Here is a 72,089-nt window from a genome sequence, read left to right on the forward strand (position 1 = left end):
TATTATAATATATTTATATAATATTATTGATAAGCTTTTTTAAACATTATTAGTATTTATATTATGTATATATTATGCAAATATTCTAATACTATATTATATATATATATATTCTCATATTACTATGTATATATGTTTTTAATATCATATTTTTATATATTGTTATGTATATACTTTAATATTGTTAGTTATATATCTTTTATACTATTGTACGTATATTTCTGATACTATATTGTATATTCCTAACACTATTATATATATACGTACTTATGTAGTATGTGAATAGTTTTTTATATACTATTATCATTTCTAATATAGGTATATATTGTATATATTTTATATATATATTATGTACATATTTTTAATGTTTTCATGTATATATTTCTTATACTATTCCATGTACGTATTTTGATCATCTTATGTACATATTTATTATTAACATATATTTTCTTTCTTATGTTTTTATTATTTCTAATGTATTGTATATGTTCATTTTATATATATTATATACATCTATTATGTATATGCTTTAATATTATTATTATGTATACACTTTCCATTTCTATTATTACATATATTTTAATATATATATCTAGCATTATTAGTGTTTTTTAATATTAAGTTTACGTCACCTTACTTATTATTCTTATATGTTTATATATATGTTCGTTCTTATTTCGCGTTTAATAATATTGTCATCATGTTTAATATCGCATACGTTGTTATTGTTTTAATATTATTATTGTAGTTATTATTTGTTTCGACGTATTTCTAACTCTGTCATGTTTTGTTACCTCCCATTTTTGTATCATCTCACTGTTCACCGCTTTAAAGATTTTTATTCATGTTTTTTTTTAATTTCAATAAATAAGGCAATGTACCGATTTAACATTAAGCCATCGATTTCATCGCTATGTTGGGTGAAATTCGTCGGCTCGTGTTAAAGATGGAACACCCTTCTAAAAAACCGAAAACTAAAAATTCTCATTTTTTAATTAGATCACGATTAAATGTTAAATTGAATTCGTACTTTTGAAAATCAAGACAACACGAGTTTAATAAAGATACCAATTTTGGGCGTCGCGAGGGTGCTAATACCTTCCCGTACGTATCCGATTCCCGAACCCTATTTTTCTCTGGATTTTTGCGTAGACCCAAATTTGGCCTTCATTTTTGTTCAAGAATAAATTTTCTTTTCAAAAAAGATGTTTTATTAGGTGTCCGATCTCACCTAGAAAAAAGATCGGTGGCGATTCCCTTTTTTAATAAAACCAAAAGTCGATTTTCAAATTTTCAATAAGTCACCTCAATTAGCGATAGAAAGCAAAAGTTTTTACGTCGCGACATTATCAATTCAAAATAATATTTATCATCCAAGATGTTTATATTATTTCGAAATGTAAAATTACTTAAAATCACGTAATGGATTGAATTAGCTTTTAAGAGATGATAGTTTCTTGAATATCATATATAAATTTAAGTTTAATTCAATTAATTATATATATATAAATGAACTAATTCATATAATTTACCTTTATAACATTGTACATTTAGTATATTTGGGTTTTTTCAACATTTATAATTCAATCCATCACAAAATCGAAATTTAATGTGCAATTACATTTATGGTATAGTATTTAGTATATTTGGATTATTTTTTTGGTGATAAACAAATAACGAAGTTACCTTAAATTAAGTTGTTCAAAAACACCATTATTTTTATCTTGTTATAGAATTTTTAAGACTTCATTAAGGGCGTCATTATAAACTTGTAAGCTTATCTTCTAAATAGTCAGCAACTAGATTAACCTCCTTAAAAACATATCTAATCAATCACAGTCCTTCAATTTTCATAATCAGTTGGACCATCCTGAACACTTGATTCTTAAATTCACCATCACACTACCTTATAAAGTTTTGACCATCTCCAAATTATCGGTCTAAATGAGTATAACATATTTGAATTTTAATCTTAAATTATAATATCTTTTAGTAAAGCAAAAGAATTCAAATATTAATTTCTCATAAACTAAAAACAATTCCATGTATTCTAGGGATTAAATTGTTGGTAGAATTCTATAAAAAAAAAAGTTGTCTAGAGAAGCTTCCATGACCAAACAACGTTAATGACAAATTGGCAACCTTAAATAAATATAAAATAAAAAAATAGGAATTTTTATTTTATTTCATTTTCTTCCATACTTAGTCCCTACCACATTCATTACCTTAACCAGTTACTTATTTATAATTCCCTCATCAGTCAACTTGGCTACTAGAATTTAATTATTTACCTTATCTACCAAACATTTTTATTAATTCCACAAACAGAATTACTTTTTTATTTTTCTTCTTGAATTAGGTTTAGGTATATGCTTTCTTTTTCTATCTTTTCAAAAAGCCATCATTTACGATGAAGACAATGATATAGTTTCAAGCTTTAATGGAACCAATACTATATTTTCTTTTATTTCTTCTTAAAATTGGAGAAAAAGTGATTAAGGGTTGGGTTAATTTTTTCAAACTAAGACAATACCAAGTTGGTTGAAGTTGGTGGGAACCCAAGAAAAGGAACCAACATCAAATGTTGTAACTAATTTATTTCTGTTTACACCTCATATAATTCTTTTTTAATTTAACAATATGTTTTCAATTACACGTGTCATTAATTATAATAATTATTTAAACATAAGATTTTTATTTAGATTATAAATTTATATCGTAGATATTTTCAAAATTTTAAAGTAAAATCGAGAGGATAATTCAATCCCTATATTATTAGAATGTGAGAGAGAAAATGCATTTGATGACTACATTAATTACAAAGTAAAAAAAAAAAGTGTGATTCTCCACTCAAACATAAAAGTCGAAATTTATGTACTTTTAGCTTTAGAAGTTTAAATTATTTAAATATTTGAAAGGTATATGAAAAAATTTTAGATTAGTTTATATATTATTATTTAAATATTTCATGTATCATTATATTAAATTACTTAAATATCATATAACTTAACTAAATTTTTTATTTTTATTATCATGTCTTAAATAGATACTTTAACTTTTAATCATAATTTTTAGTGGCAATGAAAAATACTAAAATTTAACAACCATGTTTTTCCATGGCATTTTTCTATCACTGATAAACAATAAAAGTAACATATTTTAATCTCATTCATTAATGAATTTTTGGATGATTATTTATGCAAATTGGTGAATTTAATGCTCCTAATCCTTTAAATTCATATTTCTATACTTAGGAGAGCATTTGAAAGCAAAAGGAACGAAAAATGAGCCAAAATCGAACAAATAGAGCTATTTCCAAGAGCCACACAGCCTGGGCCTTTCCACACAAGCTGGACACACGATCACGTGCCAGACTGTGTCGATTTCATAACTTGAATCCCCAATGCACGAAAAAACACAATTTTTAAGCTTTCTGAGCATTCTAAAGTCTATAAATACAAATTAGAAGAAGAGAAGAGGAAGCCATCAGAGAATATCGAAAAAAACAACTCGAAGAACACCATTGGAGTCAACTCCGAAGCAGATTTTCATCAAGATCAAAGACTTCCTTTTAATTTCTTTTGAAATTTTTATGAGTTTCTTAGTTTCTTATGGTTTCTCTGACTTTGAGATGTTTTTATTCAGAATGAAATAATTCCCTAGATACCTAAGAAGGATGAAACCTATGATGAATTCTATTATTTAAATTTTATTTTACGAGATAAATATTTAACTCTTATTCTCAATTATGTGTACTCATTTCTTGTTTTAATATTTTCAGAGATATTAATTCATGTTTAATGTACTTAATCAGAGGAGCAAAAGTTCTTGTTTAAGAGTAGATCTAGTATAATTGAGTCGAGTTGCATGCAATTCTAGAAATAGGATGACATAAATCTACCGGATTAGAGTTAAATCTAATAGGGAAATCTATAGATCGAGTTAATGAGACAAATAGGGATTTTAATTAGAAAAAAATTTCAATTAATCAACCTAGTGTCAATTGCTCTTACACTCAAAAGAGATATGAGCATAATTTAGGGATTTTTACGGATCAAAACATCAAGTGAATAAATCGTTTAAATCAGACTCATAATAATAGATGAAGTCTAGGCGGATTCTTTCCTGGGTATTGTCTCTCTCATTGGTTATCTTTGGATTATTTTCCTGATTCATCCTCTGTTGAGTTCTTAGTTAAATTAGTTTAATAATTTTAGCTTAAAACCCGTCACTCCAATTTGTCGGCTAAATAATAAGAAAATGGTAATTATCAATACTTTTAATCCTTGTGAATACTATATCTTTACTCACCATACCTATACTACTTATCAATAGGTGCACTTGTCTTTGTCGTATTTTTAGTTAGTCAAGAAAAACACACATCAACCACACTTTTCAAAATTTTCAAATATACTTTTGAAGAGCAATTTCAGCTGTAACATTAATGGATAATGGAGAATTGGCCCTTAATCTCTTTCAAATTAAACGAGAATAATTTAACCCCTATACTATTCAAATGTAAGCAATAAAGATGATTATGCATGGTATTAACCATGTAAAAGTTGACTCGGTAAAAATAACAAAGATAAATACAATTGTTAAAAACATCTATATGTGCATAATTGATAATTAAAAAAACCATTATATAATATTCTAAAAATATAAAGTTCAAACATATATGTTAAAAATAAGGGAAAATTACACTACAGGTCACTCTAAAATAGTATTATTCCTATTTTTGTCACTTTAAATTTTGTTTTGTCAATTTATTCACTTTAATTAAGATAATTGCTCGAATTGCTCACTATTGTTAAAAATCCCTTAATCCACTAACAAATTGTTGATGTGGCATTTCTTTTTACTTCTGGCTAAAGCTAGAAACCTCTCTATAATTAGTCCAAAATACCTTTTTTGGTTATTTGCAACATAAGACTAAAGTTTGTAAGTTTTCTCTTTTTCCTCTTCCTTGTTTGTTTATGGAGAAAAGTAATAGAATAAAATGAGGATAGTTTTGACTATTTTAAAACAACACAACCCTTCTCATGGATGCTAACTAGTAAAATTAGTATTACACGCACAGGAAACAAAAATTAAAATACTAAAACATCAAAATTTTCTTTAATTAATATTTTGACAATAAAAGTAAAGAAAAACTCTCTTGATTGATCTTCAACTCGATCAATTTCCTTTTAATTTTCAAAGTATAAAAAAAAGTTGAGAATGTGGTTGGAGATCATCTACGGAATTATCATTTATTAATTGTTTTGATGCTTCTCCTATGGCGGCAACGACATTTTAGATTTTAAAATCTCTGATTTTAATGCTATTTTCTCTATTGTCAATCAATACTTTTTTTTTTTACAATTTCAATATTTTAAAAAAAATTATAGTAAAATTATTGATTTTGGTACAACCTATTGCTAAGATGAAATTATTTGTGTAAATATACTAGATTGTTAATATTTGCTTGATTTCTTGGAAATTGATTTCACAAGAAGAGCGTGATTACCAATGGTTAAGAGAAACGACGATAAGGATATTAAGTTGAGGGTGAGAGTGGGATTGGGTTGTTTTAAAAGAGTCAAAACTATCATCATTTTTCTCTATTACTTTTCTCAATAAACAAACAAGAATAAGAAGGAAAAAAGAGAAAACTTACAAATTTTAGTCTTATGTTGCAAATAAACAAAAAAAAAGTGTTTTGGACTAATTACAAAGAGTTCTCTAACTGTAGTTAAAAGTAAAAAAAATGTCATGTCACCAATCCATTAGTGGATTAATGAAATTTTTAACGATAGTGATCAATTTGAGCAATTATTTTAATTAGAATGACTAAATTGATGAAAAAGAATTACAGTGATTTGTTGTGTAGTTTATCCTAAAAATAAAAATAATTCCAAAATTTTAAATATTGTTTGAAGAATTTTTTAAATTAAAAAAACATCTTTAACTTTTTTTTCAAAATTTTGGAACTGAATATTATAACCTTTTTGAATTTCAAAGTATTTTATAATTTTGGAACTGATTATGATCCCCAATTGGCCTTATTCGATCCCTTGCCAGAAGTACATAAACTAATTGCTTCCTTTATTTTGGAAGGGACCAAATTACTTCTAGCCTTATGGTCTAGGGATCTCTTGGATATTTATCCATTAAAACTAAAGGTGGATGATACAATACAACCAACTTGATATCTGAAGTTGATGGACCCCTTTGATGTTTATTCAATAATACTTTTGTGAACAAAATGTTTTAAGAAAAGTTAATTTACTATTTATAAAAAAATTTATATTAAATATTCCATAAATCATAATTAATTTAATGAATTTCCATGCATCTAGAAAATATATCTACTAATATAATATTCTTAAAAGTAGAATATAAATTAATGCTCAAGTTTTTTTAGAAGAAATTAATGCTTAAGTTAATAATTTTTTTTTAAAAAAATTAGTTAATTTGTATTTTAAAAATGAGTTAGTATTTGAGACATTCGTTTGTTCTTATACTTTTTAAAATTTAGTTTTTTTTTTTACTTTTTCAAATTAACAAAAAAAATAATAGTGATAACAATCGAATTTAAATTTTAAAATTCAAAAAGTAGAGAAAATAAATTCCTAAAAATAAAAGTATAGAGATCAAATTCTAAATTTAAAAAAAAAACACATAGATTCACAACATAATTTAATATGTTACTATACCAAATATTTTTCCTTTAAAAGTAATATTTTTGTAGAAATAATAAAATTAATATATTAAAATACTTACTAATTTGGAGACTGAATTAAGTAAAGCCCAGCTGGGCAAGGAAGTTGAAAATTGAAATTACCAAAATTAAAAGAAATAAAAAAAAATCAACCTTGGTAGCTATCTTAATATGATGTGGACATTGCTGTTGGAATTGGGGCTTTGATGTTTTTTTTTACCACAAATGGACTGAAATAATTATGATAATAGCTTGTTGTATTAATTTTAGCAAAGAATTTCCACCCTCATTATTCTATAAATTTAATTATATCTTCTTATAATAACTTAATTTAACAGTTTCTTAAAAAAACAATTATTTAATTTACATTCATATAAATATAACCTCTCGGAGAAAAAATTATTTATTATATATATTACAATAGTTAGACTTAAAATAAATAATAATTAATATAAAGTTTAAACTTGAAAATAAAAAGATGAGTAATAAAAATTTTTATAAAAAAAATAAGACCATTTCAAAATAAGTGCAGATTTTTCTTTCTCTCTACTAAAAATAAATCATCGAAGTGACTAAATTTTGTCAATTGAATTAATTTATTACCAACTTATATATTAAAACATGTGTAAAAAATAATATCCCTACTGTACACAACATTAAAGAGTTATTTGTGGTGTAAAAGTGATAATAAATTAAATCGGATCGAATTGCTTAGTTAAGTAGTGAATACTCATGATCCTCGATCTTCAAGAATGATTCTATGTATCCTTTATTATAAAATGAAATTTGAGAATATTTTTATACAATGATCAAATAAAAAAAAAATCTAAGCCAAAACTATGATTGTGGGTTTGGCTCTCTTTATCATCCACTTTAGCCAGTCATCTTTCTCGTTGGACCAACCTGTGCTTTATATTAGTTCTCTCAAGGTGTTAATATCATCCAGCAATGGTTTATAGGACTTGATAAAAATAACATATTTTAGTTTTATTCTTAATGCGTTTTTGGATAATTAATCGATGTAAAATGGTGAATTTTATGCTCTTAATCCTTTAAATTCATGTTTCTATACTTAAGAGAGTATTTGGGAGCACAAGGAGCGAAAATAAAAAAAATCCAAGCAAGGTGCAGAGCCCACACGGGCTGGACTCTCCCACATGGGCTGGGCACACAGCCGTGTGAGCCACACAAGCTACCACACCGGTGTGTGTTAGATCGTGTCAAAATCGTGATTTGCACTCCAAACAGCAAAGAAACACAATTTTTAGGTTTTTTGGGGGCATTCTAAGACATATATATGACAAAAATAAGAAAATAAGAGGAGCCGTGATAAAATACTCAAGAAAACAACTGAAAAAATACGATTGAAGCCGACTCTGAAGTATATTTCCATCAAGATTGAATATCTCATTTTGATTTCTTTGAAGTTTATTATGAGTTTCTTTGTTTCTTGTAGTTATACTGTCTTTGGGATGTTTTTATTTGCTATTATAAACTAATTTTCTAAATACCTAGGGAGATGAACTCTAGGATGGATTTCGTTATTCGATTTCTATTTTTACGCAATAAATACTTGGATCTTATTCTCAATTATATGTGCTTAATTCTTGGTTTAATATTTCTAGACTATTAATCCATATTCGATGTGCTTAAATCAAAGGAAGAATAGACCCTATTTAAGAGTAGATCTAGCGTAATTGAGTGGAGTTGCATGCAATCCTAGAAATAGGATTACATAAATTTACCGGATTAGAGTGAAATCTAATAGGTGAATCCATAGATCGGGTTAATGCGATAATAGAGGTTTTAATTAGAAATAAATTTCAATTAATTAACCTAGAGTCAATTGCTCTTAGTCTTGAAGAGAGATATTAGCATAATTTAAGGATTTTTATGGATCAAGATACTAAGTTAAGAAATTGCATAATATAGATTAATAATGACAGATGAAGTCTCGGTGGATTCTTTCCTAGGTATTGTCTTGCTTCTTGGTTGTTAATCACTTATTTTCCTGATTTGTTCTTTGACGTGTTCTTTAGTTAATTAATTTAGTTCATTTTAGTTTTAATCAATCACTCAAATTTGTAGGTTAAATAATAGAAAGACGGTAATTACTAGTACTTTTAGTCCTTGTGGGAACGATATCTTTACTCACCATAGCTATACTATTAATTGATAGGTGCATTTACCTTAGTTAAATTTTTAGTTGGTTTACGACTGCATCAAATTTTTGGACCAATGAATTGAATAGATCTTCCTTCCAATGATACGTTTTAATGACCTATCCTTGATTTTAAAAGTACAGCAGGAGGTACCTATTTTAACTACTATGACCAATGCAATCCTTAGGACTAACAATTTCCTAATTGTACCATTATCATGCTGTATTCTTTCTTGATGCATCTTAACCAACCTTCCATTCAAGTCTCTAATGTGAAGTACCCATTCAAATTCTTCATTTTTTCCTACAACAACCAATTATGATACAATAAGAGTGAGTAATAGTTGCCCCACCCCCTTATGCCTTCAATATTTTTCCTTTTTGAATTGGATGAAACCCATTCCATTTGAGCTTTCCTCGTTATTTTGATGTACTCCTCCACTTCCTTAATGACAGCGGATTCATGCCGATTCTTTCGAAAATAACTTTGTTTCTATGACCCCAAAATTTCCATAAATTGATGATTTACTCCATAATCTCATCTTTCAAGATTAACTCCATAATCTCATCTTTCAAGACTTGATCCCTCTCTCTAACTCTTCAAACAATTGTATGATCCAATCTATCATAGATAACGAACTATTATCTCTTGTACAAAAATGAAATCTCGATCCGAACCACACTACTCTAGCCAAATCACACTCCTAGAATAGGTTATTTATGTCCTCTTTTCCTTGGCATGAAGCACACTCTAGATTAGTAGCGTTAATTCTCCTTTTTAACTCAAATTTACAAAGAAGGTTATTATTGAGGAGTTTCCAAAGAAATATAATTACTTTAAAAATGAACTTTCAACGTCCATATAAAGTTCCAGATTCTCAATGAAATAATGGGACCATGTAATATTGAACCTAAGAATGTCTTTTATTCAGAATCTGTGAGTAAGCTGACCTTATCGAGAAATTCCCATCTGACGTGTGTTGCCATTTAGGTTTCACATGTTCCTCTAACAAAGATTTACTATTGATCTCCTAGTTCTCCTATCACGCCTCTGATAATATGATGAATCTACGACTCTGTAATTTTGTGTGAACTCCGTCTGTTTTCGATCTGCCAAGCGATATTATTTTCAATCACTTCCTTGCCCATTAAAATGCTCTTCCAAGTCATGTATCCTTGAAGGATGTTGTCTTTGGTGCAATGCTTTTTTATTAAGGTTTCTTTCTGAAACCAACTTTTCTCATTGACTAATCTCCATGCATGTTTGAGATGTTGAAGTATTTGATTATTGTATAATTTTTATGTTATAAAGTTATAATCTTGTTTGAAATATTATATATTTATATAAATATTGGCATGTGAATACATTATTTAGGTTAGGGTTAGTATTTATACAATGTTATCGAAATATGTTAATAATACAATGAGGATTCAAAATACTATCACATGTTATTATTTTTATTTTACCCTAAATGAGGTATGTATCACCTTCAAAATCCTATTTGTGTAAAGTATAAAAACTCTACTGAAAATGAATCCAATGATTTTTTTATGTTATATTATATAAATATTAATATCTTTGTGTATTCATGTTGTTTCACATATTTTTATGTTTTCTCTTTAATTTATTCTCTAATATTATCCAGCCTAACTTGAAGGATCGAACTCAAAAAATAGAAAAAAACTGAGGTTATCATTTCCCATTTTATATCATCTATAAATTCTATAGTCAAAGTGAGATTTTCTGAACTCGACATTTTTACTTTCCTCCTAAATGATACTGTATGAATTAAGTACAACCATTGAACTTGACACATTAAATTGAGCTAACCCTAAAAAAAATGTATTCTGAGAATAACTTTGAGAAAATATATTTTTAAAGAAGATTTTTTTTTTTTAGAATAATGAAGGGAAAAAAACTCAATAGTTTAACTTATTAAGCAATTAAACCCTAGACTTCTAGATAAAAAAAATTTACAAGCAAAGTTTGGATTTTAATAATTTCATGGATAAAATGATAGTAATAAATACATGTTAATTTGTATACAAGAATTATATTTTTATTTAGAATATCACATTTTTACACTTTTATTTAATATAATATTAAATAATTTAAAATATGGATAAGAAAGTAGTTAATAATTTCTAACAGAATAGCAAATTATGATAGATATGTATCTCATATTTAATTCTTATTTAAATCTTATCTCAAATATTTTAATATAAAAAAAACTAATTTCTTATAATGGATTTAAACAAATATTGGCAGTTAAATTGATATGAAAGCCATATTGACAATGAATCACTAAAAATAGAGATTAAATATTAATAATATAATTTTTGGCAAAGATTATGAATTTCCATATAAAATAAAATCTATAGAAAAGTTATGTGTTTAAACTATAATTTATTCTTTTAACTTTAAAATTATAATACTACATTAATATTGTTATATGATATATTTAAAAGTGTTTATGGACGAGGTTGGGGTTTAAAAATTTTCACCTCGAATTGATCTGACTCGACTCATTTTATAATTTTAAAATATTATTTTTTAAAATATAATATTTATATTTATATATTTTATTATTAAATTTAAATAAAAAGTAAATTTTATTAATATAAAACAATGAAATGGTTAATTGATAAAAGAAATTTTATGTCATTAATATGAATGTCCAAATTAATAATTTTAATAGGTGGGTGATTAAGTCGAAACCTGATTAATTGTGTATTTTATTAATAATATAATAAAAATAAAAATAATAAAACAATTTATTATAGTGAATTTAAAAAAATATTGATAATCAAATTAAAATAAAATATGTTTTAACAAACATAAATTTGGTGATAGTATTATGAATTTTCAAAGTTTAATAACTAAATAAAACTTCTCAAAAAATAAAGTTATGAAAATTATATTTTTTTATTTAAATTATAATAGAACATGTTCAATGTATGTTGTACATTGAAAGAAATGCTATTGCTGTGTATCATCCAATATGTATGGTACTATCACTTATTTAATTATTAGTATTTAATAGTTAGGTGACCAATTTTTTTATGTCAGCAATGTTAGTGTCCAAAATGTCTATAATCTTTTGGTCCAATGACAAATATTATGTAGTAGGCATGAAAATTTGAGTTTAATATCAAGAAATCTCGTTCTTCTTCCTCAATTATCAAAAAAGAAATGTTAGTACCAAAATTGATACTTTGAATAGTTGAATAACCGAGTTTAAACCTTTTGAATGGTTGAATGATTATCTATGTAATTTATCAATAACATTCATTAAACTTTACAACTAAAAATGTAATTATAAAATAGCAATATATGATAAGTAACATTATAATATGTATTAATTTATCAATAATATTAAGCTATGTACTTTGCATATGCCGTGGATATAATATATATATTTTAATTTGATCAATTTTAGTTACTATACTTTTTAAAATTTAAAATTTAATCTTGTACAAACAGTAACAATTAAATAATTTATTAATATTTAATATACTTACAAAGTATTTTTTATATTGTAAATAATTTTAAAATATTGTCAATGTATAATTTTTTAAAAATATTTATTTGTTAATATTTTAATAAATCTACTAATAGGGAAAAAAAACCTTTAAAAGTTAGTATCAACATTCAACAATGAACAAAGAGAAGAACCCAATAAATAATTAAAAGAAAAAGAAAAAGAAAATGAGAAAAGTTGGAAGCTTATCGTTTGAATAAAATAATTAGAAAATCTACCTAAACAAAGTCCAAGGAAGCTTCAACTTGTCGATCCACTTGCAGTGTCCGGCGTAAGCCTGTTTGCTATTAACAAAATATACCCCTCTCTCTCTCTCTCCAACTCCAACAAATCCTCCCTTTTCCACCTTATCGTATATATTCAAAACCATGATCTTCATCCCATGCCCTCATTTTTCGCCCTCTTAAACTACCCCCCATCAAATGCCTTCCTCTTTGCAGCTCCAACGCACCACTACCACCGCCGTTGGCACCTGCCGCCACCAAAAACAACAACCCCCACCCCCTACCACTCTCACGTCCTTTTTCCCTCTTCCAACCGGCGTCTCCGTTCCCGACATGGTCTCCGCCTACCACTTCCACACCTTGGGTCCTAACCAGTGTTGCTCCGCTGTGGTTCAAACCATCAAGGCCCCTGTCGAAACCGTCTGGTCGGTGGTTCGCCGTTTCGATAACCCTCAAGCTTATAAACACTTCCTCAAAAGCTGTCATGTCATCGTCGGTGACGGTAACGTAGGCAGCCTCCGTGAAGTCCACGTCATATCGGGTCTCCCCGCCGCTTTCAGCACCGAGAGGCTTGAAATCCTTGACGACGAACATCACGTGCTTAGCTTTAGCGTCGTCGGAGGTGTTCATCGGTTGAATAATTACAAGTCTGTCACGACTCTACACGCTTCAAACAAAGGTAACGGGACAGTTGTGGTGGAATCATTCGTCGTTGACATACCGCCCGGTAATACCAGAGAAGATACATGCACTTTCGTTGATACTATTGTACGTTGCAACCTTCAATCTTTGGCTCAAATGGCTGAAAATATGGCAACAAAAGAATCATTGTCATCATCTCCCTAAACTATTCCAAAGAAAAAGAAAATCTAATTCTCTCAATTCTTTTTTTTTTTCTCGATGTGGGATTTATCCATTAATGACTTCGTATCGAGATTCATAGATAAAGTTGAATGTGATCATATGTTACAATATTGGTATCAATGATGTAATGTTTAATTTGTAATTTTTAGCTTTTTTCTTCCCATCTGGTGAAGATTTCGCTTTGATGATCACACTCAATTTTAATGTAATTATGAATGTATTTCCTTCTTTGTTTCATCAAATATATGTGATTTCCACTTAAAATATCTTCAGCTGGGTTAGTATATTTAAAAAGGGTGTTTGATTTAATAAAAGAAAAAGTATATAGAAATTCCAGTTAGTAATCCACGGATCATAGGGGTGGCTAATGGCTATATAATATAAGATTATATATGGATAAAGAAGATGAAAAGGGCCGGTGTATGACATGTTAGAGACTTGGCATTTACATTACTATATTCAATTTAATCATTTCTTTCTAATTTTTATTCCATCATGTAACATGTTTACAAGAAAAGAGGCTAAATTATATATATATATATATATATATAATATAAACCATATCTTTAGAATTTTCATGTACGGATAGGTTTTCATTGTTTTTCTCTATAATCCACTGACCTACATGATATTTTTGCAATCAAAAACATTTCTTTTATGAAAAAAAGTGTAATTAATTTATCGAAATTGTTATTGATCAGTTCCATTATTAATGAAGTTTATATGACCGATGAAAGCAATTAGAAGTTGACACGTGACATGCTATATCAATATTTTTTTAAAAATTTACATTTAGACTAAACTTAAACAAATGAACATTTAAATTTATTTGAATTTGGACAATAATTTATCTAGGCTCATTTTAAATGTAATTATTAAAATAACATAAAATATTTTTAAAAATTATAATAAAAATATAAATCATTAAAAAATATAAATAATTATTTAAAATTATAAAAAATAAAAATATTAAAAAGTATAATTTTTTTTAAAAAAAAAAAAGATGATCAAAATTTAAGTAGGTAATTATTCATCAAAATGTCTCAAGAATACAACAATGACATATTTTTAGTAATCAATGTAATTCCTGAAATTGCTTTCCTCTCTTACAGCTTCTTCCATGTTAGATTTTTATATTTTATGATATTTTTATAATTATTTGAATTTATATAATTTTAAAAATATTTTATGATTTTCAGATAACATTTTATAATTTTTAATAATCACATCTAAGCGGAATCTAGATAAATGTATGTTCAAATTTGAATAAACCTAGATATTCTTTGTTCAAGCTCATTTTAGAGTATATTTTTAAAAATATTTAAGACTTTACAGCATACTTCTTATTCTTTTATTGACATTCGTTAATGATCAAACCATTAATCAATGATGATTTCTATTAACAGAATAGCTTTATTTTTTGGATTTAGAGCTGAATCGAATATGGTTTAATTGATTTTTAGATTTTTGATTGAGGAAAATGATTATTAAATGTAAATGATATGAAATTGGAAAACAAGATTATAGTGATTTAAAATCAGCCGGTAATCAAAGTTTCAAAATTCATGTACTTGAGAGAGAAGAATCAAAAGGTGGTTTAGAAAATGCAACTTGATTTCTTATAAAACTCCAACTTGTGGTACTAAACATTGCAAGTTGATGGTAATCTTCAACATCTTTTCTATTTATTCTTTTCCTTTATTACTAATTCACAGAATTTGTGTTACTAAATATATTCTTTAAAACCAATTATTATATTATTTATAATTCTACGTTTCGAATTTAATTCTATTCATAATTTTTACCTTCAAAATAATGTTTTTATTCATAATTTTTATCGCTTTACATAATATATATATATATATATTTGCAAGTTGAAGTGCAAGTGGGATGGAATGATATTAATGTTTCACATTTTTTATATAACAAAGCCAACCATTTGGTCTGTCTCGAACCTGATTTGACTGCTCAAAGCCTCCATCACTTAACAATCTTTTTTTTCCTCTTTTTTCTTGTAATTTTCATTAATCAATGTCCATATTGTTTTTTGATAAGTAATCATTTATAATGTTTTATTAATCCAAAATTTGGTGAAATGAATCAAAAGATTTAAGGCTTGTAAATGATCCAAAATCCAAAATTAAAATGATTTGTTCAAAGTTTGAAAAGCCATATTGGCCACTTGCTATGAAGGCCATGCGATTTGCTTGCATTTGCAACAGCCTGGAATCTGCTAAGAAAATCAGTCGATGGCACCCCCCTACACGTGCTTCTTGTCTGCAACTTGATAATATTAATATCATGCGATTATCAAACTTTATATAATCAACATCATTACGCTATAAAAAGAATATAAACATTGGAAATGAAATAAGTAAGTTTTTCGACCCTCTTTTTTTCTAAATTACAGTAACAGGAAAATACGATTAACATAATTTAACTTAAGGCTAATCTTTAAATTAATATTTACATATATATCTTATTCCAATGCATTGAAATGATAATATAATGTTATTATTATAAATAATATGTTAATTTTTTTTGAAAGTTACAAATAATTATAATTAATTGTCAAAATTAATAAAGAAATTATATTCAAATCCGAAAAGAACACACTGTAGGAATTGAACTTACGCGCTCAATGTCCTGAGACCTGACTGGCAACAATAAATTTGTTGTTTCATCGGCTTGGTCTACCATAGTCTTGCTTCTTGGCGAGGCACGTACAACAAAACAGGGCTTGGATTTAAAATTTTGAAGGGGCTTAATATTACCATGTTTGCTAAGCTTTATGTTTTCCTAATGATAGTGCAATGGAGACTAGGAAAGGTTCCAAAGCATCATGGGTTGCTATGATAGAATAAGAATGGAATTGAGGTTTCCATTTGGGATCATCATTGCATAGTTTGGTCTAAAGCTATAAATTTACAAGCGTTCATAAAATGGTTGGGTTAGGTTAGAGTTGGACTCCTAAATGGTATAACATAATACATAATTGCTTAAGTTTTACTCCTACTGGAATGAATTAACAAGGAAAAAGAGGATGTTGGGGATGATGGGGCAATGGGGAATTAGATTTGGGATGAGGCCAAAGCTGCAATCAAAGAGATTCCTATTTGCCAATAAAGTGGTAAGCATGCACCAATTTGGCCTTTTGTTGATAAAAGGCGTATTTACTGTTTCTTTTGGTATGAAAATTAATATAATTAATAGATGAAGTTTTAATTGAATGGTAAAGTATACATAAATGTTGAAAATTTTAGAAGCTTGGGTTTAAATCTTATTATGTGGCTTTTTTACTTAAATAATATAAAAATTAAAATTAATAACTGAAATGGCATGTCTATTAGATTATTTACCAAAATGGTAAGGTTTTACTGGTGCTGCTTGTCAAATTGGCGGCACCGGATTGAAATGTAATGATCTAAAGTATTCAGGGATTTGATATAAAAATTTACCATTTTGAGTGACTTTAAAAAAAAGTGAAAAGTTGCCGCCTGGCAATGTCGCTGCACCAAACTTTAAATGTGGCTAATTGCCTTCTAAGCCCTCCTTATTTATTATTTTCTTTTTATTCCCCTTTAACTCACTACATTGTGTTTAAACAAGCCCTCAACCTATTTTTGTAGTTAAATAAGCTCTTAACCTATACTTTTTATTCATAAAAACCCTTTATTTTAATATTAACGTAAATATATTTTACCCAAAGTAAAGCTATTTAAAAAAATATAAACTAATTTGCATTTTATGTTTATGTGAATTTGATGAGAATAGTTTATTAAATAAAAAAAATTAAAATTTCTTGAGAGTTCTTAAATACATGATATTCTTAACTACTCTTTTGAATTTTTTATTACTTTTTAGATTTTATGTTGATGTTAAAGTGTATATAATTTTTGTTGCATCAACAAAAAATTAAGCTAAGAGCTTGAAATTCAAAATATATTTACTTTAATATTAAAATAAAGGGCTTTTATGAGTAAAAATCATAAGAGCTTATTTAACTACAAAATTAGGTTGAGAACTTTTTTAAACACAATGTAGTGAACTGAAGGGAAATAAAAATAAAATAATAAATAATGAAGGCTTAGAAGGCAATTAAGTTTTGATGCCTCATGTGGCATGAGGTACCCTTTCACTTTTTTTTCAGCGGCCACTCAAAAGGGTAAATTTGCATATGAAGTCCTTGAATACTTTAGATCATTACATTTTAGTTTGGTGTTCCCTGTCAATAAAATCATACCATTTTGGTAAATAATCTTATGGGCATATCATTTTAGTTATTAATTTTATTTTTTATATTATTTAGGTGAAAAAACCTTATTATGTGCATATATTTTTGGCTTAAACAATAAAATGATACGTAAATTATACTCATTTTCTCAAGTTAGTACCTATACTTTTTTTTGTCTCAAGTGGTACCTAAACTATACTCTGTTACCCAAAATGGTACCTAAACTATGCCCCGGTGCTTAAATTACCCAGCTGTCAAAAAATAAAATCTCTTAACCAATTATTTTGTGACACACGACAATTATTAACTAAAAATATAAAAAAATTAAATATTATTTCCTTGAGTTTGTTTTCAAAAAAAAATTTATTAACATATATTTTTTCTCTTTTGTTCTTCACCAATAACTCCAGTGATGGAAATTTCAAGAATCCTTAGAAAAGCTTATTCAAACCCAGTTTTCGACAATAAAATCCAAATTTTAATAAGCTTGTTTTTCTTTTTAAACCTCGATTTTGATTCCTTTCTCGCCCAATCCAAAATCTATATTTTATTTTTCTAAAAAATAACTTTTCCTGTGCTTTCTATATACTTCGCATAAAATAATTAATGCTGAATGCACTTCTATAATGAAAGAGACCAGATAAAACATAAAGTCTAAATACAAAAAAAAAAGCTAATTACAAAAAAAAAGTAAGAGGATTGTCAAAAAAATTTTAACTTTTAAAAAAATTCATTAAAAGAGAAAGAAAGAATCATAGGGAGAGAGAGTGTGTAAAAGAGAAAGAAAGTATCATAGGGAGAGAGAGTGTGTGAAACAAATTAAAAACATAATTTAATTAAAAAAAATTATCTCGTACATTCACAAGCGAGTTAAAGGTGTTAGATGTGTCCGGTAGGATATATTAAAAATTAAAAAGAAAAAAAACTCATCACAATCTAGGCTTTATTGTCGAAAACTGGGTTCAAATGTGTTTCTGATTAGTTCTTGAATTTTTTGTCACTAGAATTTTTAGGTGAAGAACAAAAAAAAGATAAATATGTTTACAAAGGAAATAATATTTAATCTTTTTTTTGGATATTTTAGTTTAAAATTATCTCGTGCTACAAAATGATTGGTTAAGGGAATTTTTTTAACAACAGAGATAAAATAGGTAAGTGGTATAGTTTAAGTGCCTCTTATGACAATAAAAAAGTTTAAATATCAATTTAAAAAAATAAGTATAGTTTAGTTATCATTTTGTGATTTAAGTATATATATTTTTTATATAAAAAATATAAAATAAAAAAAAACACTTAAAACAAGTAAATTAATGATTATTCAATTGAGTTAATATCCATTTAACTCATCACAGAAGTGATTATCTGTCAAGGGAAATTCTTATCTCTTAAGCCTAACACAACGACAGCTTTAGTTTCTTACATAGGTCTATAAGTGTATGCCAAAGGTTGGACCACTTTTTTTTTTTTAATCCACTTTAAAACCCCTCCCAAAATGAAATATTTCAGTATTAGGCCCAAAAACATAATTAAGCAGTGCTTGTCAGTCTTACTAAATTATTCGTGTAAATAGGGTCTAATTATCTAAGAATTTGATAAACAAGTGGTAGTTTCGTAATAAAAAATTAAAACTCTATGTGAATCAACTGAATTAAATTTCGAATTCCCCGAAACAAAATTTTAATATAAATTCATTTGACAAAACAAACCTCAAAAGCTATAATAGAAAAATATACATTCAAGGATAAAATAATTTGGCAAAGAGAAGCTCATTCCAAGTATCTTGAAGGCCAGGCAAACACCAATGAATACAATCCGCATAGCTACTCGGGTTAGCTAACTGCTTAGGTGTCAATGGATTCCATTGCTTTTTATAAATCGATGTGTGTGCATCTTTGCGATAATTTGAGAGTTGAGTGATGTTAAGGAATGTAATGGGGTACTTTGATTTACTAAACGCTTCCCCAATCACTTTCATTACACTCTTTCTACTATCTGAACCCCAATAATTCGGATCTTCAATCATTGTTGTTTGATTATAACAGTTTTCACCTGGTTCACCTCCCCAATCTATACCCCTATCAAAAGAACAAATGAACGATCCAACACAAATTAATTTAACAGAAAAAATTCGATAATTCGAAACTTTAAATTATATAATTACTTTGCATGAGTAGGGGACATGCTAGTGAAAAAAACCCTAGTCTTCTTGCGATCCATATTTTTTCTCGCCCATCTCAACATGCTTCTCATTCCCATTCCATAGGCTTCCTCAGTTGAAACCTTTATTATTTCTTTATTCTCGTCCTCAAACGATCCTTTCCTGCTCAAAAATATATAATAAATATTTTTATTCGAAACATTTCTGATATTATATTTTTAATTTTTTTTAAAATATATTAAAAAATTAAATACATCCATATCCGACACCTACAAGACTTTCATGTCCAGTCCAGTCATCCACCACAAATAGGTATTGAAAACCAAGATATCAACCCCTTTCCAATTCTTGCCATGCTTATTGATCGAACCTTTCCTCACTATTCTATCCGATATCCTATGAACAATCGCATTATCTGAGTTCGATTCAAGGAGAAATGGAGCCCAGTAGAACTCAATGCTCGTATTATAATCCTTAAAAACGAAAAAATAATATTTGAACATCAATGGAGATTTTAACTTAAAAAAATATTGATCATAAATTAAATTAAATTACGTACCCTGGCTTTGAAAACTGTGAGGGAACCATTTTTATGAGTTTTCATGGATTTTTGGTCATCAGGGATGAGTTTATGAAGAAGACATATCATTGATACAAATTGACCACGGTTCAATGAGTCACCAACAAACATCATTTTCTTCCCTCTCAGTGTTTCCAACATCAATGTCGCATTGAAGCTGTTCATTCTATAATAATTATTCTCAGGCTATGTATCGGAAGTAAAAGTATCATTGAAGTTTTTATATTAAAAGTTAAATTGTATTTTGTCTATTATATTTAAAAAATAAATAAATTAATTTCTATATGTTAAATCAAAAAAGTAAATGGGTTATTTGTATTTAAAATTTCATTCATTTCTACTATAAAAATAAACGTAGTTGACGAGCGCCACGTGTATATCATCCTACCATACAGGGTCAATTTTTAATAGAATGATTCATTTGCTATTTAATTTAACATATAAGAATTAATTTAATCAATTTTTTGAATGAAAAATGCAATATTAAATTTACCTGTTAGTAGAAGGGTCTTTATATTACTTTCACAGTATAGTATATAAAATAAAACATTAAAATATGAATAATTTGTTTTTACCTAGGAAGATCGCATCCATGAGGTTGCCATCGCCATTTCTGATAGTCTTTATCAGGTCTTCCATGTTCTTGACATGTCAACTGGGGTTGAATGTACGGACACTCCGATTCTTCATAGAGAGGCCGAGTTAACTCGTCCCTCACCCACCTCCCACTGAATATATCACATCCTTCTTCGCCCTTCCCTATAGCGAATGCCAACTTCCCTCTTCTTTTCACTAACCCCAACAACCCCAATTCCCAAGTTAAATCCAAACAACATAAAAATAAAAAACAAAGCTTGACTCGTTTGACTGAGTTGAGTTAACTCACCAGGTTTAGACATGGCTCGGCCTGGAATTGGTTCAAGTTGTCCAAGAATGCACATGAAATCTTCTCCATAAAGAATAGAAACGAAAACAATGAAAGCTAACAACGTAAAGAGGTAGGGAGAGAGTCGAGCTTTTCTAAGAACAGCAGAGGAAGAAGACGACAATGGTGGTTTCATATCTTTGTTTCTTTAAAATTAAACCCAAAAATCTGTATTTTTTTTTACCTTAAATTTGTGTGTGAATTCTAATTATTTACAAGGGTTTAGGAATGTTGAGATTGGATTCATGAATTAATATATAGAGAGAACTATGCAAAGGTTTACTTCCACTACTGTTTCAGCAATTTAATAGGTTCATGTGTTCTCATTCTGAAATTTTAATTTTATCATTCAAATTCGTATATTTATAATTCTAATAATTTTATTTAAATAGAAATTCGATATAAACCCGAGAAAAAAATAATTATTATAATTATTATTCAATATTATTAGCATTTATATATATAATTTCTTTATTATTTTTGGTTACATAAAGTACCGTTGTGTTGTTGAATAATGATGCATAATTTGCAGCTAGAAAATGATTGTTTAGCCCCTACATTAATCAAACTATATGATTTGTCTTAATAAGTTCATCATAGATATTGAGGGGGAAATAGGTTTTCTTAATTTTTATTTTTATTTTCATTTTCATTAATTACATGTTTTGTAGATCTACTCAAGTGATTTATTTTTTTTCTCTTAAAGAAAATAAAAAAGAGTGGTAGTGGGCAGTAAATGGTGTAATGGAGAAGCTATAATTTTCCATTGGCTTTTAAGCTAAGGATTGTCCCTAAAATGTAAAAGATGCCATATCATTATCCTACTTTAGTGACATGGATATGCAATTTCTATCTTCATAATTATATTTAAAATTTTAGATAAATAATTAATTCTTGAAATATTTAAACATATATATATATATATGTCATGTCATTTTTAATGTTATTTATTTAACTTAACCTTTGCTATTGTATTTAATATTAAAAGAAAAAAAAATAAAGGTGATGGTGATGGTGATTTAATAAACTAAGGTTGCTTTGTTTTAAGAAATTTAGCATTTAGGTGAGGATTTGGTGACATTTTACATTATTTTTATATGCTTTTATTATAATGTCTACTCTTTAACAATAAAATAAAGCAGCAGTTAGCTGTTTTGTTGTACACCTTGGATGATGCAATGCATCACCTAAATCATTTCCATATATTTTTGTTTCTATTAAATTGTCTACTGAATTTTAGTTTGACTGATATTATTATTAAATACAAAAAAAATATGGACTCGAGCATGTTGAAACACATTTTTCCTTTTATTCAGTTATGTATAGTTTTATACATGGTATAAAAAAATAATTAATAAATTGAGATTAAAAATATGATGTGATAGAATTAAAATACAAGACACCATCCAATGTGCAAGTTAATCACTTTAAAATATAATTAATAAATTAAATAATAAATTATGCAATAAAATATATTCCTCTGTATATAAATGATAAATTTTATAAATAATTCTTGAAAAGTATTAAATTATGTCAAAAATTAAATATAGAGATAAAATCTTGAATTTAAGCGTAATATAGGGACTAAAACTAAATTTGATTATCGTTATATAATCTAAAAAGAGAAATGAAAGGATCAAAACTGAAATTAAACAAATTTGAGTGTAGTATAGAGATTGAAATAGAAATTTAACCATTATTACATAAAGTAAGAAAAGTAAAAGGATCATAATTGCAAGTGAACCATTATACCATAAATCATATTAAAAAAAAAACAAGTTGGATGATTTTATGCATGCTACACCTCACCTGTCTATAAAATTATCACTATATTTTTCAATTTATTCATACTTTTTCTTATATATATAATTTTGGGCCGAGTTTAATTTTTTAAAAAGAAAATTATATTCTTATTATTTTTAAAAAATGAAGAAAAATGTGAACGAAACGATTAAAGGCCCCAAGACCAGATGATTAGCCTACCAATTTTTTCAAGCTATTTGAGACTCCCAGATTCATGAAGATGCTTAAAGAAAACTTCACAGTCATGTCAACAAATCTCTTGGTAGGTACTTGGGATTTAATATGAAGCATATTTCTTCTAAAAGCTCATTTTTTCAATCTACCATTAATACGCTGAATATCAAGCTCTAAGGATGGAAGTCCAAATTGCTCTCTCCTCGTTGTAGGTTGACTATGATTTTCTCTGTAGGTACCTAAATTTACCCGGGCCCATAATTGCTAATCAGCCCAGACCCAAAAAAGAAATATAAACTAAAACCCAATTACAAGGACAGCCCGATAGGCCCAAAATCAAGCCAATCTTGGCAAACCGAAACCCTAGTCTCCTCCCCTGGCGCTGTACCCTTCCCATGTGCGCCCTCGGCATGCACGACGCCCAAGGGCCGACTTTGCCTTCAACCTTACACCAAAATGGCATGCTTTCACTGCCGTTGACCCCCCTAGGCCTGCAAAACAGAAGCAAAAGAGAGCAAAGCAGCAGAAGCAAAAGGAAATAGTAACAAACAGTAGAAAAATCTTTGTATTCGGCTATAAGAAAAGCCTGGAACAAACAATTTTTTTACACAGACTATTAAGGAAAAAGAGCAAAATACAAGCAAAGGTTGATTCCAATCTCGTTTTCGACTCGTTCTTCATATTTTATTTATGCTTTCATTTTTTTATTTTTCATTTTTATTTTTTTAATCATAAATCTATTTTAAACAAAATAAAAAGGGAGTAAAAACTCACCGAAACCGCCCCGTGACCGCTTCGTCGGAGGGCTTTTCGTCGTTGTCGCGTTCGAACCCAAAAGGGGGTGCGAACCATTATCCTTGCGCTTCCGAGGATTGATGGTGTTATAACCTTCAAACGCGCCTTGAAACGGGGCTTAATGCCCACCCTTGTGCACTGTCGGCCGCCGGGTACAGTGGTGGCACGATAGATGGAGATTTGGGTGTCCCCTTTGGCCGGCTACAAGGAGAGAAGGGAGAGAGTTAGGGGAATCTCAGATTTTTTTTTAGAGAGGAGGTTGCAAATGAAAATTTCTGAAAAAAATGGGCTTAAATGCAACCCTGGAAACGATGCCGTTTTTGGGTGGTAGTCCAGGTGCCAAAATGGCACCGTTTTGGCCAACCCGTTTTCGACCCGACCCGCTCCATGCCAAGACCCGAGCGTTTCCGCTTTAATGGGTTATTTTGGATTCGATCCCTTCACTTTTGTGGTCTGTCGCAATTCAGCCTTATTTCCTTTTCTTTTCTTTTGATTTTTACCCTGTAATTCTTGAAATGTTCAGATTCGGTCGCTATTGAAGTTATGCGTTTTGGGGGACGGGGATATTGCCCCATTTGGTCCCCCATCTCATTCGCGTATCATAATCTAGGCCCGATATTTGTATTTTATTCCGTTTTTTTCTCTTAATTTTGTTTTGATTTCGATTAAATCCTAATTTGTTTAATTTCATTACTTATTCATTATTTTATATACTTGAATTTAATAATAATATTATTTAATTATTTATTTGCTCATTCCTCGTTTACTTTTAAAAATTTATATTCATGTTTATGTTATTTTTCTAACCTCATTACTGTTTCTCTAATTTTATTTATTTATTTATGTTTCTATTATATTTCCATTCATTATACTTCTATTTATGTTTATGTATTAATATTACTGATATTTTTCATACATACATATTTTATTTTTATCATTTTATTTATTTATATCCTTTTACATAGTTTTTAAACTTCAGATTTTTTTATTTATATTATCAATGTCATTTTTATTTACTCTTTTAAATAAACTTTATTTATTTTCATCGTTTCCTATTGTTGTCATTTTACTATTTAATTATTTATTTTATATCTTTACATATATACCTTCTATTTTAAACTATTTTATATATAATATATTTTAAAATTTCTTAGGTGTTATTTAGTTATACTAATTTAGGTATTAATCGTTTTTAAAATCCTTTTATTGTTGTTCGTTTTAAATTTTCTGCGCATTACTTATTTTAAAATATTTTTTATATATTTTTTATTTTAAAATTTTTATATATATGTGTATATATATATATATGTTACTTTGGATTATATTTATATATTTTTTTGTTTAAACTATTTTTGTATATTATTTATTTTTTAAAATTTCTCTTTTACATATCATTTATTTTAAGCGCTTTTATATAATTTAAATGGGTATTATTTTAATTTATTTAACATACTATTTATTTAAAATTTGCTTTATATATTACTTTATTTCAAATTGTTTATATTTTATTTATGTTGAATCTTTTTCACATGTAGTTCTTTTTGAACTATTCTTTGGCATTATGTGTTTTAAATCTTAATTATTTCGTTTGTTATTTATTTTAAACTTTTATCCTATTTACCTTAAATTATTTTTTGTATATTATTTTACTTCGTTTGTCTTTGATTATTGATTGATATAAAAAATAATATACATTGTGAATATGGCTATTACATAGTAGAAATTATTTATTGGCATCTTCATATTGTGGCATTCATTAATATTGTATCTAATTCAAGTTTCATTATCCCATGTTCCATATTATCGTTCCATTTCATTTCATCACTTCAAAGGTTGCGTTTAAAATTTGTTACATATCCTTACTAAAAATCGTTTCATTTTATCCCTAACGAATAATGCATATTGCTAAGTGTTGCCCTCGCTATTATTCAAAAACAAAAGTTTCAAAATGAGGCAATGTTTCACATTTTGGAACATCGAGGAATTGTGCCCTAACTTACGGGGTTTCGATTCTCTCGTTGATTCTAGATAGCCAAATATCATTGAGTTTTAAAATACACGGAAATCCAATTAAAATTAAAGACTACTTTGCGCTCGGGAGTTCATGGTATTGTGTCCTAACTTACGGGATGTGATACTTCGATATCTCGAGATAAGGAAATCTTTAACAATCGTTTTGAGCTAATTCAAGCATTTTTAAAATCAATGTTAAAAAAAGATCGTATTTCAAATCCATTCCCGATCTTTAACTTTCGACATTAAGACACTAACTAATCAATTCGTTACCAATTTTTAGGCGTTTCAGGGGTGCTAATCCTTCCTTGCACGTAACTGACTCCCGAATCCTTTTCTCTCGAGTTTCGTAGACCAAAAACACCGTTTTAATAAACTAAAACGTTTTATTAAAGCAAGGGTGATCCGATCACACCTAATAAAGATCGGTGGCGACTCCCGTTTTAATTTTCATTTTCAAATAAAGTCGATTCCCTTTTTCAAAAAAATGGTTTCGACATTCTCCATACTCTCAAATCTACCGATCTTCAAATGATCCTACTTTAAAGCCCTTGAAAAGGTTTAATAAGAAATGTCTAGTGGAAACAAAACTTTGTATTTGGGATTACTCCTAAATGGAAAGGAGAACTTGACATTTAAAAATCGAAGGATTTTAATTAGGTTCTTTGAACAAGACAGGCTTGGAGAATAGTTAATAATGAAGATCCTTCAAAAGAAACACTTTCGTAAAAAAATACTACAGAAATTATGCCTTCCTCAAGGTTAAAAGTAAGCCAACTGACATCTAGATGTAGAAAAGCTTACTGCATGGTAAAGATCTTCCAGTAAGGGAATTAGATTGGCAAATTGGAGATGGCAGTAAACTTCGTTTTTTTTAAATGATAACATCATTCATGAGTTCAGGTTTTCAGGTGGTGGTAATGCCAACCGTTTAAAAGTTAATGACTTAAGAGAGGGGGGTGGGGGATGGAAAATGAATGAAGTTAACATGTATTTAACTGAAGAATCTATGCAAAAGTTATTCAATAAAGGGTTCCGTATACTCGGAAGAGAGGATCAACTAATATCAAAACACAATCCTTTAGGATTCTTTTTTGTAAAGTCAAGACATGCTTCTATTGTCTTTGGAGATCATATTGACAATATGCCAGCAATAGACAAGAATAGAACAAATCAACTTGGAGGAGGCTTTGGTCACGGAAGGTACCTTATAAATTTGTTTTCTTTCTTTGGAAACAATGCACTAATAATTTGCCTTGTATGAAGGAATTTGCTAAAAGAAAAGTTATTCCTTTGATCTCATTTGTATATAGAAAAAAAGGGTGCGTACAATTTTAGCACTTATTTTTTTTTTTTAGAGTTTGTTTTTAAAAGTGTATGTAAGGGAAAATTTTGTCCAGCCAAAATAGAAAAAAAATGAATAAACTAAATAAAAATAAAAAATAAAAAGTCCAAGTCTATTTACAAAAAATGGCCCAAATACAAAAAAAAACCTAAGACCCACAACCTAAACTTTTTCAGAAAACTAAAAAAACCCGAGTTCTTTCGCGCCGCACCCCACCACGTCGGCGTGCTCACTGCCCGAGGCATGACGCGCCCCCTGTCACCATTACACCAAAATAGTAAGGCATGACTCCCATCATCATCGTTGACCGCCATGGGTACTTGCAAAGAGAAAACAAAAGAGGACAGTGAGCAAAAACAGTGGAAATGGCAGAAACAGTAGAAACAACAAACAAAAAATAAAAAAAAATAGTATGTAATATATGGCTATAAAAGCCATAACAACAGATTGTATTCACACACACAAAGCAATTGAATAGAATACAAAAAAGAAGAACAACAAGTTTAACAAAACAAAAGGTAGTTATTTTTTTTATTTCGAAATATAAAAAAAAACAAAAGGCTAGATTTTTTACCTATTTTGTTGCACCACCGCCGTGGGTGGTCCCCGTCGACTTGTAAGGCTGCCAAATCCCTAGGGATTTGTCTAAGTTGTAAGGTTTTTGGCTATAAAGCCTTCAATTTTTCATAGTAAAAGGGGGGATCCAAAAATTGTATCACTCGCGTATTTTTCAAGGAATCAAACAAAAAACACACAGAAGGTTGATCTCCGATTTTGTTCTCTTTATTTTCATTTTTTGTTTTCTTGCTTTTTTAATATTTCTTTTATTTTTAATACAAATCTATTAAACAAAGATACAAAAAATAAAAAAAAATAAAAGGAAAGAGGAAGGATTCTCACCAGATCCGGCCCCGTCGCCGCGTTATCGGAGCCTTCCCCTCCGTTCGACATGGTTGAGTCTAAAAAGGGGGTTGAACCCTTGTCTTTTCGTTTTTGGAACTAGCCTCTAACAAGTAAAAAAGGGGAGAGCTAAAGGAGCCTATTTTGGTGTATCGCCGGCCACCGAGTGCGGTGGTGGCGCGGCGGTTGAAGGGCGGCAATGATGGGTTTCTTTGAAACCCTAGCAGAAAATAAAAGAGAAGGGAAAGGGGGAGAGAGCAGGGAAGCTCTCTATTCTTTTTGTTTAAAGTTGGGGGAAGGTTGGTAATGGAATAATAAAATAAAAAAAAGGGAAAGTTGGTAATGGAATAAAAAAGGGAAAGTTGGCAATGAAATAAAAAAAAAGGGAAGTTTTTTTTTTGGTTTAAATGATGATGATGAAACGACGTGTTTGGTGGAGTGGGGTGTGCATTATCCCTAAATGAGAGATTTGCTAGATTAGTCCTTCTCCTTTGCAACTCTATTCAACCAGGCCCCATTTTCTGTTTTCTTTTGTTTTTTTTTTAATTTAGCTCTTAGATTTCGTTTGGGTTACATCTGGGTCATTCGAAACACTACGCATAAAAGGCTAGGAATATTTTCCAGCTAGTCCCTCGTTGTTTCAGCGTGATTCATTTCGATCCTTGATGGCCTTATTTTCATTATTTACAATATGAGTCCCTCTTCCCTTACATGTATCTCATTTTAGCTCAAATTCTAACTTTTTAATTTATCCCTTAAAGTTCATTTCTTTTTTATTTTCGGTTCCTTGACCATTTAATCTTGTTTATTTTTCATTTTTTTATTATTTTCAATATTCTGGTTTTATTTTTATTTTCTTTAGTATTTTATTTACTTGCTCTTTTTAAATTCAACCCCTTATATTATATTTTATTTTTATATTTATTAATTTACCTATATTTTACGCCTTAGACTTCATTTTTTTATGTTAATTCAAATTCTTTTAGTTTCCATTTTTGTTTTTTTCTTTATTTTTATTTCACCATTGTTTTGTACTATTCTTTTGCCTTTATTTTTCATTGTATTATTACTATTAATATCCTTATCAGGTTGTCCTTTTTGCTCCATCAATATTATTTGTTATTTTTGTCTTATTTGTTCTATTTATTTTATTTTCTGTTTATAATTTCAAACTAAATTGTTTTATTTATTATCTTGTTCATCTACTTATTTCTTTATTCCTTTAACTTTTTATACTAAAAAGTTCATTTATTTATGTTTTTTAGATGCTCTTCGATTTTACTATTATTATTATTATTATTATATATTTCATGTATACACATTTAAATATTATATCATACCCAATATTATGCATACATATTAACATTATACCGTATATGTATTTTTTATAAATATTATATTTATATATTTTTTATATATTATATATTGTGTACATGCTTTGAGTATTATCATGTGTTCATTTTGATATATGTATATATCTATGTAATATCATTAATATCTCTTTTATTATTTTTTTAGCATGTATATACTATGTAAATATTTCAAAGATTGCATTTTTATTATGTATATATTTTTTAATACGGGTACATTTTTATATTACGTGTATATATCTTTTAATATTGCATTTTTATTGTTATGCATATACCTTAATACTACATCATTTATACATTATTATTTCTCATACTATCTTATGTTCATGTTTTTTTTTTAAACTATGCCATGTATATACAAGTACTATATATCTATTTATATAGTTATTAATAGTTGTTTTTTTATGATTATTTCTAATATGTATGTATTGTGTATTTACCTCTAATACTATATATATTGTATATTCTTACCATTATCTTTGCTATATTTATTATTATTAATCTTTATTATTTGACATATTATTGTTATCACTTTTTTCTTTCTTACTATCATTGTATTATTATTATTATTATTAATTATTATTATTGTTATTATTATTATTATTATCATTGTTTGTGTTATTTATTTATTTACGTATATATCATTTACTTAAGTTTTTATTTTACTTTTCGTTATATTTGATCCGTGATTATTTCGCGTGTTAGCTAATTTTTGTTATTCTCGTCTCTTATTTTATTTTATATTAATGCATCTATTATGCTCATGTATATTATCCTGTTTTTTATTTTATTTCGATTTACAAATATCACTTTATGATTTCTAATTCTCTAAATCTAATTCAAGTTAAATTAGTGTATTCCAAGCCGGTTTATAATTATTCGTTTAAAAATTCTTTAAAACGGAGACGATGTTCGATGTTTAGCAATTCGAGGAATCGTGCCCTATCGTGCTGGGTTGCAATTTCTTGTTTGCCCAAAATAATCGGATGTCTCTTTAGAATTTCGTTCATGTTTTCTAAAAAAAATTTAAAACGAAGGAAATGTTTGACGTTCGGCAATTCAGGGAATCGTGTCCTATTGTGCTGGGTTGCAATTTCTCGTTTGTGCAAAATAATCGAATATCCCTTTGGAATTTCATTCACGTTTTCCAAAGCGAGACAATGTTCAACGTTTGGAAATTCGAAGAACCGTGCCCTACAATGTTGGGTTTCGATTCTCTCATTGGACTAAATAATTGGGCATCCTTTTGCCGTTTTCAACATATAATTTTTGAAGTCAAAATTCATCATGTTTTCGAGGGCTTAAAGGATCATGTCCTATCGTGCTGGATGTGATGCTATATTCCTCTTAGCAAGAGAATTTTGATGACTAACTTGAGTTACTCAAATGTTATCAAAAAGGAATCACATCTCAAAAACATTTTTTAAAGCTTAGACATAAGGACAGTACTTAATCGATTTGGTACCAATTTTGGACGTAATGAGGGTGCTAATCCTTCCTCACACGTAACCGACTCCCGAACCTTTTTCTCAAAATTTCGTAGACCAAAATTATTGTTTTAGTAAAACAAAATGTTTTATTAAAACAACCCAAATTTCTAGGTGATCCGATCACACCTAAACAAGAAAAGATTGGTGGCGACTCCATTTTCGCTTTCCGAAAAGTCGATCCATTATTTTTAAATCGAAATAAAAAAATGGTTTCGACAGCTTGGCGACTCCACTGGGGATAATAAGAGAGTCAAGCTTCAAAATTGATTATTTTTTGTCCTTTTGTCAAAAATTTAAAATTTGGTTTTTAACAGATGATCCTTTTACTTCATTTGTTTTGGTTCAAGTCCTATAGAATACTTTTGCATTGCATTGCATGACCATTGTGGTCACACCTTTTAAGTGGGAGTGAGAAACTATGCTTTCGTGAGGTTTTCACCTCCGCATGGGCTAGAGGATCGCTTCCGGAATACATCCGTACTTATGTCTTCGTGAGGTTTTCACCTCCGCATGAGCATAAGGAAATGTATTCCCCTGAACTGAACTTGGTCCATATGAGCCTATAATGGGTGAGGACCGAGGAATCTGCTGGTTTGGGTACCTTATCTCTAGAACTAAACCGCATATAGTAAACCTTAGGAACCATTCTTGGATGAAGCCGCGTCGAGCCTTAGTACTTACCCGTATATGCATCATAATTATCATTTATGTGCTTGTATTCTATCGCTATTATTTGACACTAACCGGTGTTTTGTTTGGTTTTGTCTTTTTTGCATAACATTGCATACTAAAGGAGGAATTAATCCGTATTCAATTACTAAGTTAGAAAATTTGACATGGAGAATGAATTTCTTAGTAAAGTCGAGGATAATGCAGCCGTTCGTGCATGGTCGGAGAGGCTGCAATCGGAGAGAGGGGATAGCTTGGCACAAGGGTATGTATCGGAGTTGCAAGATTTCACTCGCGTCAATGTAGTACAGAACGAGCTGCAAGAGTTGAAAGACATTTGGGCTAGTTGGAATGAAGGAATCAAGCAATTGTTTTACCAAAATTATGGTGACGTATCCTACATGCTAGACATTAGAGTGGATAAGAATTTGTTCCGAGCCTTGGTGCAGTTTTGGAATTCTGCGTACAAGTGTTTCACTTTTGGAGAAGTGGATTTGGTACCTACCATAGAGGAATACAGTACTTTGCTCAGGTGTCCCAAAATTCAGGTCCGGAAGACTTATGCTTGGGTTTTTAGTAGTCAGACTTTCGTGAAGAAACTGATAAGCATTTCTGGGATGAGCGAGCCTTGGGTCATTACTCGGATTCAGCAAAAAGGAGATAGCAAATGTATCCCTTGAGAGAATTTGCGAGATTTGATCTTGACACATTCAGATGAAAGAAAGAGGGTTGATATATTTGCCTTAAGCATCAACGGATTAGTAATCTTTCCTAAGGCTTTGAGGCACGTGGACGAGGCGGTCATTGACTTGTTTGATCGCCTTGAAATGAGAATCACACCGGTGCCGGCAATATTGGCAGAAACGTTAAGATCTTTGAGCTCATGTCGGAAGATAGGCAAGGGGCGATTCATTGGATGTGCACAATTATTGATAGCATGGTTTCACGGACACTTGTGGAAGGTAGACAAAGTTTCCTATCGAGTCTTCTCCGAGGGTTATTTCCCGCTGAAAGAAGAAGCAGCATACAGAGGAGAGAGGATATCTCAGAGGAGAAGTGGATGGACATTCTTCAGAACCTCAAGGAAGGGGATATTGAGTGGAGAGCTTATTGGATGGTTCCTGACGAGATCATGTACTGATATGGTAACTTCGATTGGGTGCTATTGTTAGGAATTTGGAGAGCTACCGGGTATACTCCACTGTTAGCCTTGAGGTAATATAAGTCGAGGCAGTTTGTACCCACGACATATGGGCTTGCTCAGAGTGAATTCTCATTTGAATGTGCTCATTATAAGAAAAGAGTTCGGGAGTTATCGGATGCTTGGAAGCAAACTTGTTGGATGAAGAGGTTAGCCGTCGGTTTCATGGTAACGCCCGAGTATAGTGAGTGGTTTAAGAAGAGGATTAATGATAATATTCCTAGGCCAAGCTTGGAGAATGCTCAACCTATCGGGGAACAATTACAAGTCGCCCCATCAGAATTGGAAATTATAAGGCAAGATTTCGAGAAGAAGAGTTCGGAGTTCGGGAAGAAGATCGGACAGTTAGAGGAAGAGAAGATGCATCTAAGGTTTGACGCTGATGTTCAGAGGTCAGAGGCTGAGAAATGGAAAAAAGGAAAGAATAAGGCCAAAGAAGACTTAAACAGCTTGAAGACGGACTACAGGAAGCTGCGCCCATCTATGAGGACTGCGGGTTTAGATAAGACTTTCGAACAACGGCGCCACGAAATTCGAGAAGAAAAAGCCAATATCGATCGGTGGGAAAGAAAATTTCGAGAAGCTCAATCACGAAACGAAGATTTAGAGAAGAGTCTGTCGGTAAGCAGAAATGAGCGAGGGGAATTAAGTGCTAGAGTGGCAGAACTTGAGAAGTCTCCGCATCAGTACCGAAACCACAACACCGCAATAGAGTTGAGGGCAAGCTAGAGCAAGATAGAAGAAATGAAAGGAAGAATAGGAGAGTTAGAGGCATCACTGCAGAACTGTGAGATGCAGATCCAGTTTTTCGAGGCAAACGAGGATTGTTGGAAAGAGCAGCTTCACCATGCGCAAGACCAAGTCAGAAACAGAGATTACCTTATGGGGGAAGCCATAACCTAGATTCGGGAGGTAGCAAACTACTTGCAAACTTTAGCGGTTCAAGCGGACACACTGAGCGTGAAATATGAGTTGGAGTCGGATCGTGGACAAGAGCTGGCCTCGTTGCTTAGAAAAATTAGGACTTTAAGTGTTAGAGCGAAATTTTATTTGTAATTCGACTTTATGTAAAAGATTTTATTTTCGAGTGAAATTTTCTAAGGGCAATTGAATCAAAATTGATGCCTCATTTGCATTCATGCATTTGGATTACATCATATCATTATGCATTAAAGGCCATAAGAGTTTTCTAATTAATTAATTAAAAATTATTTCAGTAACCTGGAAACCAACGAAAACCAACCAACCACGCACCCCTACGGTACAAGAAAAAAATCAATGGATAAGAGACTCGAGAAATTGGAGCAAATGCAAAAGGACATGCAAGAGCAAATGCAGTCTCAGATGGAAAAGCAGCTAGCCAAGATTCAACGAGAGATGAAGGAGCAAATGATGGAGTCCCAGAGAGAAATGATGTCCCAGTTATCCAAATTGCTGGTAGGAGAAATAGATAAGGGAAAGGGCTCCATGAACCAAGTTGAGGAAACGAATGAAGATCTCCAATACCCCCTGGCTTTACTCCGACGCATGTACCGATGAAGCCCGAGATTAACCTACAAAAACCATCGGTCACAATCATACCCCAGCAAATCTAAGCCGGAGCTTCAATTCCAATGAACTTTCAAGCCGGCTCAGGCTCTAACTTGGTCAACAACCCGAACTATCCGCCCATTCCTGACTTGGATGAAGTTGCTGAAGAGGAAAAGGCGAGGATGGATTTGCAAAAATAATTGGAAGAACGGTGTAGATAGCACGAGGAAAAATTCAAAGCTATGGAGAGCGCGAATCATCATCAAGGGATTGATGCCAAGGATCTGAGTCTGGTCCTAGATTTAGTCCTCCCCCCTAAATTCAAAATACCTGAATTCGAGAAATACAATGGAACAAGTTACCCTGAAGCCCACATCACCATGTTCTGCAGGCGAATGACGGGATATGTTAACAATGACCAGCTACTAATCCACTACTTTCAAGATAGTCTGGTTGGAGCAGCGTCTAAGTGGTATAATCAACTGAGCCGAGCCAAAATTAACTCATGGAATGACTTGGCTCAGGCCTTTAAGAAGCAATACAATCATGTGACAGACATGACCCCCGACAGAATCACTCTCCAGAATATGGAAAAAAGGTCAAATGAAAGCTTCAGACAGTATGCACAAAGGTGGAGAGAGGTGGCCATACAAGTTCAGCCGCCACTTCTAGAAAAGAAGACGACAATGCTCTTTATCAACACCTTGAAAGCCCCTTTTATCACCCATATGTTAGGAAGCGCCACAAAAAGCTTCTCCGACATAGTGATGATGGGGGAAATGATCGAGAATGCTGTGAGGAGAGGCAAAATAGAGTCAGGAGAGAGTGCCAGAAAGTCGGCCCCAAGGAAAATGGACAATGAAGTGAACAACATGAGCACATTCAACAATGGGCAGTCCAAGTCAATTACCGTGAATCAACCCAAAACGGTGACTACCAATCAACAAAGCTCTGTAAGACAAGAATCCAATGCGAGGAAAAACACAGAAATGCCACAATTCACCCCTATACCCATGACATATAGGGAGTTGTACCAGAACCTGTTCAACGCTCATGTAGTATCCCCTTTTTACCTAGAGCCATTGCAGCCCCCGTATCCCAAATGGTATGACACAAACACCCAATGTGAATACCACGCGGGAATTACCGGGCACTCAATCGAGAATTGCACTGCGTTCAAGAAAGTAGTCGAAAGACTCATTAAGGTGGGGCTTGTGAGATTTGATAACCCAGCCACGCCCAATGTAGCAGGAAACCCACTCTCCAATCATACTGACCAAGGAGTGAATGAGATAAGTGAAGGCTTAAACAAAAAGACCAAGTATGAGGTGGAAGAAGTCAGGATCCCGTTGAGGCGAGTATGGAAGGAGATGGCTAAGAGAGGATTGATTGTGTTGGATTCGAGGGAAGAATCCAAAGAAGAGAGAAACTACTGTGAGTTTCACGACAAGGTGGGGCATGAAATCCAAGATTGTGTGGAGTTCAGAGCCCTAGTACAAAACATGATGAACAATAAAGAAATTGAATTCTATGAAGAGACCGAAAACCCCGTAGAGGGAGATATATGTGCATCGGAGGGAGAATCGACGATACAAAATTGAAGCCTAACTATCCCGTGGTGATTATTTCGAGACCCAAAAATAATTTAGCTGAAGTACAAATGCCACCGAGGGTCATAATCCAAATATCTGCAGTTTTCCCTTACAAAGACAGCAAAAAGGTCCCATGGAATTATGATTGTAGTGTGATGATGCCGGGAAAGGAGAGTCTGGTTGACGATTCAAAAGGGGACCAAGGCAAGGGTTTCTATACACGTAGTAGGAGGCGTTACGATACGGCGAATGAGGAGGTGCAAACCACAAAAGGATAATTCCAGGTGGTTGAGGAAATGAAGGGAAAAGCAACAAAACCTATTAATGAGCCAGTTAACGAAGAGGAGGCCAATGAATTTTTAAAATTCCTAAAGCATAGCGAATACAACATGGTGGAACAGCTACGTAAACAACCGGCCCATATTTCGGTGTTGGCCTTACTTCTAAGCTCGGAAGTTCATTGTAGCGCGCTAATGAAGGTCTTAAACGAGACATACATTGCCAATGACATCTCCGTTAACAAGCTGGACTGTTTGGTGAACAACATAAGTGCCGACAATTATATCTTCTTTAATGACGACGAAATACCACCCGAGGGCATGGGGTCGACTAAAGCTCTGCATATCACCACGCGCTGTAAAGGGTATACAATAGGTCGGCTTTGAACGTCCTGTCTTTGACCACGCTGAATAGATTACCTATAGAAAGCTCTCACATGAAAGAGTGCCAGAACATCGTAAAAGCATTTGATGGCACAGAGAGAAAGGTGATGGGCAGAATCGAGGTACCTCTTCAGATTGGGCCAAACACATATGAGGTGGATTTCCTCGTAATGGACATCAAGCCCTCATACAATTGCTTGTTGGGAAGGCCCTGGATATATTCAGCTGGGGTAGTACCTTCCTCGTTGCATCAGAAATTGAAGCTAGTATCGGAAGGGAGATTGATAACGATCAAGGCTGAGGAGGATATTATTGCAACTGTGAGCAATAATGCACCCTATTTTGAGACAGATGACGAAGCAATCGAATGCTCATTTCGATCTTTGGAATTTGTTAATGCGATGTTCATCACCGAGGGAAGCAAAATTCTAGTGCCAAAATTGTCCAAAACCACGAGGATGAGCCTCCAGCTGACGATCGGAAGAGGGGCCCTACTCGGAAGGGGACTTGGGAGACATCTGGAAGGAAGTGTTGAAATGCCAATGCCGAAAGACAAGAGAGACCGCTTCGGTTTAGGATTTAAGCTGGATGCGAAACAAATGAGAAGGGAGCTGGAAAAGAAGCAAGAAAGAAGAAGAGCTCGATTAACGGGGGAGGAAATCAAGTGGGAACCAATGACATTCCCCCATATATCAAAAACATTTGTGTCCGGGGGAATCATTCATCCTGAGAGAGACACGCCAATGACGGGAATTATAGAAGAAAGGCTAGAAAGTTTGGACATCAATGTCATATGTGAAGAGGAGACCGGAAGAGGGAATTTGTCGGGCATTTGCCTCTGCACGCCTGAAAGTGTTATGGACAACTGGACTGCGGAAGAGATTCCTGTAGTTTTTAGAACGGATTCAGAGTAATGTCCAAAACACACTTATTGCTCTAGGCCTAGGAGTAATAAGAATCTTTTGTGAAATAGGTCGATGTTTAAAAATGACATTTCAGTAAAATGCACGGTTATTATCATTTTTGAGCAAATGTTATCTCGTCCTTTCAATTCCATTCATAACCATACAAATGATTACTTTCGAATTCTTTTATTCTTGAAACATTCTTTTAAATATTCTTTCATTCGTCATTCATAATCATATCACGCAAATAAATGTTTCAAATTCTTTTGATTCTTTGTATCTGCCTTCGTCCTCATAACAGGTCTCCAGATATTAATGATACGAGTGACACTGCTAGCGACTCAGAATTTCCTTTCGAGCAAGATGTGTGTATGGATGATTATCAGGGTTTTGAAGATGACCAAGGCTGTAACCTATCTCCTGATTTGTTGAGGATGGTAGAACAATACGAGAAACAAATACTCAGATTGGGTAGCCAACATCGTCCCTGTCCCTAAGAAAGATGGAAAAGTGTAAATGTGTGTGGACTACAGAGATTTGAATAAAGCCAGTGCAAAAGACAATTTCCCACTACCTCATATTGACACCCTAGTGGACAACACGGCGGGACACTCACTGTTTTCATTCATGGATGGTTTTTCTGGATATAACCAGATCAAGATGCATCTTGAAGATATAGAGAAAACCACATTTGTAACCATATGGGGCACGTTCTGCTACAAGGTGATGCCATTTGGACTGAAGAATGCGGGGGCAACTTATCAAAGAGCCGTGGTAACCCTTTTTCACGACATGATGCATAAAGAAATCGAGGTCTATGTTGATGACATGATAGCTAAGTTTCGAACAGAGAAGGAACACATACAAGTCCTGGGAAAATTGTTCTTGAGGTTGAGGAAGTTTCAGCTAAAACTCAACCCCGCCAAAGGTACCTTTGGAGCCAAGTCTGGAAAGTTGCTCGGATTCGTGGTTAGTGAGAAAGGGATCGAGATTGATCCAGACAAAGTTAAAGCCATACAAGAGCTATCCCCGCCGCGCACTCAGAAAGAAGTTCGAGGCTTTCTAGGAAGATTAAATTACATTGCTCAGTTTATTTCACAACTGATCGAGAAATGTGACCCTGTCTTTCGCCTCCTCAAGAAACATAACCCAGATGAATGGGATGAAGAATGCCAAAAGGCTTTCGACAAGGTCCAACAGTATTTATCCAACGCCCCGGTGCTGATGCCACCTAACCCCGATAAGCCGTTAATACTATATTTGGCAGCATTCGAGAACTCCATGGGATGCGTATTGGGTCAGCATGACGAGTCGGGGAGGAAAGAAAAAGCTATTTACTATCTCAGTAAAAAGTTCACGGAATGTGAGGTAAGGTATCTGCCGATAGAGAAGTTGTGTTGTGCCCTAATTTGGACAACCCGAAGACTGAGACAGTATATGTTATATCACACCACTTGGCTTATCTTAAAATTGGACCCCTTGAAGTACATGATGGAGTCAACAGCTTTGAATGGAAGGATGGCCCGATGGCAGATTCTACTTTTTGAATTCGACATAGTCTATGTGAACCAGAAAGCAGTAAAAGGAACTGCAATAGCAGATTTTTTGGCCAGTAGAGCTTTGGAAGACTATGAGCCTTTGAACTTTGACTTCCCAAATGAAGACCTGATATGTGTTGCTACTACTGAAAAAGGTGCCCTGGAAGAACTTCCTTGGAAATTGAACTTCGATGGGGCGTCAAATGCTGTAGGCAATGGAATCGGGGCCGTCTTGGTATCCCCAAATGGAGATCATTATCCATTCACTAGTAAATTAGATTTTGATTATACGAATAACATGGTGGAATACGAGGCGTGCATCATAGGAGTCCGTGCAGCTATAGAACGCAAGATTAAAGTGCTAGAGGTTTATGGAGATTCTGTGCTAGTGATTTATCAACTCAAGAGAGAATGAGAGACCAGAGACCCCAAGTTAATCGATTATCAGAAGCTGGTCCTGGAATTGGTTAAAGAGTTTGATGACATTACCTTCCACTACCTTCCACGAGATGAAAATCAGATGGCTGATGTTTTGGCTACCTTCGCCTCTATGATCAAGGTGAACAAACAAGAAGATGTCAAACCCATCCGGATGAGCATTTATAAAACTCCGGCCCACTGTTATAATATTGAAGAAGATGAAGAGAGAGATGATCAACCTTGGTATCACGATATATTGCAATACGTGAAGAATCATGAATACCCGGACCAGGCGAGCGAGAATGACAAAAGAACGCTAAGAAGATTGGCCATCAACTATGTTTTAGATGGAGATATCCTATACAAAAGAAGAAAGGATCAAGTGCTACTAAGATGTGTAGATGCTGTAGAGGCTAAGAAAATCTTGAAAGAAGTCCATGAAGGCGTCTGTGGGACACATGCTAATGGCTTTAGAATGGCCAGGCAAATTATGAGATTCGGGTACTAGTGGTCCACCATGGAAGGAGACTGTGTCAATTACGCTAAGAGATGTCATAAGTGTCAAATCTACGGAGACAAAATTCATGTGCCTCCTTCACCGCTGCATGTCATGGTTTCTCCATGGCCATTCTCTATGTGGGGCATGGATGTGATTGGACCAATATCGCCAAAAGCTTCCAATGGGCATCGGTTCATCTTCGTGGTTATCGACTACTTCACCAAATGGGTAGAAGTCACTTCGTATGCTAGTGTGACCAAGTCGGCAGTGAGCAAGTTTCTGAAAAAAGAGATTATATGTCGATATGGAATGCCGGAGAGGATTATATCTGACAATGCATTAAACTTGAACAATAGTTCGATAGCGGAAGTCTGCAGTCAATTCAAGATCAGACATCACAACTCGTCACCATATCGCCCAAAGATGAATGGGGCAGTGGAAGCGGCCAATAAAAACATTAAGAAAATTGTGGGGAAGATGACCGAAACCTATAGAGACTGGCATGAGAAGTTACCATTTGCCCTCTTTGCTTATCGAACGTCAGTCAAAACCTCAACTGAGGCAACCCCTTTCTCTTTGGTTTACGGAATGGAAGCAGTGTTGCCAATCGAAGTCGAGATCCCGTCTCTTCGAGTGTTGTCAGAGTTAAAGTTAGAAGAAGCTGAGTGGATCCGGTCTCGATATGATCAATTGAACCTAATTGAGGAAAAGAGGTTAAGAGTTATTCGTCATGGTCAGATGTACCAAAAGCGAATGATGTAGGCTTATGACAAAAAGGTTTGCCCTAGAGAATTCCACGAGGGAGACCTGGTTTTGAAAAAGATCCTTCTCATACAGAAGGACTTTCGAGGGAAATGGATGCCTAATTGGAAAGAGCCTTACATGGTGAAGAAAGCTTTCTTTGGAGAAGCATTGATTCTAGCCGAGATGGACGGTAAAAACTTACCCAATCCTGTAAACTCGGATTCGGTCAAGAAGTATTTCACCTGAAGAAAGGGTGGCCAGAGTGAAAATCGACAAAGGGTGCTCTGAATTCGCAAAAAAAAAGAGGAGAGGCCAAGGTGAAAACCCGCAAAGGGCACTTTGGAACCAAAGGGGCCTTTGAGTTGAAAACCCAAAAACGGGCAGCTCAAATTTTAAATATGTGGCATATGACAGTCTTGTCCTCTCGAAATAAGCAAGACAGAAGAATGTTACACCTTGGAGCATCAACAAAAGACGCAGGATCTCTTGAACACACAGTTGGTTCGAATGAGCCTTTGAGAAATTAGAATAGTAAAACTCGTGCTGCGATATCTGGGGCACCTTTTCCTCATTTTATTTTGAGCCTTACCAGATTTGCTGTCCTGTTTAATGTATTCACTTCAAGTTTTGCTCAATAAAATTCCATCTTGTCCATTATGATAATCTCTTTCGAGCAGTTTTTTTGAAATCACGATTTTTGGACTTTTAACATTCACATAAAAGATGTTACGCATACTACTCTGGAAAGTTTCTAAATAGTACAAGGACCTGAAGCAGGGTCATTAGGCAGAACTAACCAGACTTAAAAGTGGGAAACATTGGAAAAAGAATAGTCCAAGTTGTGACTATTTCTTTGAATCTTCTATCAAAGATAACGACTAAGCAGGAAGACACGATAGTGCATCAATGATAGAACCCGGATGAACTATGAGCAACGATACCTTAAACATTTAAAAAGAAACCACTCTCATGATGTTTATACATTCGTAATCATTCATTTAGTTAGGATCATTTGGCTCATTTCGATCATGACATCCTAATTATTTGATATAAACATAGATACAGGAAACCCATTCTACAAATCATGTCTTTAGAAGACTATGTAGCGATATTGATCAATTCTACAGATCTTGTTTCCTTGAGATTGCAGTGGAGCAGATCGAAGACGGCGAACCTAGGCTTCCTGATGTTACAGTGAAGCAGATTTAAGCCACCATCCTAGCTCCCTAAAGTTGTAGTGGAGTAGGCTGAAGATTGTAGATCTTGTTTCCCTGATATTGCAGTGGAGCAGATCAAATATAGCAAATCTTATTTCCCTGAAGTTGCAGTGGAACAGATTGAAGCTAAATTACAGATCTTATCTCTCTGAAGTTACAGTAGAGCAGATCAAAACAGATCTTGTCTCCCTGAAGTTGCAGTGGAACAGATTGAAGACGGTAAATCTTGCCTTCCTGAAGTTGCAGTGAAGCAGATTTAAGCCACCATCCTAGCTCCCTAAAGTTGTAGTGGAGTAGGCTGAAGATTGTAGATCTTGTTTCCTTGAGATTGCAGTGGAGCAGATCAAATTTAGCAAATCTTATTTCCCTGAAGTTGCAGTGGAACAGATTGAAGCTAAATTACAAATCTTATCTCTCTGAAGTTGCAGTAGAACAGATCAAAACAGATCTTGTCTCCCTGAAATTGCAGTGGAACAGATCGAAGACGGTAAATCTTGCCTTACTGAAGTTGCAGTGAAACAGATTCAAGCCACCAAGCCTTAATCCCCTAAGCAGTAGGGTAATAGGCTGAAAATTACAAATCTTGCCTTCCTGAAGTTGCAGTGAAGCAGATTCAAGCCACCAAGCCTTAACCCCCTAAGCAATAGGGTAATAGGCTGAAAATCACTAGTCTTATCTCCCTGAAATTGCAGTGGAGCAGACTGAAGACAACGGATCTTATCTCCTTGAAGTTACAATGGAGCAGATCAAGCTACAATTGTAGAAGAACACATTAAAACCACAAACCTCATCTCCCTAAAGTTGCAATAGAATAGGTTAAAGCCACAAGTAGTCGCAGTGGACTGAATCAGAGCAATAGTTCTTATACCTTTGAGGATGCAGTGAGACTACTTGAAGAAAAGAAGCGTCAAGAGAAGTCGAGGCTTGGTAGGTCCTGGCAAATTTGGCCATTCTTTAGGTCTTTGCTCTATTCTCGTTACATGACAACGAGCAAAGAGGGGCAGCTGTAAGGCCCAAATTTTACCCGGGGCCCAATAAAACCAAACCTAATTTCAACCTTAGCCCGAGCCCAAATAAAAAAAATCTAAAAAAAATAATAAAACAGTCCAATTAATAATACATGGCCCAAATTAAAACCCCCATTAGCCCACAACCTAAACTAACCCTACCAGCCCACTATCTCAAAAATTTTCAGTAGACTACAAACTCAACCCACACGTCAGCACTCCAGACAGGATCCCCGTATACCCCGCTCCATGTTTTCGTCCATGTTTCACGCCCCTCATTCTCCACAACTTCAACACCTGCAATTGGAGCAAAGAAATAGGTAGAAAATGTATGGTTTTTGGCTATAAAGCCTTCAATTTTTCATAGTAAAAGGGGGGATCCAAAAATTGTATCACTCTCGTATTTTTCAAGGAATCAAACAAAAAACACATAGAAGGTTGATCTCCGATTTTGTTCTATTTATTTTCGTTTTTTGTTTTCTTGCTTCTTTAATATTTCTTTTATTTTTTATACAAATCTATTAAACAAAGATTCAAAAATGAAAAAAAAAAGGAAAGAGGAATGATTCTCACCAGATCCGGCCCCGTCGCCGCGTTATCTGAGCCTTCCCCTCCGTTCGGCGTGGTTGAGTCTAAAAAGGGGGTTGAACCCTTGTCTTTTCATTTTTGGAACTAGCCTCCAACAAGTAAAAAATGGGAGAGCTAAAGGAGCCCATTTTGGTGTATCGCCGGCCACCGAGTGCGGTGGTGGCGCGGCGGTTGAATGGCGGCAATGATGGGTTTCTTTGAAACCCTAGCAGAAAATAAAAGAGAAGGGAAAGGGGGAGAGAGCAGGGAAGCTCTCTGTTCTTTTTGTTTAAAGTTGGGGGAAGGCTGGTAATGGAATAATAAAATAAAAAATAAAAAAGGGGAAAGTTGGTAATGGAATAAAAAAAAGGAAAGTTTTTTTTTTGGTTTAAATGATGATGATGAAACGGCGTGTTTGGTGGAGCGGGGTGTGCATTATCCCTAAATGGGAGATTTGCTAGAATAGTCCTCCTTTGCAACTCTATTCAACCAGGCCCTATTTTCTGTTTTCTTTTGTTTTTTTTAATTTAGCTCTTAGATTTCGTTTGGGTTACATCTGGGTCCTTCGAAACACTCCGCATAAAAGGCTAGGAATATTTTCCAACTAATCCCTCGTTGTTTCAGCGTGATTCATTTCGATCCTTGATGGCCTTATTTTCATTATTTACAATATGAGTCCCTCTTCCCTTACATGTATCTCATTTTAGCTCAAATTCTAACTTTTTAATTTATCCCTTAAAGTTCATTTCTTTTTTATTTTCGGTTCCTTGACCATTTAATCTTGTTTATTTTTCATTTTTTTATTATTTTCAATATTCTGGTTTTATTTTTATTTTCTTTAGTATTTTATTTACTTGCTCTTTTTAAATTCAACCCCTTATATTATATTTTATTTTTATATTTATTAATTTACCTATATTTTACGCCTTAGACTTCATTTTTTTATGTTAATTCAAATTCTTTTAGTTTCCATTTTTGTTTTTTTCTTTATTTTTATTTCACCATTGTTTTGTACTATTCTTTTGCCTTTATTTTTCATTGTATTATTACTATTAATATCCTTATCAGGTTGTCCTTTTTGCTCCATCAATATTATTTGTTATTTTTGTCTTATTTGTTCTATTTATTTTATTTTCTGTTTATAATTTCAAACTAAATTGTTTTATTTATTATCTTGTTCATCTACTTATTTCTTTATTCCTTTAACTTTTTATACTAAAAAGTTCATTTATTTATGTTTTTTAGATGCTCTTCGATTTTACTATTATTATTATTATTATTATATATTTCATGTATACACATTTAAATATTATATCATACCCAATATTATGCATACATATTAACATTATACCGTATATGTATTTTTTATAAATATTATATTTATATATTTTTTATATATTATATATTGTGTACATGCTTTGAGTATTATCATGTGTTCATTTTGATATATGTATATATCTATGTAATATCATTAATATCTCTTTTATTATTTTTTTAGCATGTATATACTATGTAAATATTTCAAAGATTGCATTTTTATTATGTATATATTTTTTAATACGGGTACATTTTTATATTACGTGTATATATCTTTTAATATTGCATTTTTATTGTTATGCATATACCTTAATACTACATCATTTATACATTATTATTTCTCATACTATCTTATGTTCATGTTTTTTTTTTAAACTATGCCATGTATATACAAGTACTATATATCTATTTATATAGTTATTAATAGTTGTTTTTTTATGATTATTTCTAATATGTATGTATTGTGTATTTACCTCTAATACTATATATATTGTATATTCTTACCATTATCTTTGCTATATTTATTATTATTAATCTTTATTATTTGACATATTATTGTTATCACTTTTTTCTTTCTTACTATCATTGCATTATTATTATTATTATTTATTATTATTATTATTAATTATTATTATTATTATTATTGTTATTATTATTATTTTTATCATTGTTTGTGTTATTTATTTATTTACGTATATATCATTTACTTAAGTTTTTATTTTACTTTTCGTTATATTTGATCTGTGATTATTTCGCGTGTTAGCTAATTTTTGTTGTTCTTGTCTCTTATTTTATTTTATATTAATGCATCTATTATGCTCATGTATATTATCCCATTTTTATTTTATTTCGATTTACAAATATCACTTTATGATTTCTAATTCTCTAAATCTAATTCAAGTTAAATTAGTGTATTCCAAGCCGGTTTATAATTATTCGTTTAAAAAATCTTTAAAACGGAGACGATGTTCGATGTTTAGCAATTCGGGGAATCGTGCCCTATCGTGCTGGGTTGCAATTTCTTGTTTGCCCAAAATAATCGGATGTCTCTTTAGAATTTCGTTCATGTTTTCTAAAAAATTTTTAAAACGAAGGAAATGTTCGACGTTCGGCAATTCGGAGAATCGTGCCCTATCGTGCTGGGTTGCAATTTCTCGTTTGTGCAAAATAATCGAATATCCCTTTGGAATTTCATTCACGTTTTCCAAAGTGAGACAATGTTCAACGTTTGGAAATTCGAAGAACCGTGCCCTACCGTGTTGGGTTTCGATTCTCTCGTTGGACTAAATAATTGGGCATCCTTTTGCGGTTTTCAACATATAAATTTTTGAAGTCAAAATTCACCATGTTTTCGAGGGCTTAAAGGATCATGTCCTATCGTGCTGGATGTGATGCTATATTCCTCTTAGGCAAGAGAATTTTGATGACTAACTTGAGTTACTCAAATGTTATCAAAAAGGAATCACATTTCAAAAACATTTTTTAAAGCTTAGACATAAGGACAGTACTTAATCGATTTGGTACCAATTTTGGACGTAATGAGGGTGCTAATCCTTCCTCACACGTAACCGACCCCCGAACCTTTTTCTCAAAATTTCGTAGACCAAAATCATTGTTTTAGTAAACCAAAGGTGATCTGATCACACCTAAACAAGAAAAGATTGGTGGCGACTCCATTTTCGCTTTCTGAAAAGTCAATCCATTATTTTTAAATCGAAATAAAAAAAATGGTTTCGACACCTTTTTTTTTAAATTTTTTTAGCATTTAAAATTTATGTTGTGTATATCTTTTTATTTTTTATTATTGTATTTTTAGATGGTTATTACATTTCTTATTTATTTATTTATTTTGGTATTATGATAGTGATATGACTATTGTCATTAGTATTATGAATTGATATTTTTATTATTATAATTACATTATTATTATATTTATTTATTTATTATTTATCATTCTAATATAGATGTTCTACTTATATGGCTTTTTTATATTATTTCACTATCACTATATCATGCATTATATTTAAATATTTTTGTTTGTTTTCATACTATGTATAAATAAGTTAAATACACATTGCTTTGAATGTTAGTTTTTACTCAACGCATAAAAAAAGAAAATTTTAAAACCATGGCAATGTTCTGTATTTGGAGATTTGAGAAGTTGTGCCCTAACTTATGCGGTTCGACTTTCTCTTTGAACCTAGATGATCGAACATCCTTTTTAAAACTAAAAACACATGAGATTTAAATAGTAATTAAATAATGAGAAATCTTATTTTCGAGAATTCAAGATGTCGTGTCCTAACTTAAGGGACATGACATTTTCGTTTTGGTTACCTCGAGATAAGAAGGCCTTTTAAATATGTTTTAATTTATTTAAGTGATTTTAATTAAAATTAACATTATGCAAAGAGGGATCGTGTTTTAAATTCTCTTCAAATTTTTAATTCTCAACACTACATCAATTAATCAACTAGGAACCAATTTTGGGCATTACGAGGGTGTTAATCCTTCCTCGTGCATAACCGATTCCTGAACTCATTTCCTGAATTTTTGTAAACCGAAAATAATTTTGATAAATCTAATATTTTATTAAAAATTTGAGGTGATTCGATCACACCTAATTAAAAATGATTGATGGCGACTTCATTTTCTTTTTAAAATAAAAAGTCGATTCAAAAAAGGTTTCGACAGTATATTTTGTAAGTAATCAAATGAGTCACTTGATTTTCAAACTAAATTTTTAGAAAGGAAAGCTTAGAAAGGAGTGATCGAGATTTTAGGTAAAAAAGTTAGGTTGCTAATTTAGTTTATCATTAGTGCTTATAATCACTTGCTATACGATGTGTTAAGATAGTGGATTATCTCCATAGATGTAAGGAAACTGAACTACACAAGCACATTGAATGTTGACTATTTTTGTCTTGTTCTTTACCAGAAGCAATTGGCATTGCTCTTATACACAACTTCTGACACTAATCACTTTACTTGCAAATAATTAGTTCTTTCATCATGCTATTTTGCAAAAGCCATATCGTTTAATAGTGACTTGGGTCCCTGATAGAAGAGATGAACCTTTTCAAACTAAGTTTCTCCATATCATTGCTACATTTTGAAGCATTTAGAAACAAAGAAATGACGTTTGCTTTGGAAATAGATCAGCTGAACTTATTGCTACAATCTTAATGGCTAAAAACATAACAACATTTTAGAAAGGTTGCTTCTCTCTTGAGCCAGTGAAGATTTCAAAGCATTCTATCATTGATTCTATACAATTTCCTGGAATATGGCGTTTCATTCATGATAGTCAAACACAACAAAGTGATCTTATAATACTGCAGTACACTGGAATACCATAATAGAACATGCTCCAAGCTTCACGTGGTAAGAGAAGTTCTTCTTCCAACATCAAAATTGAATGGTGAATACCTGTAATTTATAATGTAAGAGAAAAAAACATTATGCATTCTCTTCTTTGCAAATTTAACATGAGGCAATTTGTAACTTTGGTTGGCTGATTCGAGATATTAAAGCACCTGGTAAAGGTTGTAGCAGTTGGGAGAATAAAGTACCTTAGTTTCAACGAGGCCAAAAATTGGCCATGCATCTGCTGCAATGTAACGCCCTAAAATTCTTATCTATGTTCCTGTAATTGTTTGATATAACTATGTATCTGCTTCAATGGTCAAGTGTTTTGAGAGTGTGTGAGAGGTCTTGGGTTCAAGGCTTACCTTTGGTAAATTTTGGTATTTTTCTGACTTAAGTCTTAGACTTGTTCAGCAGGCTTATATTAAATTACTTGTAAAACCATAATAGAATGGACCTACTGGTCTGGTGGTTAAGATGGCTGTTGGTGTGTTGGAGGTATTTTGTTTGAATCCCTATACAAGCGTGGGGGATTAATTTTATTCTGTTAACGGTGAGAGTTTCGGTTGAATTGAAATTTTGTAAAAGTTGTGGAATATTGGGTTTAAGGGAGAGAATTTAGGGATGTGAATCATATCTATTACCTTTTCTTTTTGTTTTAGTTTTTTTTTCAAATTCTGGTTTCTTTTCCTGAAATTTTGATGCCAATTCTTGTTTCTCTACCATTTCTTTTTCCCTTCCATTGTCCATTTTGTTTCCTTTTTTTTGATGTCGCATCTTCGTTTTGGGTATTTTGGTTTTTATCACACATTCGGATAAGTGAGGTTTTTCTTCTTCTGTAACTTGCATTACTTCCATCGTTTGATTAGAATTGTATGGTCATTTTGACAACAGTAAATCGTGAAGGGCGTGACTTTACTCTTGTTGAATCATAGTCATCCGTTTGGCGTGTTAGGGCTAGAATAGAACACTCTAATCGAAGGCTTGTCGGTTTCGTGATTTTGAATTATTAAGATTTAAGACTGAGTTGGGATTTTGATTTGACGATTATAGGTTCTGGTGGTCTTGGGAGTGCTTTTACGTCAAAAAAGAACCAGGTGTGTACCCAAAAATGCAGAAAACAGGGTTTTAGTGAAAGCTAAAAACCCTACTGTCGACGCCACATGGGCGTGTGGTCACTCGTGTGGTAGGCCATGTGCCATAACATGGGCGTGTGATCTACAAGGCCAGGCCGTACCCGTAAGACACGGTCGTATGATGGCCAAATGAGCCTTGTGTGACACACGAGCTAGACTGATTTGGGCCGTGTAGGCAAGACGGGCGTGTGGGTCTACATGGGTAGTCTAACTGGGCGTGTGGAATTCTAGGCCAACCTGTGTGATCCACACGGCCAAGGCCAAATTGGGCCATATGGGCCACACGGGCAAGCCACATGGGCGTGTGAGCCCATTTAACTTAAATGTGTTATAAGGTTGCACGGGTAGCCCAAGTTGATTGTGAACCTACTGTAGGGTCGGTAAGCACTGCTTAGACCCTTAAATGCGTGCACTGTATGTATGATGTATGAACTGAGCATGATGATTATAGGAATGAATGCTGAACTGTATGTATAACTGATATTCATGTGTTAGCATGTCATATACTGTATGTTGCATTGCATTGGGTTGAGATGTTGATATTTGAAAGAAGTGTATTGAAAGGCTCTTAAGTCTATTATCTAGCAGCTCAACTGTAATTTACTGATTATGTGCCGCGTTCGGTACTACTTGGAGTGTAAGGATGAGTGGGTGTTGTAAACCCTACATGGAGTGTAAGAATAGACGAAGATGGTGTGTAGAGGCTGGTTGTATAGGACTCTGTTTACTGATTAATGTATATTTGATACTGTTGCTGTGATAGGCTTAGGCCCTAATACATTTCTGATACTGAAACTGAAATGAGCTAAGGCCTGAACTGCTACTAAAACGGAAATGGGCTCAGGCCTAGACTACATTTGACTGATGACTATTGTTTGACTGTATGCATGTCTTCTGTAGGGATTACACATTGAGTTTACGTAAACTCACCCCTTTCTGTTTTATATGTATAGGTAATCCCCAAACTTAGACGGATCGGTGCGGCAGAGGACTCAGCGATGACCACTATTGAACGGTTTTAATTTCTCTTATGGATTTAATTCCTATTTGATTTTGGGTAATTTTGATGTAATTTGGGTCTTTTGGACTGTTTACCATTGTTTTGGGATTTTAACTGTTTTCACGAACTTTTGAATTGCAACGAAACTCGGTTTTTTTATTAAACACAATGTTTTTCCTGGAAGCAAACGATTTTCTTTAAATATCACGGTTTTAATAGCTTTCACTATAGAGGAGGTTTACACGAATCAAATTAAAGAGAAAGTAGTTTTGAAATTGATGGAAGATAAATAAAAAGCTAATAAACGAAAACAGTTTTAACATGATAAATTCGTTTTCAAATTCCATTTCATGTGACATTGCCAGATTCGGCTATAACGTCTAGGTCAGGTTTGGGGTGTTACATGCAACTTTAAATTCAATTTTTTGATTTCTTAAATATTTTCTAGGTTGTTAAACACTTTGTTCTTATTAAAAAAAATACGATCTCTATACTTTTCGAATTTTAAAACTTTAATCCTTACCTAGACGTTATCTGTTGAATCCGTTTAGTTAAGTTTTGATATTAGTCATATACTATGTATAAAGTTGCAGATTTAGTTCATGTTTCCAATTTGACCATTCTTAGTTCTTCTACTTTTCTAATTTAAAAATTTTAATCACGAAGCAAAGGACCACCATTAAATCCATTAACTAAATTTTTTTGTGAGTAATATATGAAATAACAGGCTGACATATAGTATACATATGTAATAACAGAACTTAATGAAATTAACCATTATTGTTTAGTCACGATTGAAATTTCAAAATTCGAAAAATATGGAGATTAGGGACTAAATTCACAACTTACGTACTACAAAAACTAATGGAAGAATTTAACCTAAATAATAATAAAAGGAACTTTGATATTTCAATAACCAAAATGAAGAGAAAAAAAAGGGGATTGCTTGTCTAAACTACTAGTTCAATTAATACGTCAACCGAACTATCATTATTCGAATTAATTAAAAATTTAAAATTTTTAACTGTTAATCGAATTGAAATTTGTACATATTTTCTTTTTTTATAGTTCTATTAAATTTTAAATATGACAAAAAATACAATAATAATGCTCTTTTTATTTGTTTTTAGTTAAAAAAAAGAGAGAGACAAAAACAACAAGACAATAACTACACTAAATGAAAAACTACAAAGAACACAATAGCAACAGATAAATGATAATGTCATTTTGTTAAATATTTTAATTTTAATTTTTATAATATTTTTTCTTTGACACGTTATATCAATAATTGTAATTCTATTTAACTTATATATGGGCTTATATATAATATATTGAATATATATAATAATTAATTAAATTGTCAATCAATTATTAAATTGATTCGATTTATTTTGATTAATTAATTCGATTTTAACTAAAGTATTCAAGTGGGAGAAATAAGATATTTGTCGATCCGCTTTACTCCATTTTCATTCTACATATCTAATAAGCATAATAACCCAAAACCCAAAGATTAACAACATGAAAAATAAAATAGCATTGCATTAATTCTTTTCCAATTCCTCCCTAAAATATCGTAGGATTTTCGGATGAATAACTCAATCTTTGGATATCTTTAATCTCAATTATGAAACTTGTGCAAACTTCAGTAGTTACAAAAGAGTAAATAAAAAAAGAAGCAATTAATTAATTCAATCACTTGCTACATTTCTACAGTTAACTAGGATAAAATAGCTTGGTAAATAGAAGTTCATTCCAAGTATCTTGGAGACCAGGCAAACACCAATGAACACAATCCGCATAGCTAATCGGGTTAGCCAACTGTTCGGGTGTCAATGGACTCCATTGCTTCTTATAAATTGAAGTGTGGGCATCTTTACGATAACTCGAGAGCTGAGTGATGTTAAGGAACGTAATTGAATTCTTTGATTTACGGAATTCTTCAGCAATCACTTGCATAATATTCTTGTTTTCTGATCCCTAATAATTAGGATCCTCAATCAAAGTCGTTTCATTATAACAGTTCCCATCAGGTTCCCCTCCCCATTCCTGACTCCTACATACATAAAGTCATTCAACATCTAATTAATTGTTTCATTCATCTTCAAAAATTAATATTTTCTTTTGTGTATGTACGCATGAGGTAAAAGTATTATGAAAATTTTGATATTAAGAATTAAATTACATTTTGTCCATTTTATTCAAAAAATGAGCAAATTAGTTTGTGTATGCTAGATTAAAGAGTAAACTAGTTTTTTTATTAAAAATTCTATCCATTTATAATGTTAAAAGCTGATCTTTATATGTTAGGATGAGGTATTTGTAGTACACCATGTGTAACTAATTGATTATTCTATCAGTCACACCAGTTTTTAACAATATAAATGGTTAAAACTTTTTAAAAAATTACTAATTTGCTCTTTGATATAATTAATTTACCTATTTTTTAGTAAAAATATCAAAATACAATTTAACTCTTAATATATCAACCTCCATAATAATTTTGACGTATGTAAGAAAGAATTCTGACTCACTTGATATGCAAAGGAGACATGCTAGTGAAGAACACCCTCGTCTTGTTACGATCCATGTTTTTCCTCACCCATTTCAATATGCTTTTCATTGCCACTCGATAAGCATCCTCAGTTGTCAGCTCTTCAATATCTTTCTTTTCATCCTTAAATGACCCTTTCCCTTTCCTGTCAATGGACCATTTTTTTCCGAACTTAGTTAAAAACTATTAACATGTTCAACCCACACGGAAAAATGAAAGAAAAAACCGTACAAGAACTTCATCTTTCGGCCTGTCATCCACCATAGATATGTGTTGAATACCAACACATCGACGCCTTTCCAATTCTTGCCATGCTTGTTGATGGATCCTTTCTTCACCATTCTATCGTCCACTCTGTGAACGATGGCGTTATCCGAATTCGATTCGAGAAGAAATGGTGCCCAGTTGAATTCAATCGTCGCATTGTAATCCTAAAAAAATGTATCACAACAAATAATACGACCATCAAAACAAAACTAGCCATGTAATGAGTTGAAGAGAGATTTGGGAACCTTAATTACCTTGGCTCTGAAGACCGTTAATGATTGATCAATGGAAGATTCTAAAGACTTTGCATTTGGAGGAAGAATTCTATGGAGAAGGCACACCATTGAAACATACTGACCTCGGTTCAATGAGTCTCCTACAAACATCATCCTCTTCCCTCTTAACGACTCTAGCATCAATGTGGCATTAAACCTTGCAACAAAAATATTATCAAACATCAGCATATATTACTAATATTATATCACCATTTAACTCATATATTTATACACGTATCAATAAAAATTGATCATTTAACTCATCTAAATTATAGATAGAATGATATCAAATTTATGCTCAAGTTAATATTAATCTCATATCCTACATTTAAACAACTCATTATTTAAAAAAATTCAATTACACGTTAAATAAAATTATACAATCACAAATATTTATTTTAATGATTTTTATAGTAAATAATTTGAAAATTATGATTACATAACATGATATGAATAATTGTTTATATAATTTTTATCTAACATTTTCAAATAAAATAAAACAACACATAGAGTAAACTTGTAGCTAAGAAAAAAAGATCGACTTGTTGATTATGGTATGGCAAAATATTTCAATTATTTTGACTCTTAACACGTAGCAAGTAGGAACCAAACCGATATGGAATCTTTTTTCCATAGGCTTAGTTGAAGAACCAACCATCAATAGACAAAAAAACAAAGAAGACCCAGCTCAAAGTGGGCCCCAACTACACCAGATTACGTGGACTAAATGCAACTCAGTGTTCCCACGTCCTAATATTTTATATTTAAACAGGACGTCCCTTACTTGCCATCCACTACGAGTTAACATGTTATAATTTACACTAGAAGAATAATTTAAATATAATATAAATACCATTTATTAAATATTAAAAAGAATATTCTTTATAATAATATTATTGGCCCTCTAATTTTTTTAAAAAAATATTTTAGTTATTCGTTTAATTTCGTGTCTTTTAACCATTCAATTTATATTATTTGTCAAATCACTTTAAAATGAATGAAAAAATCAATATTTATTAACTTTAATGGCGTGACATACACGCGAATTGTCATGTGTATGCCACATCAGCAATTGATTAATTATTTTAAATTTAAAAAATATTTTTTTCATAATTTGTCATACTTTTTAATTTTTAAAATAATTTTTTCGAACTAACAATGTGTATGCCATATCAACAAAGTTAACAAACATTGATTTTTCCATCTATTTTAAGGTGATTTGATAAATAACGTAAGGTTAAAGGTTAAGAAAGACTAAAAATTAAATAAATGTCTAAAATGACTATTTTTTTAAAGTTGGGGCCAAATAAATGATTATGGGAATTGTTATTAGAGTTCTCAAATTATAAAAAAGCTTCATATTAACTTCATCACATAACTTTTAACTTTTGAAGTGTTCTACTTTTACTTGCATATTATTTGAAACACTTTCATTACCATTTCATGTGGTGAGAAGCCTCTGAAGCTTGAAACGACAAAAACATAGGAGTTGGCCAACATTTGAAGGTTTAAAAGAGAAACAAAACACTACGTAAGATTCCCAGCATTGAAAAACAAGACAACATGAGAATAAGTATTGCTCTGTGTTTTGTTTTTGTTTTGATCATGAGTATAAAGAGGTTTTAGTGTCATTAAATACCTGGGAAGATCACATCCATAGGGTTGCCATCGAAATTTCTGATACTCTTTGTCAGGTCTACCATGTTCTTGACATGTCAACTGGGGCTGAATGTACGGACACTCCGATTCTTCATAGAGAGGCCGAGTTAACTCGTCCCTCACCCACCTCCCACTGAATATATCACATCCTTCTTCAGTTTCCCCTATCGCGAATGGCAGCTTTGACATCGATTTCGCCTCCTTTTTCTTCCCTACAATCCCACAACCAAAACCCCACCAAGAAAACAGCATTATATATGCTTGTCAAACCCTAAAAAAAAAGTAAAAAAGGTAACCGAGTTAAGAACTGAGTCACCTATTTCTTCAGGTTCCCCTATCGCAAATGGCAGTTTCGACTTCGATTCCGTCTCTTCTTTCTTCCCTATAATCCCATAACCAAAACCCCACCAAGAAAACAACATTATATATGTCAGTCAAACTCTAAAAAAAATTTATAAAAAAACGATGACCGAGTTAAGAACTGACTCACCTGTTTCTTCAGGTTCCCCTATAACAAATGGCAATTGCGACGTCGATTTTGTCTCTTTTTCCTTCCCTACAATCCCATAACCAAAACCCCACCAAGAAAACAGCATTATATATGCTTGTCAAATCAAAACCAACAAAAAAAAAACACGACTGAGTTAATAACTGAGTTACCTGTTTCAGGGATTGGTTTGATTGGAACGAGTTCATTTCGATCAAAAATGGAGAGCAAGTCTTCACAATAGAGAATGAGAACGAAAACCGTGAACGTTAAGAAGGTGTAAAAGTAGGGAGAAGGACGTGTCTTTCTCAGAGCTGAAGAGGTTGAAGGTGGCAATGGAGGTTTCATTATTTTCTTTTCCTTTTTGATGTTTGGCAACTATGATTAGATAAAAATGGTGTTTTGAAATGAGGGAGATCACTGAATTCAATCATTTGCAATGATCAAAATATAGAAGCCTTTTCGTAGTTGTTGAAGTTTCCGAATATTCAATGTTTTTTATTTGATTTATTACTATAAAAAGATCCCTTTGTTGCCAAAATTTTAAAAACTTAAAAATACGAAATTATGTGAGAATAAAATGTGGAAATAAATTATTATTATATATATATATGACAGCATTATAAGGTTGTCCAATTTTTCACTTTTTTTTATTGCTAAGTTAATTAGATATATATTAAATTTAATCATTTTATGAGGTTACTGAATATTCTAGTTCAAGGGAGAAATTTCAAATTAAAATATTATAGATGATATTGTTGGAACAGATAATGTTGTGGAGAGAAGGCTGACTTTTTTCAAAAAAAAATTCGAAGTATCGTCCATTCAAAGCCAATTGAACACTTAACTTGTCGGTAGTGTCCCTAGTCGGGGTTTGGTTTTCTAACTCCACAGAGAACTTGAGCGTCGATATTGCTTGAAAAAGTTGTGAGTTTTATAGAGTGAAAACATCTTGTCGGATTGAATAGTATTAGATCAAGTGGTAGCATAGGTACTCAATAATTTCATATAAGGGCATGGCTCAAACCTTAACAAAGTGTAAATATTCATATTTTTTTGGTAGGTAACTGTGTGCAACACACAATCTAATCTTATCTGACAAGTCATTCTTGTTCAATTAAACTAGTTGCCTCTTTAGGCAACTTTAAGCACTCGGGCCCTCTATAAAATTGGTAGACAAAACCTTGATTAAAGATAATATTGACTTGTTGAGAAATTTGTCAACTTTTGGACGACTATACTTCGAAAACTCTTTTGAAAAGAATAATCAATTTTCCTTCATCAGGTAACCACAAACTCAAAAAGGATTAGTCTTCGTAATATATTTTTCAAAAAAATATATAAAATATAAAATATTTAATAAATATGTAAATATTATAATAAATACCAGTCATATAAATATGACTAAGATGATTTATATTATATTCGTATTTGAAATGGTAAATTAAAAGCAAATAAACTTTGATGTAATTAAAATATTAAAAATTATTAATTATAAGTTAAAATGTGTAAACATGAATAAATTTCTTAATTCTATGATAATTTGTAGGAAATATACCGAGTCTATATATTACATCCAATAAGTTAGAGGATGCTGGACATGATAAATTAATTCAAAATATTAGGGTATTATGACAAAATTGGTCCATTATTTTAATTTTGTTTTAAAAAATCCATATAATTTTCATCCAAGCTGTATCCAATGTACATAGTCAACAATATTCCCAATAGTGATGGATCAACTAAAAGGTTTTCATATACTATTTTATTATTATGTACCTACTTAATTATTATAGATTTTAATTATTTTCTTAAACCATTACTTCTTTTTAAAAATTATCATATTTATTTTTTTAGATAATATTTAAAACTATCCATAGCCCTACCCCTACACATAAATAGGAAGGTAATGCAGTCTAGTACACTCAAACTCACATCTTTCTAAATTGACAACAATGTCTATATCAATTAAATTAATATTCAATCGACAAATATAGGTAGTTAGCTCATTCTTTTTTTTTATTTAGATTAATAATGGTTAGTTACATTTTATATTATATGTAGATAGTTATGATTATAAAATGATTTAAACATAAGACTAATTGTGCTAATTTAAAATAAATTTGGTTAACAATAACTACTACCAAACTACAGAATCAGCATTGTGATACTGGGCTGTTAAGGCATCAATTTTTTATTTTCTTTGAAATGGATTTTTCTAGAGCTAACCTAATTCCATATTACTTTATCATGAACCAAAAAATTAAGAAAAACAAAAATTGTTTAAAATTTTAAAATTTTAGTTCTCACATAATTGCTAAATTTATGAAGTTTTATTATTTTTAAAATCTGATGCAGCAAACATATTTCTTTATGTGTAATGTCACGTCCGCTTGTTATTTCTACATATTATTCACTAAAAATTCAGTTAATGAATTAATGGCTATCATTTGTGCTAGTAATGAAATTTCAAAATTCAGAAAGTATAGGGGACAATAATTCAATTGGAGAATATGTATTAAATCTATAACTATATACATAGTTCAATATTAATAACTGAATTTAATCAAATGAATTAGTGATTATCATTTGTGTTAGTATTGAAATTTTAAAATTTAAAAAAATATAAAAATTTAAACTAGACAAATTAAACTACAAAGAATAAAAAAAATTTAAAAATTATATCAAGCTACCACCTTACAATTTTTCTTTTTTGAAATTAAAGAGAATTTATTCAGGAGAAAGCAAAGAAAAAAAAACACTACATACATAGGACCGTATACTCCAATAGGAAAAAACAGAGCATACAGCTTACAGTAAGAATTGTGGAAACACTAGTGCAGCCAAGAAAAGACATCAAATTACCGAAACAACCAAGAACACACCAGCAGGATTAATAAAAAAAAAAAAGAGATAAAAGCATTAGTACCTAAATTTGGTAACTTTTTAAACTTGGTCCCTAAATTTTTTTGGGTTCACATTAGTCCCAAAACTTGCACTTAATTTAATTATTAAACTTGGATTCTATTAATGTATGATGACATGGTACTTTGATATGTCATCACCTAAAATTTTAAAAATATATGATCTAAAAAATATTTTAAAAAATTCTAAGTGATGATGTAATATAATCTTAGAGTGTCACATTATTATACATTTATAGGATTTAAACCAAATTGAAAAAAGCTACCAAATTCAGAGATTAAAGTGAAAAATTAAATATTGAAAACCAAGATGAGAAAAGTTATTAAGTTTAAGGACTAAATATTACTTTATCCTTCAAAAATATTAAGAAGGTCCCTTTTCCTATCGATGCTAGCCTTCACTAAATTATAAGCTTTGATGCTTCACACACACAAGAGATATACTTTAAAAATTTATAATTTAATTTCTCTTCTTTTAGTTTTAAGAATTTAATCTTTCTTTTTAAATTTTTTCTTTTAAATTTCAAAATTTAAATTCAATTGGTAGTTTAATTAATATTTTTTATTAAATTAATTAATTGGTATCACATTTTTTGAAAACAAGGATGAGAGCATTTTGCAAAAGAACCAAACCCAAATTTCACCAACTCTTTCCCACATGCAAACCCAACATTTCTGTCAAAGCCCTTGAAGAGGAAAGGGAAATTGTAACTGTTGCAGGCCCATTTACCCGGTGGCCCACTACCCGTTACAAGCCCAATTACAAAATAAACCAAACCCATCTAAAACCTAACCCAAAACCCGAGCCTAATTCCCCCTAAAAACCCAACTAGGGTTTCAGAAAAACGAAACCCTAGCCAAACCTAGCGCCGCATCCCTCCCTCTGCCGTCTGCCTTGTCCCATCGCCACCCACCGTGCCTAGCTTCATCAACACCTGCAAAATGGCAGAGAAAGTCGGAGCACACAACAGATAATGCAAAGAATACAACTAAAATACAATGTAAATGGGATATAAAAGAAAAACAATATCTCTGTACATTTGCAATGGACACTGCATTTTCAAATTGAAAAAAAGAAAAAACAGATCAAAAAGGTTGACTCCCGTTTTTTCTCTGTTCTTGTTTCTTATTCACTTTAATCTTTATTTATTGCTTTTTTTTCTCTGCAATTGTTCAACAAAATAAACGGAACTAAAAGGGAAAGGAAATACCTTATTGCTTCGATGGTCTAGTGTCGGAGCCCCACCCTTGCCGCCGTCGGAGTTGGGCCGAAAGAGGCGTTTCATCCCTTTTCCTTTTGATGTCGCGGTTGAGAAGGCTTAGCCTTCAAGGACGCCGCAAAGAGAGAGACCGCTCTCGCGCGACTCCGGCCACTGGCCATGGAGGCGGAGACGAAGGTCTAAGCCTAAAGACCGAGAGAGGCGCAGAAAGGGAGAGCATTCGGGCTCTCTGTTTTATTGTTGTTTCTTTTTCTTTTTTTGTTAAAACTGAATGGGTGGCTGCCAGATTAGGGTTCATTTGACCCTTATGTGATGTGTGAAACGACGCCGTTTGGAGTCTGATCAGTGGCTCCAAAACGGCGCCGTATTGAGCATGACCCGCGTGTTGACCCGTTGGGCCCCAAGGATCCGCGTGTTTAGGCTTGAGGGGATATTTGCGAAATAAGCCCCTCCGCCTTTATGGCGTTTTCAATGCAATTCTTTTATTATTTGCAATTTCGGCCTCAAAATTTCCTTTTGTTTTATTTTAATCCCCAGACCATGTATGTGCACTTCCTTGGAACGGCGCCGTTTGGTTGGTGCGGGATATTTCCCCAGTTAATCCTTAGCTTCTTTCGCGCCTTTGAAATTAGTCCCTACGTTTGGTTTATTTTTAAAATTTATCCTGTCAATTTAGTTTAAGTTGTATTTTAATCCTTTTTCTTTATTTTTGGTTATTTTGTCATTTGAATGTGATGTTTTTTATTATTGTCTTCTTACTTTAAATCTTACTATATATATATATACATATATATGTCTAATATTTAATAATATATATACATGACTATATTATCTATTTTATAATTTATGTATGTATTTATATATACATTTTAAGTATTTATATTTATATGCCTATATTTCTACCATCCGTATCTATATACATACATTCGTACATCTCATGTTTCATATATGTTTATATACATATTCTTGTTATTATTTTACAATTTCAAGCATGTATGTATATGTGAATAAATTTTTATAATATATGTATGTATATATTTTTTTAATTTGTATAAGTATATATATATATGCACATTGTTCTATCTTAAAATTTTCATATTTATGTACATATACACGTTCTTGTAATATACATACTTTTATTATATATTTTTATGTTTTATAATCTACTCATGTATGTGTAAATACTCACATTTTCATATTTTATAACACATATATATTTTATATTTTATAGTTATATACATTTTCTTTGTTTATTTCTTCATTTACATTTTCATTATTTAGAATGAATGTTTTAATATGCTTATAATTGTGTATTATATTAGTTCGTCTCTGTATTTATTTTTACTTAGTAGCCTTTGTTTGTATTATTTTGCTTATATCATCATCATTTCCATTACACCAAATTTTTTATTTAGATTTCAAAAAAGAAATTTTAAAAATAAGTAATATTCGGTGTTTTAGATCTTCGAGAGAATCAAGCCCTAACGTATTGGGTTCCGATTTTCTTCGTTGAACCTAAATAATCGAGATTATTCTTTTAAAAAATGATAAAAAGCTCGTTATCGAGAATTCAATATGTTGTATCCTAACTCATTGGATGTGACACGTTGTTTTCTCGAGATGATGATTTTTTGAAATACATGTAATATTCAATGTTTAATATTTTGAGAAATTGTGCCCTAACGTATTGGGTTGCGATTTCTTCATTTGATTTAAACAATTGAATATTCTTTTAAACTTTATTACACGAATCTTTTCAAACTTAAGTTTTAAATGATCTCGGGAATAAAAAAGATCGTGTCTTAACTCGCTGGACATGATCCCTTTTTTTAATCCAAGATAATTAAACATCTTTTAAATAAGTAAATTTTGACATTTATTCGCACATCGGGAATTCGAGACATTGTGTCCTAACTTACTGGATATGATGCTTTCTTTCTCGATTAACGTGGAACGTGCCCCTCTTTTCCCAAAATTTTCAACACTTTAATACAAGGATCGTATTTTTAAAATTCTTTTAAATTCTCAATTTTCGACATTAAGACATTAAGTAATCAACTAGGTACCAATTTTGGGCGTATCGAGGGTGCTAATCCTTCCTCGTGCGTAACCGACTCCCGAACCCGTTTTCTAAATTTCGTGGACCAAAACCGTTGTTTTAATAAAATCAAACCGTTTATTATAACAACCATTTTTCGAGGTAATACAATCACACCTCATAAAAAAAAGATTGGTGGCGACTCCCATTTTTGTTTTCATTTTCCAAAACCCAAGTTGACCCCGTTTTCATCCAAAAAATGGTGTCAACAGCTTGGCGACTCCGCTGGGGACGATGAGTGAGTCGAGCCACGAGTTGATTATTTTTTGTCTTTTTGTCGAAAATCAAAAACTTGGTTTAAATATACGATCCTTTCATCGCATTTCATTGCTTTTATTACAATTTTCATCGTTGTGGTTTATAATTGCTGTGTTAGTTTAAGTTTTTGTATCTTTCTGCACATTGCATGGCATGACCGTTGGTCACACCCTTTTAAGTGGGAGTGAGAAACTACGCCTTCGTAAGGTTTTCACCTCCGCATGGGATAGTGAATCGCTTTCGGGATACATCCGTACCTATGTCTTCGTGAGATTTTCATCTCCGCATGGCCATAGGGAAATGTATTCCCCTGAACCGAACTCGGTCTGTATGAGCCTATAATGGGTAAAGATCGAGGAATCTGCTGGTTCAGGTACCTTATCTCTAGAGCCATATCACATGTAGTGAACCTTAGGAACCGACCTAGGTAGAGCTACTCCAAATTTTAGTGCTTACCTAAATGAATGTTGTATTTATTTATCGCTTATTTTAAATCTTATTCTGTGTTTAATGCTAATTTACTTTGTTTGTGATTGCATGGAATCTTCATTCTAAAAGAGGTGTCGATTTACGTTCAGTTTCTTGGTAGAAAGCTTATCATGGAAAAGGAGTTTGTTGATAAAGTAGAGGATAATGCGGCTGTGCGAATATGGGCTGAAACGACACAACGGGAGAAAGGCGATAGTCTTACCGAAGGGTACGTGTCGGAATTGTGGGATTTTACCCGTATCAGTGTAATCCAGAATGACCTTCGAGAAATGAAAGAAGTCTGGGATCAATGGGATGTCGAGGCCAAGCAGCTGTTCTATTGTAACTACGGTGACCTACCTTATCTGCTTAGTGTCAAAGTGGACAAGTATTTATTCCGAGCCCTTGCTCAGTTTTGGAATCCTGCCTACAGTTGTTTCACTTTTGGGAAGGTAGATTTGACGCCTACTGTGGAGGAGTATACGACCTTGCTTCGGTGCCCAAAGATTCAAGTCGACAAGGCTTATTCCAGAGCTGCTTGTGTCCCTCCGTTGTTAAAGAAATTAATGAACATCATTGGGATGAGCGAGCAGTGGGTCGCTGCCCGGATCCAACAGAAGGGCGACAGTAAATGTGTTCCTTGGAAAAGTTTGCGAGACTTGGTGCTTGTACATCCTGACTTAAAGAAAAGGGTCGATGTCTTCGCTTTAGGTATCTACGGACTAGTGGTTTTCCCCAAAGCTTTAGGACACATAGACGAGGCTGTATCTGATTTGTTCGATCGGCTTAGTAAAGGGGTTACACCGGTTCCGGCAATACTCGCTGAAACTTTTAGATCCTTGAGTGCGTGTCGGAAAGTAGGGGAGGGAAGGTTTATTGGATGCGCGCAGCTCTTATTGGTATGGTTCCATAGCCACTTCTGGAAAGTCGAAAAGGTCTCTTATCGGGTATTCTCTGATAACTACTCCCCTCTAGGAGAATTGGTGGCCACGCCAAGACGGGATGATATTTCAGAAGAAAAATGGATAGAGATACTCCAGAATCTCCAGGATGAAGATATTGAATGGAGGGCTCCTTGGTTAATTCCCGATGAGATATTGTACCGATGTGGAAATTTTGACTGGGTTCCGCTGCTCGGGATATGGGGAGCTATCGGATATGCTCCTCTACTCGTATCAAGACAGTATAGATCACGACAATTCATACCAGCAACGCAGGGGTTGGCTTATAGTGATTTTTCCTATAGGGAGGACAATTACAAGAAGAAGGTTCGAGGAATATCTAGTACTTGGAACCAGACTCGTCGAATGAATATCTTAGCCGTGGGTCCGACAATCACCCCCGAGTATGGTCAGTGGCGTGATCAAAGGATCAACGACAACATCCCAGCGTTAAATTCAGAAACTGCTCGATCTTTAGAGGAACGCTTACAAGTTTTGCCTTCTGAGATGGAAATCATCAAACAAGAATTTGAAAAAAGGAGTTTAGAATTGGGGAAGAAGATAGAACAACTAGAGGAAGAAAAAATGCAGTTAGGACTGGATGTGGACATTCAAAGATTAGAGGCCGATAAATTGAGAAAAGGAAAGAACAAAACAGAAGAAGATTTAGACAGCCTGAAGACAGATTACAAGAAGTTGCACAGGTCGGTAAGAACTGCTGGCTTGGGTAAAACGCCAGAACAATGGCGACAAGAAATTCAGGAGGAAAAGACGAGAGCTAATCAATGGGAAAAGAAATTTCAGGATACTCGGGCTCGAGAAGTCGCCTTGGGAAAGAGTCTACTAGTTTGCCAAGATGAGAAGACGGAGTTGAAGGTCCGGATAACCGAACTAGAAAGATCGCTTCACCAGTACTGTAATCGTAATGCTACGGTTGAATTAAGGGCGAGCTTAGACAAAATTGAAGAATTAAAAGGACAAATAGGAGAGCTAGAGAATGCATTGCAGAATAGTGAAATCCGGATAGAGCTTCTGGAAGAAAATAATGAGCAGTGGCAAAGACAATTCCGTCGGTCTCAAGAGCAGATTAGAGAAAGAGATTATATTATGGGAGAGGCGGTGGCTCAAGTGCGCGAAGTAGCTGATCATCTGCAGACTCTAGCGGTTCAGGCTGATCTATTAAGTTTGAAGTATGAGTCAGAGTCGGACAGGGGCCGAGAATTAGCTTGGCTTCTTAGAAAGGTTAAGGCTTTGAGTGTGAGGGCAAAGCCGTATATGTAGTCTATTTTATGTAAAGAAGCTCTCTATCTAGTAAAGTTTTCTAATGAAGTTGAATTAGAATCAGTGCCTCTTTTTCTTTGCATTCTTTTCATGCATTGCATCACATCATATGCATTAATGACCATTAAAAAAAACCTAATCGAATAAAATCATTTCAGTTAACCTGGAAAACCAACAAAGTTACTGCACCCGAGCTAAGGCAAAAATTATGGACCAAAGGTTGGAGAAGCTAGAGCGACTTCAAAAAGAAATGCAAGACCAGTTGCAGGCGCAAATGAAAGAGCAAATAGAAAAGATTCAGCGTGACATGGTGCAAAAGATGGAGGAGTCCCAAAATGATCTGGTGGCTAAGATGACGCAATTATTGAAGGGAGTAGATAAGGGTAAAGGTCCTGTGATTGTTAGTGAAGAAGAAAACAATGGTGAACCACTTTATCCTCCAGGTTTCACGCCTCCGCATGCGCAAGTACAGACTGAGCTGCATTCGCGGAGACCCTCTGTGTCGGTTAGACCCCAGCAGTTCCAAGGCGATGCTTCAATCCCAATAAATTTTCAACCCGGAGCGGGCTTTAATCCCGGTGATAGCCCGAATAATATTGCGGTCCCAGATCTTGACAAGATGGTTGAAAAGGACAAGGCGAAGGAGGAATTTCCAAAACAATTTGAGGAGAAATGGAAATGGATAGAAGAGAAGTTTAGGGCAATAGAAAGCATCGAAAGCTATGGAACAGATGCAAAGGATCTGAGCTTGGTTCCGGACTTGGTGCTCCCTTACAAATTTAAGATGCCGGAATTCGAGAAATACAACGGGACTAGTTGCCCAAGATCCCATATTACTATGTTTTGTAGAAGAATGACGGGGCATATTAATAATGATCAATTATTAATACATTGCTTTCAGGAAAGTCTTACGGGAGCGGCGTCAAAGTGGTACAATCAGCTGAGCCGAGCTAAAATTGCTACTTGGAGGGATTTAGCACAGGCTTTCTTGAGACAATACAATCATGTATCAGAAATGATGCCTGACAGGATAACTCTGCAAAATTTAGAGAAGAAATCGAACGAAAGCTTCAGACAATATGCGCAGAGGTGGCGAGAGGTGGCGGTTCAGGTGCAACCACCGCTTTTGGAAAAAGAGATGACGACGCTTTTTATTAATACTTTGAAAGCCCCGTTCATCACTCACATGTTGGGAAGCGCTTCAAGAAATTTCTCAGATATAATCATGAATGGTGAAATGATTGAGCATGCCATTAAAAGTGGAAAAATAGATGGAGGAGAAAATAATAGGAGGGCACCCCCGAGGAAAAGAGAAAATGAAGTGAATAATGTGAATACTTATGGTAGGTCAATTACCGTGAATCAGCCAAAGAAAGTGGTTGCTAATCAACAGGGATCATCAAGACAAGAGTCGGGAGCTAGGCAAACTACTGAAAAGCCCCAATTCACGCTAATCCCGATGTCATACAAGGAGTTGTATCAGACTTTATTCGATGCACATGTTGTTGCTCCTCGTTACTTGAGTCCTCTACAACCCCCGTATCCAAAATGGTATGATACGAACGCGCAATGTGATTATCATGCGGGAATTTCTGGGCACTCGATAGAAAATTGTACGGCCTTCAAGAAGGTAGTAGAAGGACTTATCAATTTAGGTGTTGTCAAACTTGACGACTCACCTAACGCAAAGAATCCGTTACCTAATCACGCAGATAAGGGGGTGAATATAGTTAGCGAAGGTACGGGAGAAGAAGTCAAGACCGACATTGCTGAAGTAAAAACTCCATTGAAACGGGTCTGGAAAGAAATGGCGAAAAGAGGGTTGGTTATTTCAGATTCTGAGAAAGGGCATGAGATGGGAAATTATTGTGAATTTCACCATGAAACAGGGCATGAAATCCAAGAATGTGAAGGATTCAAGGCCTTGGTTCAAAGCATGATGAATAACAAGGAGATGAGGTTTTATGAAGATGTGAAAGAAATGAGGAGCATATGCGCGACAGAGTTGGGAACAAAGGCTCCAAAAATAAATCATCCTGTGGTCATTATCTCACGCCCTAAGGGTAATGAGGTTAGGGCTCAGGTAACGCCGAAAATTGTAATCCAGAAACAATCAAATTTCTCTTATAAAGATAACAAAATGGTGCCGTGGAATTACGGGTGTAATGTGACCATTTTGGGAAAAGAAGCAGAAAGAAATCAGGAAATAGGTTCTTACGCGCGCAATGGAAAAGGATATGACGCTCAAGCAGAGTCGCCCAGGGAAGAGGATTGGAAGAAAGAGCAGAGGAAAGGGAAAGCAGTAGAAGTTGAGTCATTGGTAAATGAACCAATAAAAGAAGAGGAGGCAAAGGAATTTTGAAGTTTTTGAAACACAGCGAATACAGTGTTGTGGAGCAACTGCACAAACAGCCAGCCCGCATTTCGGTATTAGCTTTACTCTTAAACTCAGAAGTACATCGGAATGCACTCTTAAAGGTGCTAAACGAAACATATGTGGCTGACGATATTTCAGTAAACAAGTTGGATCGGTTGATCAACAATATTGGTGCTGACAATTTTATCTTCTTCAATGACGATGAAATACCATCCGGAGGAAGAGGTTCTACTAAAGCCCTGCACGTTACTGTCCGATGCAAAGGGTACACACTCCCGGGGGCCTTGGTTGATAATGGATCTGCACTAAATGTATTGCCTTTGTCCACTCTTAGTCGATTACCAATAGACAGTTCGCACATGAAAGCATGCCAGAGCATAGTAAGGGCATTTGATGGAACGAAAAAGGATGTTATGGGGAGAATTGATGTGCCATTAAGGATTGGCCCAGTCACTTATGAGGTGGATTTCTTGGTAATGGATATTAAACCCTCCTACAACTGTCTATTGGGGAGACCGTGGATACACTCAGCAGGGGCAGTACCTTCATCATTACATCAGAAGGTGAAGTTGGTATCGGAGGATCGTTTGGTAACAATAGATGCAGAGGAGGATATTATCACAATGATGACTAGCGATGCACCTTATGTGGACATCAACGATGAGGCATTAGAATGTTCTTTTCGGTCGTTAGAATTTGTGAACGCGATGTTTATTGCGGAGGGAAATAGAATTCCAGTACCGAAAATATCCAGGACCACTGAGATGGGATTGCGATTGATGGTAGGAAGAGGAGCCTTACCCGGGAAAGGATTGGGAAAATATCTTCAGGGAAGGATTGAGGCACCAATGCCGAAGGAAAAGTTTGATAGATTTGGTTTAGGGTACAGGCCAGACATGAAACAGAAGAAGAAAGAAGTAGAGAAGAGACAAGAGAGAAGAAGGGCGCGTTTGAATGGACATGAAGCTAAGTGTGAGCCTTTAACCTTTCCCCACATATCTACATCTTTTGTGTCGGGAGGATTTATTCATTCTGAATGTGGAGTGTCCGGTAGTGTCATGGGAGGAATGTTGGAAAATGCTTATACCAACGCCATAGAAGCAACGGAAAGGAGGGCTTTGTTGGAGATCTGCCCTTATGAGCCTGGAAGCGAGCTAAACAATTGGACTGCTGAAGAAATCCCTGTAGTCTTTAGGGCTTATTCAGAGTAATGCTCAAAACATTCCTGTTGTTTGTTGGCCTAGAAACGATATGAAATCTTTTGTGAAATAGGCATTGGGCCTAAATATCATTATTTTAATGAAATACGTGTCTACGTTCATCTCAATCAGTCATTTTTTTCCTTTTATATTTTTCATTTGGTTGATTGTCTTACAAATAATTCTTTCATTTGTAATTCTTTTGCACAAACATATTCATAAATTTATATTCTTGGTATATTCTTTGATATGCCCTCATAGGTCTTCAGATATCAATGACATGAGTGACGCTGCCTCAAACGCGGAGCCTATTTTTGAGCAAGAAGTGTGTTTAGAGGAATCCTGTGACTTTGAAAATGATGAAGATTATGATGCATCTCCGGACTTGTTAAGAATGGTGGAACAAGAGGATAAGCATATCCTACCTCATAGGGAATCATTAGAAATAGTGAGCCTAGAGGATGGAAAGGAGGTGAAAATTGGAACTGAAATCACCGCAAAGACAAGGCAAGACCTCATTAATTTGCTCCGAGAATTCAAGGATGTTTTCGCGTGGTCGTACCAAGATATGCCTGGGCTAAGTACTAACATTGTGGTGCATCGTCTGCCCATAAAGGAGGATTGTAAACCCGTTCAACAGAAGCTCAGGAGAATGAGACCTGACATTGTGTTGAAAATAAGAGAAGAAGTCAAAAGACAATTCGACGCTGGTTTCTTACAAGAGGTCAAGTATTCGGATTGGGTAGCCAACATCGTCCCTGTTCCCAAAAAAGATGGAAAGGTACGAATGTGTGTGGATTATAGGGATTTGAACAAGGCTAGTCCAAAGGACAACTTTCCACTGCCTCACATTGATACTTTGGTAGATAACACGGCGGGCTATTCATTGTTTTCTTTCATGGATGGTTTCTCTGGATACAATCAAATAAAGATGCATCCTGGAGACATGAGAAAAACCACATTCATTACCTTATGGGGAACATTCTGTTACAAGGTAATGCCCTTCGGATTGAAGAATGCGGGAGCAACGTATCAAAGAGCTATGGTGACTTTGTTTCACGACATGATGCACAAGGAGATCGAAGTCTATGTTGACGATATGATCGCGAAGTCTAGAACGGAAGAAGAGCATGTTCAGGTCTTAAAAGGTTATTTTTGAGATTAAAGAAATTCCAGCTCAAGCTTAACCCGGCCAAATGCACGTTTGGAGCCAGATCAGGGAAGTTATTAGGCTTCATAGTTAGCAAAAAGGGGATCGAGGTTGACCCAGACAAAGTAAAGGCAATACGAGATTTACCTCCCCCGCGCACTCAGAAGGAGGTTCGAGGTTTCCTAGGGAGGCTGAATTACATTGCTCGGTTCATCTCACAACTGACAGAGAAATGTGATCCAGTATTCCGGCTCTTAAAGAAACATAATCCGGGTGAATGGGATGAAGAGTGTCAGAAGGCTTTCGATAAGATAAAGCAGTACTTGGCTAATACCCCAGTCTTATCACCTCCAAGTCCAGATAGGCCATTGATATTGTATCTAACAGTGTTGGAGAATTCCATGGGATGCGTATTGGGCCAACATGATGAGACGGGAAAGAAAGAAAGGGCAATATACTACCTCAGTAAGAAATTTACCGATTGCGAAATGAGGTACTCATCAATTGAGAAGTTGTGTTGTGCTCTAATCTGGGCGACCCGAAGACTGAGGCAGTATATGTTGTATCACACGACTTGGCTGATTTCAAAGTTAGATCCTTTAAAGTATATGATGGAATCGACTGCTTTGAACGGGAGAATGGCTAGATGGCAGATCTTGCTCTCAGAATTTGATATAGTATATGTCAGTCAGAAGGCCATAAAGGGAAGTGCAATAGCCGATTTCCTAGCTAGTAGAGCCTTGGAGGACTATGAATCTTTGAACTTCGATTTTCCAAACGAGGACTTGATGTATGTGGCGAATACTGAAGAAATCCTCAAATGGACCATGTATGGAAGCTAAATTTTGATGGAGCTTCAAATGCTACGGGTAATGAGTTGGGGCAGTTTTGGTATCCCCAAGTGGAGATCATTATCCTGTTGCTAGCAAGTTGGACTTCGATTGTACAAATAACATGGCAGAATATGAAGCATGTATTATGGGCATTCGTGCAGCCATTGAACGGAACATCAAAGTACTGAGAGTATACGGGGATTCAGCGTTGGTGATATACCAACTCAAAGGGGAGTGGGAGACTAGAGATCCTAAGCTAATTGGTTATAGAAAACTAGTTCTTGAATTGGCTGAGGAGTTTGACGATATCACCTTCTATTACCTCCCACGGGAGGAAAACCAAATGGCTGATGCATTAGCTACTCTAGCTTCGATGATTCAGGTGAATAGACTTGAGGCAATGAGGCCTGTTCAGATGAGTATCTCTGAGACCCCGGCTAATTGCTGCAATATTGAGGAGGAGGAAAAGATGATTGTCCTTGGTATCAGAGCATCCTACAATATGTAAAGAATCGGGAATACCCTGATCAAGCGACAGAGAATGACAAAAGAACTCTGAGAAAGATAGCCATTGAATATGTCTTAGATGGAGAAGTGTTATATAAAAGAAGGAAGGATCAAGTACTGTTAAGATGTGTGGATGCTGTGGAAGCCAAGAAAATTTTGGAAGAAGTCCATGAGGGTATTTGTGGGACGCACGCCAGTGGTTTCACGATGGCCAGACAGATCATGAGATTTGGGTACTATTGGCCCACCATGGAAGGAGATTGTATTGATCATGCCAGGAAGTGCCACAAATGCCAAATTTACGGAGACAAAATACACGCGCCCCCTTCACCTCTTCACGTCATGACCTCTCCTTGGCCGTTTTCCATGTGGGGTATGGATGTTATTGGGCCAATATCACCAAAGGCTTCTAATGGCATCGCTTCATCTTCGTAGTAATTGATTACTTTACCAAGTGGGTGGAGGCTGCTTCATATGCAAATGTCACGAAAGCAGTAGTCAGCAAATTCTTGAAGAAGGAGATTATTTGTCGATATGGAATGCCTGAGAGGATCATATCTGACAATGCGATGAACTTGAATAATAGCACAATAGCTGAAGTTTGTAGCAAATTTAAAATTAAGCATCATAACTCATCGCCGTATCGTCCAAAAATGAATGGTGCAGTGGAGGCGGCCAATAAAAACATTAAAAGGATTGTGGGGAAAATGACTGAAACCTACAAGGATTGGCATGAGAAATTATCATTTGCTCTCCTTGCCTATCGAACATCTGTTAGAACTTCTACTGGGGCAACGCCTTTTTCTCTGGTTTATGGAATGGAGGCAGTATTACCCATTGAAGTTGAAATCCCTTCTCTACGGGTGTTATCTGAGCTACAGTTGGATAAAGCCGATTGGATCCAATCTCGTACGATCAGTTGAACCTAATAGAGGAAAAG

At 33.0% G+C, this 72,089-nt stretch overlaps 3 protein-coding genes and 2 long non-coding RNA genes across 6 annotated transcripts; 1 reads left to right on the forward strand and 4 right to left on the reverse strand.

Annotated features, from left to right (window-relative positions):
* The first annotated feature begins 12,597 nt into the window (after positions 1 to 12,597).
* LOC107962125 (abscisic acid receptor PYL4) lies at positions 12,598 to 13,760 on the forward strand. The gene has a single exon (XM_016898369.2). The coding sequence runs from the start codon at positions 12,829 to 12,831 to the stop codon at positions 13,474 to 13,476; it is 648 nt and encodes a 215-aa protein (XP_016753858.2). The 5' UTR covers positions 12,598 to 12,828; the 3' UTR covers positions 13,477 to 13,760.
* Positions 13,761 to 19,363: 5,603 nt separating this feature from the next.
* On the reverse strand, positions 19,364 to 21,716 carry LOC107962124 (protein trichome birefringence-like 33). Of its 2 annotated transcripts, none has more exons than XM_016898368.2 (6): positions 21,353 to 21,716; positions 21,042 to 21,258; positions 20,446 to 20,623; positions 20,160 to 20,359; positions 19,890 to 20,048; positions 19,364 to 19,803 (listed from the first exon to the last, which is right to left on the reverse strand). In XM_016898368.2, the coding sequence occupies exons 1-6, from the start codon at positions 21,525 to 21,527 to the stop codon at positions 19,464 to 19,466; spliced, it is 1,269 nt and encodes a 422-aa protein (XP_016753857.2). In that variant the 5' UTR covers positions 21,528 to 21,716; the 3' UTR covers positions 19,364 to 19,463. The 2 variants fall into 2 exon arrangements, with proteins under 2 accessions (XP_016753857.2, XP_016753855.2); XM_016898366.2 differs by having other exon boundaries at positions 20,446 to 20,632.
* A 1,725-nt stretch (positions 21,717 to 23,441) lies between these two features.
* On the reverse strand, positions 23,442 to 24,428 carry LOC107962123 (uncharacterized). The gene is made up of 2 exons (XR_001701521.2): positions 24,143 to 24,428; positions 23,442 to 23,859 (listed from the first exon to the last, which is right to left on the reverse strand). It is a non-coding gene; the product is annotated as an uncharacterized lncRNA (long non-coding RNA).
* A 3,165-nt stretch (positions 24,429 to 27,593) lies between these two features.
* On the reverse strand, positions 27,594 to 28,776 carry LOC107962122 (uncharacterized). The gene is made up of 2 exons (XR_001701520.2): positions 28,422 to 28,776; positions 27,594 to 27,840 (listed from the first exon to the last, which is right to left on the reverse strand). It is a non-coding gene; the product is annotated as an uncharacterized lncRNA (long non-coding RNA).
* A 23,388-nt stretch (positions 28,777 to 52,164) lies between these two features.
* LOC107962120 (protein trichome birefringence-like 33) lies at positions 52,165 to 56,326 on the reverse strand. Its single transcript, XM_016898364.2, has 8 exons — positions 56,067 to 56,326; positions 55,897 to 55,962; positions 55,723 to 55,788; positions 55,387 to 55,618; positions 53,727 to 53,904; positions 53,437 to 53,636; positions 53,186 to 53,350; positions 52,165 to 52,707 (listed from the first exon to the last, which is right to left on the reverse strand). Exons 1-8 carry the CDS (start codon positions 56,239 to 56,241, stop codon positions 52,632 to 52,634), a joined length of 1,158 nt encoding a protein of 385 aa, XP_016753853.2. The 5' UTR covers positions 56,242 to 56,326; the 3' UTR covers positions 52,165 to 52,631.
* Positions 56,327 to 72,089: the final 15,763 nt, after the last annotated feature.

The sequence above is a fragment of the Gossypium hirsutum genome, chromosome A06 (genome assembly GCF_007990345.1).
Source record: "Gossypium hirsutum isolate 1008001.06 chromosome A06, Gossypium_hirsutum_v2.1, whole genome shotgun sequence".
NCBI classification, from domain to species: domain Eukaryota; kingdom Viridiplantae; phylum Streptophyta; class Magnoliopsida; order Malvales; family Malvaceae; genus Gossypium; species Gossypium hirsutum.

What these genes read in the sequence shown, in the direction of transcription:
- LOC107962125 (XM_016898369.2), top strand. Translation starts at nt 12,829, where the DNA reads ATGCCTTCCTCTTTGCAGCTCCAACGCACCACTACCACCGCCGTTGGC.
- LOC107962124 (XM_016898366.2), bottom strand. Translation starts at nt 21,527, where the DNA reads ATGAAACCACCATTGTCGTCTTCTTCCTCTGCTGTTCTTAGAAAAGCT. An exon ending in TCACAGTTTTCAAAGCCAGG is followed by an intron (nt 20,360 to 20,445) that starts GTACGTAATTTA and finishes TTCGTTTTTAAG; the next exon opens with GATTATAATACGAGCATTGA. An exon ending in ATGTCCCCTACTCATGCAAA is followed by an intron (nt 19,804 to 19,889) that starts GTAATTATATAA and finishes TTCTTTTGATAG; the next exon opens with GGGTATAGATTGGGGAGGTG.
- LOC107962120 (XM_016898364.2), bottom strand. Translation starts at nt 56,241, where the DNA reads ATGAAACCTCCATTGCCACCTTCAACCTCTTCAGCTCTGAGAAAGACA. An exon ending in AGGGGAACCTGAAGAAACAG is followed by an intron (nt 55,789 to 55,896) that starts GTGAGTCAGTTC and finishes ATGGGATTATAG; the next exon opens with GGAAGAAAGAAGAGACGGAA. An exon ending in GGCCGAAAGATGAAGTTCTT is followed by an intron (nt 53,351 to 53,436) that starts GTACGGTTTTTT and finishes GTCCATTGACAG; the next exon opens with GAAAGGGAAAGGGTCATTTA.